Genomic DNA, 72,089 nt, shown 5'->3' with positions numbered 1-72,089 from the left:
TACAGTGCCTCCAGCTAAGGATGCCAAAGTGCTTTTACAAACAATTCTTCTTCATAAACCCCATGTGGGCTTATTGGCTAAGGTAGCTTTGTCCAACCACACTGAAGGGACACCTTTCATGAATGTACCATTCAAATAGGTGAAATTATACTATAAAAACAAACTTATGTCAGACCTTAAAAATAATGTTGGCTAACACAGCTAAGGTTCCCACTAATGTGAATATTTCTGACAGAACAAGTTCATGTCTCTCAGAGTCACAAAGATGTTATGTGGAAACATTGCATCAACAGGTTACACTGAAATGTCAGTATACAGCATCAAAGTAGAAGCATATTGTTATATACCAGTCGTTTCTGACTCTCACTCTTGACTTTCATAGGTGAAATGTACTAATTTCTACACTCTGTGGTACATGGGGCTTTCCAGGGCTTTAAAATGTGCAGCTCAACTTTCTGAAGTGATTCTTGGCAGATACCTGCAGGGGAAGCTGAAGCAAGAAGTGTGGCAGGTGGTCTGTGTGGTCCCTGCCCTATTATGTTTCTTTAGTCCCCACATTAAAGTGATGCAATGATGTCCTGTTGGAGATAGTTTTCTGTACTGTGATGTCATCCCCAAACTTCTGTACACATAAATAAAGACAACTGTGTGTATTTACAGCACAGTATCCATTACAATAGCAGTCACTCAGCCACAATCGCAATAGACATGGCTGCTTCGCTAACAAACTCATTTTCAGTTTTTTCATTCCAAGGCCCTGACCCTGCAAACACTTATTGCACATGCACAGCTATTCACCTGAATAGTCACATTGACTTCACTAGGGACTACTCACATGCATAAAGTTAAGCATGTGAACAAAGTGTTTACATGACTGCAGCCTAAAATTGTACATCTGTAATGGGAAAATGAGCAGTAACACTGTAAGCTACACATTCAAATACAAAAACATGAATGCGAAATACAATATTCATTACTACAGGTGCTTCAACTTTGGCAGTTCCTGACTCTTCCATTTTCACGCTGCAACCTCATTATTGTATGAAGGGCCTGATCCTGCTTCATTGATATCTATAGAAACAGTCCCATTGACTGCAACGAGACTTCAGTTCCTAACTGAGTTACCTTGTATATAAATTATATTTACAACTGCACATATATAGTTTTGCAAGCAGATTTCACTGTACAGTGATTAGATGAGTTTGAAGGAGATCCTGAGGAGAAAACCCAGTAGTCAAGAAGTAATATGTATAAACCAAACCAGCAAACTGAACTGAACTGTGTAGCTCACCTGAGTATCAGCTCACCCTGACTTTCCTAGAAGGCTCTGCTCCATTGCTGTCTCCCCCAGGTTCTCCCCTATCAACTGGTAATGAAGGCAGGCACAGCCTGGAAAGACTGCTTTTTCCACAGCAGAACGAATCTTTAAAGGGTAGTTTGACCTCTCTTTTTAAAGACTTTCTACCTCAAAGATTCTAACTTTTTCATACTAAGGATGTACCATTGATTTTTCTATTCCTTTGAAACTCAACAGGGGTATTGTTCTGATAACAAGTAGACAGGAGATAGCCTGTCACACCAATCTCCCACTCTTTCTGCGTATTGCATGGAGGTAGAGCAAGAACCTCTGAAAGCACCAAAGTTATATGATGTTGTAGTTGACATAGTTGCTGGAACACATACATTCTCTCTCAGATCCATTGCTATAAGGAATAAATGTCACAAGCAAACAGACAGACATCACACATTTTCTCCGCAGACATCTGTAAAATACTATGATCTTTGCAGAATGAGATGTACCATTTGGCTTCTACTGGAGCGGGAAAGTCAAGCTATAACAAGTAGTGGTTCAATTGTTTGATAATTGATTATATTTTTCATTGAATGAATTCTGAGGATTCACAAAAACTGTCCATCTTTCATGATCAGATCAGACCAGATCAGACTGCCCCCCCACCCATTGCCATGTGCCAAAGTACAGTTTTGCTTACTCAGGCTAAAACTATTGCTGTAACATATATAATTCCCTTTCTACTGGTTACATTACTAAAAAACAAAAACCCCTGAGACTTGAAAAGATGAGGAATAGAGAATCTAAATTATCTAACATGAAGGAAATATCTCCAATTGCCATATAAAATGTGATGCTCCTCCCTAGTGCATAATTTCTCCTTAAAGACACAAATGTATTTCAAAGAGGCTCTGTAATAATGATCAGGATAAAGCTCAACTGGAAAAGAGGTGTAAGAAGATACATACATACATACATAGAATAGAATAGCAGGGTTGGAAGGGACCTCAGGAGGTCATCTAGTCCAACCCCCTGCTCAAAGCAGGACCTAATCCCAACTAAATCATCCCAGCCAGGGCTTTGTCAAACCGGGCCTTAAAAACCTCTAAGGAAGGAGACTCCACCACCTCCCTAGGTAACCCATTCCAGTGCTTCACCACCCTCCTAGTGAAAAAGTTTTTCCTAATATCCAACCTAAAACTCCCCCACTGCAACTTGAGACCATTACTCCTTGTTCTGTCTTCAGGTACCACTGAGAACAGTCTAGATCCATCCTCTTTGGATCCCCTTTCAGGTAGTTGAAAGCAGCTATCAAATCCCCCCTCATTCTTCTCTTCTATAGACTAAACAATCCCAGTTCCCTCAGCCTCTCCTCATAAGTCATGTGCTGCAGCCCCCTAATCATTTTTGTTGCTCTCTGCTACATACATACATACAAGAAGTGTAAGAAGATATAGAGGGATGGATGCCTACTTTAATGGCACTACAATGATCTACACCAGGTGAGGATTTGGTCCAACGTCTTTTCAGTCTGAGTAATTCCCAAGTACGGATGATTATGCTACACACTTTTATGAGGCTTTTAATGATAAATTATTGGGCTGCTGAGTAATCTTTCAGAATAGTTTGTTTGTTTGTTTGAAAGCACTTGCAACTCCCTCAAGCTACTTCCCGTATTAGTGAATAAAGAACTTACTGAATTCATATAGGGATGGTAAGTAGCAAATAAAGTAAGGAGACCATTATACCTCACCTACTTGGTACACGTAAGAATCTGACTTCATAACATTAAATGCCCATTTGATTTGAAGTTTTAAGTAATAGATTTGGGGATACATATTGTATTGCAAAAACTGCATGGTTGTCCAATGCCTTCCATAATAAATTACCATCATAAACAACACTCCCAGAATTTATGTAGCACTTGCGCCCATACATCTTAAAGCACTTCACAAAAGTGAAAGAGAATCATTATTCCCATTTACAGGTGGGTTTAAGTGACCTGTCCCGGGTCACACAGTGAGTCAGTCATAAAAGCTGGAACAGAATTAAGGGCATGAGATCAGACTAGTTTAATTTATTTCTAGGAGGAGATAGAGCCCTTTCTCTCTGGCTGGAGTCGTCTGGACTATTAGAGCATCCTGCAGCCCCTCTGCTGAGCCATACTTTTGCTCTTAAAATCTTCTGTTGCTCTGCCCGCATAGAAGCCACAGCAAGCCGGAGATCTGAATGAACCTGGAGCTTCTGAGGTGCATGACATGGGCTGTCGCTAAAGGGGAGTCAAAACAAGTATGTTAATACGCAACAATGGGACCCTGCAGAGAGGTTGTTAGGCCTAATTGGAGGCTGGGTGTTTAATTGTTGTGTAGACGTTCGGGCTTGGGCGGCAGCCTGAGTTCTGGGACTCTCCCACCTTTCAGAGTTCTAGATCTGGGCTCCAGCCCAAGCCCAGACATCTACGCTGCAATTAAACAGCTCCTTAGCCACATAAGCCTGAGTCAGCTGGCATGGGCCAGCCGTGGGTTTTTCATTGGAGTGCACCCCTCAGGTGTTAGGCCTCTGTCTAGAGTGGAATTTCACAATTCTCCCACTGGGATCTGGGTACAACCCACGGGCTAGGTACTGTTTTGTTACCAACAGGACACCTGTGTCTCTTCCTTTCGGGAGTTTGTGACCAGTGCAGTGCCATGACAGACAGCACTCTTCAAACAAGTAGGTTCATTCAATAAATAGACCACAGCTTTAGAGAAAATGATTTCAGAAGAACAGCGTACACACATATCTAGACTAATCTAATCTTACACTTAGTACAAGCTAAGATGGGCCATGTCTGCACGTACAGTGGTGCAGCTGTACTGATACAGCTGCACTGCTGCAGCGTGTCTGGTGAAGTTGCTCTATGCTGACAGGAGAGAGTTCTCCTGTTGGCATAAAAAAACCCACTTCCGCAAGTGGCATTAGCTACGTAGGCGGGAGAAGCTCTCCCGCCGACACAGTGCTGTGTGTACGAGCGCTTATGTTGGTGTAACTTATGTCACTCAGGGGAGTGGAATATTCACACCCCTGAGCAACATATGTTTTGCTGCCACAGGCTGTAGTGTAGTCGTAGCTTGAGATGGGCTTCCCTCTTGAATTACAGGGCTAGAACAGACCCAATCTACATTCTTCCACCAAGCACTGAGCTGTGTAGAGTCAGTTTTCCTTCCAGAGAATGTATCCCCTGTCTCCTTCCCCTCCCTTCAGGGAAACTCCTTTTACTCAAAGCCCACCTCCCTGTGTAAGCCTGAGTCCAGTTGCCATATATCTCAATGGCTTTTGTTACAGAGCCTAGATTTGAAGTCTGCCTTCTGCCTCACACTGTTTTTTCCCCCAGTTGATCTGGGGGCATAATGTAGTAAAAATCTCATCGCATGGGCAAGTGTGCTTACATAAAACAAAAAAGACATTGATCTTTGGTAATCCCTGGTAAATTAGCCTTGACATATAGGATTGAAAACATTTATTCATCAAAGTCATCATAAGCATCATCTCTGTCTAGGGCACCACTGCTACACACGTTATCACACTGATCCTTGTCTGTAACCCACTTGCACATCGCTGTATAAGGCAGGTTGTTGGCCAAACATTTTCAGGGTGGTGAGCAACTGGTCTTTGCACACGAACATTTGATTATCTGAAGGATTGATTCAGGAGCACATGGTATTTCACACATAACTGGGTGTGATCAATCCATCCTCCAAGACCCATTCATGCCCAATAGGGGAGGGCAGTTTTGGATACACTCGATCATCCTGGAGTCATTCTATTGTTTGATAATTTGCTCTATTGATACTTTAAAATACTCTTCTGTAAAAATTTATCAGCTGAAGAGTGTTCATCTTACTGTTGATATCAGTGCTTTCTTCCACTTCTGATAGCGCCACATCTTTTGTAGCTTTTAAGGATATGGGCCGTGATTCATTTCTGCAGATAGAATGACTAAAAATGACTAAAAACTACACCCAATCCGACAGTTCATCTTCAATAAATACTTTAAGAGCCTTTCTGCTAAGCATTTGTTTCTCTTCAATCCTATTCAAAGCATTTATTTCTCTGTATTTAGCCTCTGTATTGGCCATTGCCACCACCTTCCCAATCATTAGAGCGTCTTCGAGGCAATTTACAAATTCCAGCTGAGTCGCAGAGTTTGCAGTAGTAAAATCAGCATTGTTTCTGTTGCTTTTACCTTTTGACACAACACATTACATTCTTGGTCTAGCACCCAATGTGATATACAATGTTGTACACAGTCTTTTGGGTCAATGCACCCCCTTTACTTTACTTTCCATGCACAAATCTCACTAAGAGTGACTGCTTCATACAGTTTCTCACCTGTCTCACATGTTGAAACTGTGCTTAATGGATGCCTTTGGGGTTTCAGCTTATGGCAGAAGAAGCAGGTGATTTTCTCAAAAAGCATGCCATGAAACCTAGTATAAGGATAGTCTTGCCCATAGCTGTCACTTGTTCCAGCATCTTCAAATTTGTCCTGGTGCTCAATGTACTTCCTCTCCAACCTTGCAAAATGCAGATTATGAGTGCACTTCCTACAGCACGTAAGATGCCACCAACCATTGTGTTTAACCAAGTCCTCCGCAGTGGTGTTCTCCAAAGATTCAGCTACTAGTCAGTACTCTTCATCTCCCATGGTGCCTAACTATGATCAAGACCAAACTAAAAACAAGGATTGTGTGATAAATTATTTTGGGATTGTAATTAATTATGTTATGCAACTATGTGCATACTGTTTGCAGATGGATGCCAGTAATTTCTGATTGCATGCTGATGTCTTAACATGTGCCTCATTACAACTGTTTGGGATAAAAAGCAAAGCTGATAATCAATACCTCAGAATGTTTTTTTTCCCCAGTGATGACAAATCAACCTGAAGCACTCCTTCCATTTATAGTAATCTGTAACATTAAAAACATTAATCAGGTATCCTGCTCTGAGCATTAAATGATAACACAGTACTGGCAGTTGAGGGCACATGTATATGTTAAAATATCATTTAAAAATGCTGATTTTTAAAAATTCTCAAATACGTAGCTACATAATTGTTCAAGGTTTCTCATGTTTGATGATATTGTGTTTGTTGGCAAAAGGGTTCAAACCATTTCCAACAACACTGCATTATCAAAATTTCCACCAACTAGAGGGAGGGCCTGGAGTTGGGATAGGGGTGGGAGAGGCAGCGAGTCACCCCTGCCAGTCCACAGAGGATGACACTATTATAATCAGAACAGGAGTACGTGTGGCACCTTAGAGACTAACAAATTTATTTGAGCATAAGCTTTCGTGGGCCACAACCCACTTCTTCAGATGCATAGAATGGAACATATAGTAAGAAGATATATATACATACAGAGAACATGAAAAGGTAGAAGTAGCCATACCAACTGTAAGAGGCTAATTAATTAAGATGAGCTATTATCAGAAGGAGAAAAAAAACTTTTGTAGTTATAATCAAGATGGCCCATTTTAGACAATTGACAAGAAGGTGTGAGGATAATTAACATGGGGAAATAGATTCAATATGTGTAATGACCCAGCCACTCCCAGTCTCTATTCAAACCCAAGTTAATGGTATCTAGTTTGCACATTAATTCAAGCTCAGCAGTTTCTCATTGGAGTCTGTTTTTGAAGCTTTTCTGTTGCAAAATTGCCACCTTTAAGTCTGTTACTGAGTGACCAGAGAGGTTGAAGTGTTCTCCTACTGATTTTTGAATGTTATGATTCCTGATGTCAGATTTGTGTCCATTTATTCTTTTGCGTTGAGACTGTCCGGTTTGGCCAATGTACATGGCAGAGGGGTATTGTTGGCACATATCACATTGGTAGATGTGCAGGTGAATGAGCCCCTGATGGTGTGGCTAATGTGATTAGGTCCTATGATGGTGTCATTTGAATAAATATGTGGACAGAGTTGGCATCGGGCTTTGTTGCAAGGATAGGTTCCTGGGTTAGTGTTTTTGTTGTGTGGTGTGTGGTTGCTGGTGAGTATTTGCTTCAGGTTGGGAGGCTGTCTGTAAGCGAGGACTGGTCTGTCTCCCAAGATCTGTGAGAGTGAGGGATCATCTTTCAGGATAGGTTGTAGATCTTTGATGATGCGCTGGAGAAGTTTTAGTTGGGGGCTGAAGGTGACGGCTAGTGGCGTTCTGTTATTTTGTTTGTTGGGCCTGTCCTGTAGTAGGTGACTTCTGGGTACTCTTCTGGCTCTGTCAATCTGTTTTTTCATGTCAGCAGGTGGGTATTGTAGTTTTAAGAATGCTTGATAGAGATCTTATAGGTGTTTGTCTCTGTCTGAGGGATTGGAGCAAATGCGGTTGTATCTTAGAGCTTGGCTGTAGACAATGGATTGTGTAGTGTGTCCTGGATGGAAGCTGGAGGCATGTAGGTAAGTATAGCGGTCAGTAGGTTTCCGGTATAGGGTGGTGTTTATGTGACCATCGCTTATTAGCATAGTAGTGTCCAGAAAATGGACCGTTTGTGTGGATTAGTCTAGGCTGAGGTTGATGGTGGGATGGAAATTGTTGAAATCATGGTGGAATTCCTCAAGGGCTTCTTTTCCATGGGTCCAGATGATGAAGATGTCATCAGTGTAGCGCAAGTAGAGTAGGGGCGTTAGGGGACGAGAGCTGGGGAAGCGTTGTTCTAAGTCAGCCATAAAAATGTTGCCATACTGTGGGTCCATGCGGGTACCCATAGCAGTGCCGCTGACTTGAAGGTATATAATGTCCCCAAATGTGAAATAGTTGTGGGTGAGGACAAAGTCACAAAGTTCATCATCTGGAAAGCCCATGAAAGCTTATGCTCAAAATAAATTTGTTAGTCTCTAAGGTGCCACAAGTACTCCTGTTCCTTTTGCGGATACAGACTAACATGGCTGCTACTCTGAAACCTGTCACTATTGTAATCATGATTCTGTAGATTTTTATGAATCAAATGACACCTCCCTTACCTTTCTATCATTAACTTGCCCACAGAATTACACATGTTCCCAGACTAAGCTGACCAGACAGGCCATTTCATGATAATGCTCTTGTAATGACTGTTCAGTTGTTTGGCAGTTAGACCCATTCAGCCTTAATGTCTTGCAATCAGAGGTCTCAGGGGAGAGTGAGTTGATGTGATCTTCTCCCTCTGACATTCCAACACACCACATGAGGAATTCTATGCATAACACATTCTGGGGTTCTGATCACTGTTCATTACCAAGCACCCCACATCCATCACAAACCCAAATCAAGAAAGTACATAAGCACATGCCTAACTTTAAATATATGAGTAGCCTCACTGAAGTCCTCAGGGCCAGTGGGTAGGTCTTCACTAAAGCTGGGTGAAGAACGGAGTTTTAGCTTCATTGGCAGTATAAAAAAGGAATAAGAAAAGAAAGAAAAAAAATAAGTTAGTGCTGAACTGAATCCAAAAATTCAAAAAAAATGTCAGTGACTTCAAAAAATCTGTTTCAGGTTGAATAGAACATGTCCTTCAACCCAAATGTTTTGTTTTCTATGTATTTTTAAAGGGCTAGATTCACAAAATGGCCAGAGGATGAGATGTCTGGTGGTCGATCTCCTTTTAACTTTTAGCCCAATGGCTAGAGAGTACTAACCTGCGATGCTGGAAATTCAGGATCAAACCCCCCACTCTGAAGGAGAGATTTTAACTAGGGTCTTCCCCATAGGTGAATACCCAAACCAACTCTGGGGCTATTAACTGTGTGGTGAGGGGGCGGGCTCTCTCAATCTCTCCTGTTGAAGCTGTTCTACTTTTTATAATTAAGGCCCTGTGAAAAATTGCCAAAATCATTCAATTAGCCCAGTACTGCAATTTCCCCAATATTCTTTAAAAATTAAAATGAAATGAAGAGGAGACCAGGTCACATGACCTTGTCGCCTTCCTTCCATCTGCAATTTTAGGCTGGGTCTGCATTTGCACCATTTAAGTGGGAGAAAGAGGTACAGTAGCCAGCGCCACCCTCACTTGGAACACAAGCAGCCTCAGTGGGGAGGCGGAAGCAGGCAACTGCATGCACCAGTCTCGTGCTTGGTGTGGATCATAGTGGGCAGCAGCGCCCTGTTACAGCAGGAGTTTGGGGCAGGACGAGGGACTTGGCGACTGGTTTGCTATGAAGGAATGCAGCACTGACCGTGTAGTGACAGCATTCCAGGCATATTCTGAGAAATTCAATACTTAACCCATGACAATGTTTGAATTTTTCTAAAAAAAAGAAAAACAGTCTGAATTTCACAAGGTCTTATTTATAACCATTTAAACATTTGTGGGAGCTGTGACGTGAATGTGGGTCTTTCATATCCCCAGTGGGTGCCCTAACCACAGGGCTATAGAGACATTCTCAGTGTCTCTCTGGAAAAATTACTATTCAAGTATTTTACACACAATAGAATAGCTTTAATAGGAGAGATGGAGAGAGACCTGGCCCAGAATAGCCTATAATGTAGGAGAACTAGGTTCAAACCCCAGTTGTGGAGCAAGGATTTGAACTCAGGTTTTCCTTGCCTCTTAACAGAGTGCCCTAACCACCAGGCTGAAATGGAGCACCATCACTGCCTCTTCCTCTAGTTAGTCTGTTAAAAAAAAAAAATTTCTGGGCAAAACTATTTGGCAAATTTGCGTCAGATTTGCAAATAGTTTTGGCTCAACCAAAACTGAATTCTTTGGCGAATAAACTGTTCACCTGAAAAATCTCTCCCAGCTCTAGTATTCACAGCAGAGTAAACTCGGGCTCTTGGGTGTAGCCCCTAAATTTCTTCCCGTCCTTACATAAAGCCCTCTGACCCAAGTTTAGTGATGCTTTCGACCCAGGCTTGGGCTGTTTTGTAGTTAAGATGTAGGCTAAAAAAATCACACAAATCCTGATAATCCTCCAGTGCCTTCCCATAATTCCCCTGTGGGCACAGAAGGACGGACAAGTTCTCCCACAATTCACTGGGGAAGAAGAACAGCTCAGCTTACTGCATAAAGAATCATGGAATATGCTCACAGAAATCTGATCCACACCTGGGTGAATGCAGCACCAGTGAGGACACAATAATTTGGGGGGAGGGATAGCTCAGTGGTTTGAGCATTGGCCTGCTAAACCCAGGGTTGTGAGTTCAATCCTTGAGGGGGCCACTTGGGGATCTGGGGCAAAATCAGTACTTGGTCCTGCTAGTGAAGGCAGGGGGCTGGACTTGATGACCTTTCAAGGTCCCTTCCAGTTCTAGGAGATGGGATATCTCCTTTATTTATTTATAATTTGGGTAGGGCTTTTGTCACGTGGCTGCCCACACCTGGGCTAGTCTAACCCAGGTGCTGATCACTTTCAAGTTAACTCTGCAGTGAAGTCATACCCTGTAAGTGACATGACTCTAAGTAAAGCCTGAGACTGATGCTCATTGATATGGAAGATGAGAGATGAATATGGCCAATCCCTCCTTTACTGAGTTCCGTTTCTTCAAAAAACAAGATTTGTGATCACCATTTATATACTTCCTATTACATAAACAGGGCCAGCTCCAAGTTTTTTGCCTCCCCAAGCAAAAAAATTTTCCCGTGCCCCCCCTGCCCTGCCCCAACTCCTCCCCTTCCCTTCCCCAAATCTCCGGCCCCGCCCCCTCCCCCATGCATGCCGCATTTCCCTTCCTATCTCTACCTCCCAGGCTTGCCTGGGAGGGAGCGGGGAGAAGTGGAACGGCGGCGCGCTCGGGAGAGGAGGCGGAAGTGAGCTGGGGGGAAAGTGGTTCCTCTGCCCCCTCCGGGTTACTTCCTGTGGCTCTCCCCGTGCCCCCCACCGCCGCAGCTCACCTCTGCTCCGCCTGCTCCCCTGAGCGTGCCGCCGCCGCTCCGCTTCTCCCACCTCCCTCCAGGCTTGCCGCAAAACAGCTGATTCACGCGGCAAGCCTGGGAAGGAGGGAGGGGGGAGAAGTGGAGCGGAGGCGGCGTGCTTAGGGGAGCAGGCGGAGCGGAGGTGAGCTGCAGCGGTGGGGGGCGGTTCCTCTGCCCCCCCCCCGGTTACTTCCTGCGGCCCTCCCCCCCCCCCCCCCCCCTCCCCCCCCCCTCGCTCAGGGCCGGCTCCCGGCTTTTTGCGCCCCAAGCAAAAAAAAAAGGAGCCGGAATGCCGCCCCTTGGAAAGTGCCGCTCCAAGCACATGCTTGGAGCGCTGGTGCCTAGAGCCAGCCCTGTACATAAAGGTCTAATAAAATGCTCTGAACATGAAGTTATGTTTGCTAGTTAAACTGCATTCACCAGCTCTAGTTGGTAGGGTGCGGGAAGTGGGATGTAATCAGTTTAGATGTTAAAAATAAATAAATAGCACTACGAATAGATGGTTTTGTTAAGAATATTCCTGGCACTTATGGTGTCTTTCTTGAGCATTGGGTAGAGAAGAGGGGAGGAGAGGGAGAGTGTGACTAAGAAACCTACATTTTTCACAGTCATTGGTAAATCTAAGATACAGACACTTTAATGGTGATTTGCCTGTTTAATCAACTACACTGTTAATTAGGGCTCAGCAGTGAAAGTTGTAAGGGAATACCAATTAATAAGACAAGACAAGACAGAATCAGAGTCAATGACAAGGCACAACAATGAAATGATGATTGTTTTCATGCCTGAAGCTTGCCCATATAGCCTTCCAGTTTTTTTTCTTGCCTGAAATATAGACTCCAATCCCAAAGCCTGCACACTATGTTCTGTTTCATAGAGCATCTCTCTGTCTGCAGCTTCTTTTTGGTAAATCTTTCAAAAGTGGAGGGGAGGGAGCATATTTTATTTTATAATGCTCTGGGAAGGTTTTCAATCAGTTTCTTTTTTTCCCCTCCTGATGAGTCACTTATGCAGTGTGGCTGTTTAAGACACAACTATAATAAATAGTACAGAGCTAAGATACACTAGAACGGTGTGGAAATACAGTGGTATTTACCCTGTGCATCAGTTGTTACTGTTTTTAAATGCAAGACCCTCAGGGACCTTTGTTCGGCAGTTGATTATATCATCACAAAATCTAGTGCAAAGAAAGGAGTTGTGTTTTTTATACCACTGTAGTTGCTAGTGATTGCAAGTGACATCAGCTATACCAGAGGAGACAAAATGTTGATGGGCCAACTGAACTGGAACTGCAGTCTTGGCAGCTAAATAAGGAGGAAATGATTATCAACAGTATGTTTTCAACTATGTAACCTAAATGGAGACAAGGTGTCAAAAGTCAAGGAGTTTTTACTACTTTCTGAAAAAAGCTAGGTGTGCAAATTGCTGGTAGACCAAAACCACCACCAAGAAACTCATATTCTGAGCATATGTCTACACTACAAGCACTACAGTAGCATGGCTGCAGCTACGCTGCTGTAGTGTAGACACTTACTACAGTGATGGAAGAGGTTTTTCCATCATTGTAGTAACCCACCACCTCGAGAGGGGTAGCTAAGTCAAGGGAAGAATTCTTCTGTCACCCTAGCTGCACCTAATGTGGGGGTTAAGTCAACCTAACTACATTGCACAGGATGTGAAATTTTTCACAGCTCTGAGCGATGTAGATAGGGCAACCTGAGCTTTAATTGTAGACCAGGGCCCAGTGTCCAAGTTCAAACAAATTGAGATGGATTTGCTGAAGTCACCAAGTGGTGTTAGTTCTGAAGCAAATGTTATACGACTTTTAGAAATGGAAAGGAGGACTGCAAAGGTATAACACAACAGCATTTGTGTGTGTATTAGCCAGTGGACTGAGAAACCAGAAGCAGCCAGAGCCTTAGCATTGCTACACACAGCAGGAGTGGAAGCACTAAACGTTATAGTTCTATCCAGTGGGATCAGAAAGGTGAAGAATTAAAAAGTGACAAAAAATTGAAACGCAGCAATTTCAGTTCCATGAAATATCAGACGTGGGAAAGGCAGAAGTTCTCTAGCAGAAATTGTAAGGGTGAAACAACTGATCAACATGCAGCTGTGCTAAAAAGCAAATCAGCCTCCTGAGAGTTTGAGCAACTCAGACAGTTTAATTAGAGGCAGAATTGTTGGAGGCACAACCAATAAAAAAGTAAGAGAAAGACTATTTGGAGGACCTAATTTAACTTTAGCACAAGCAAATGACAACAGTAAAGCTGAAGTAGTAAAGCATGTGTTCAGGCTCCCAGCAATAGTCAGTGCGCTGCATTGTAAAAAAGCATTCACCAAGTTGTACAAAGCAGAAAAGTCTGCACCTAATGCAGTAATCTGTGGTGGATGTGGCAACAGCCTATTGGAAAAAACCACGTGTTGTTTGCATGTAGTTAGATGAAGAACATGCAGCAAACCTAATTATTTTTTTAAGTGTGCCATTCTAAGGGTATGTCTACACTGCATGCTTCTTTCAGTGGTGTGTAGATTACACACCTGCATAGCCCCCTCAGCAGTGTAGCTGGCTTAGGCAAGTAGAGGAGAGAGACGCCAGCAGGGTTGGGTACGTATGCATACTACACATCCCTGGCGCTGACTTTCTTCTTTCTGGGTGGGTGCTCCACCCCTGCTCTGCCCTGAGCCCCACCACCACTCTGCCCCTTCCCCCAAAGCCCCACCCTTGCTCCACCTCTTCCTGCCCCCTCTCCACCCCCTCCCCTGAGGCCCTGCCCCCCTCCCCCCCAGCACATACCTCCTTTGCTCCATCTCTTCCCACCTCCACTTCCTGCCCCCTCCCTCCAGGGCCTGCTGCCAAACAGCTGATCAGCAGGTGGCTGGTTTGTGCCGAGCACCCAGTATTTTTTTTTCTGTGGGTGCTCCAGGTCTGGAGCACCTACGGAGTCGGCACCCTTGCTGCACATGCTTTCTACTCACCCAAGCCGTACCTCCCCGTCTATACTGCTATTTTGAGTGTCCCGATGCTTCCCACTGCTGGACCCTTTCTCCTCCCCAGTAAAAGACTCTCCCAGTGGGAAAGGTTTGGTGCAGAGCCCTTTCCCACCACAGGGAAAGACCCTGCTCTTCCCCCGCCACAGGGAAAGGCTCTGGCAGTGGGAGTGTGGAAGGGGGAATGGGAAATGGCCCCATCATCTCCACACTGGAGCCTTTCTGTGGGGAAAGGCTCTGGAAGGGGGGGAGGCGAAAGGCTCTTTCAGCTCCCCATTGCTGGACTCCAGCGTTGGGAAAGGCTCCAGCAGGGGGTAGCCAGTGGGGAAAGGCTCAGCCTTTGCTCCCCTGCCCTCCTTCTGCCAGAGCCTTTTCACTGACGTGCAGCTACACACCACAGTGTAGACATGGAATGCTTTTCACTGCAGGGTGTAGCTGTATGTACAACTACACGCTGTCACCAGTGGTGTGCAGTGTAGACATAGTGTAAGGATAAAAAGGGCTATATCATGCTTAGTACAATGGTGCCCAATCTTTTGGCACTACCACCCTATAATAATGTAATAATAATAATTTGGTGTCACTGGTAAGAGAAGAATGACTGTAAAGGCTGCTAGACTCCCAATAAACCAGACACCTGAGATTCTTTCCGTCTCAGCCAGGAAGGAATGCAGCTATATTTAAATTTGGGCTTCATGAGCATAGCCAAATAAAATGCTGTTCCTTGTGCAAAAGGGTAGAGAAAAAAATTTAAAATGTGATCCTAAAATTCCCTGCATCTGCCCTCTCGTTGACATGACACATTCAAAGATTATTATAAATTTAGTTTGTTCAGTTGGGAAATGGAAACAATACCACATAAATTACATCACCAATTACATATAACAAATAAGGATAATCAATAAAGAATCAGTAATAAATCATTAGTAAAGCAGACAGATAATCATAGCACTCAATTCACAGACTATCTAGTTGCTGCAATTTGTTCACACAAATGATTCAATGAACAGTAATGAATAAAGAACAGGTTTTTAAAGCTACCACTGTTTGTGGGCTATTCATGAACAGCAAAAAATGGCTACATTTGTCATTAATAATTCAACCAGATTCAGTTGGAAGGGTCTCCTATAAAGGCATGTCAATTACAGTTTCTGGAAATCAGAAGTTACAACTGTAGCTTAGGGTGCCATAAACACAATGATTTGGGAAAGCAACACTGACTTGGCAACAGAAAGGGCAGTATTGGTTTGTAGAGTCTGAGATCAAAATAATCACTCACTGCCAGGATTCAATAGGTTGAGAATTTATTATACTTAAGAGGTTGAAGGCACACGGTGAAAGTTGAAGATAATTCACATGAACATTCCTCTCAAGGGACAGTAACATTATTTTTGCCCCAACGCCTAGATTGCATTAAAAGAGTAATCAGTCATATCTACATGGATCCTAAAAACTCCACCATATAAAACAACAAGAAAACTTCTAATAGCTTTAAGGCAAATTATTAAGAAACAACTTGACTGCATCTAATGAGAGTACAGTTGAATTTAACAGACCTTACTGATTAGGTTGTTAGTATGGTGACAGTGAAGAATCCTAATAAAATATCACTCTATGCGAATCTGAAGGGCCAAATTCTACTCTCAGTTATGCTCGTGCATAATCATTGAATTCAATGGGTTTGCATCGATGTAACAGAGAGGAGAATTTGGCTTTAAGGATGTAACAGTAATTTGAAGCAAAGAGTATCCCATGTGCACTACTGAGATGTTGCTTCCATATTTCCCAAATCAATACAGTTCTTGGGTATAGATTCCAGTCATGGTTCTTAGCAAGTGCCACTGAACTGTGAAAGTGCTGTTTTGTATACGTTTACCACCTTATATGGAAGTTATATGCTTAAAAACTGGCATTTGGCATTGCATCATCACCAGAAATAGATCAGATTATGTCAGAATTGCTGGGTGTCTGGATGAGGCAGGAGCAGATGCAGGCTGGAGCAGGGGCTGGCTAGCATGGAAGGGAGCATAAGCAATCTGTCAGAACTACTAGGTAACAGACGTGTTCCCAGCCACGTAGTGACATTGAGCAGACTGGAGAGACTGTTTCCCTTAGGTGCTTATATATCTGTTTTGGGATCACCTGTGGATTGGCTGAACCCTGGTTGCATGGTGTGGGGCCTATCACAAGTCCTGCAGGTAATTGCCTCTGATGATGCATCACACTCTTTGGCTCATGGATGACTCTTCAGGCTTAAGTAGGCTCAGGTTCAGAGATAACTCAGGAATGACTCATTACAGATTATGACTCAGATTACTTCTGATGATTTAGAGGGAGTAGAAATCATTACGGAATACCTGCAAATATGGATAGCAAGTGACGATGCACAGAATAAAGGGCTATGCAAAAATTTACAGGGAACACAAGAAATAAAACTGAATAAATCATAGCGAAAAGCTGACCTAAAGGAAGACTCCTTTGTCAGCTATAAGGAAGGGGTGAGATTTTGTGCTCTGTCTCTAAGACGTGCAGCACAGAATTCACAGCCCAGATAGGAGAAGGGCTATGTTAGTTTTAAGGCACAGTTATGCCCTCCCAATCCGGTGCTGCTCTTGGGTCTGGAGAGACCCTGGCATAATTTAGACAGTCCTGGGAACTGCCTAAGTTACAGCAGCCACCCTGGGCTGCCTTATAGGCCACAGAACTGCCCTGAATCTGCACATTGCTGTATACTATGGCTCCACCCAATATGGCTCCCTTCCCCATTCCAGGGCTTGTGAAGGGGAGTCAGACTTGAATGTTTCTTCTTTTTTCTCTGCATTCCGTCAACATACTCAGCTGCCTCTTTTTTCTGCTTTTTGTGTTTTTTCTTATATCGTTTCTTTTGCTTTGCCTCGGAGTCTTCTTCACCAAGCCCGATAATAAATCCAGAGTGGTGTAAAGAAGCCATAAAGGCCCCAGTTCCCACTAGGGGAAGATTTTCTTGGCACAGACTCTGTGGAGACCGCCATAAAGCTACCCGCCAAAGGCCCTTCCCATGTGAATTTTTGAGTTGGGAACGTTACAAGAGAATAGAGAACTTCAAATTTTCACGATCACATATCTTCATATGTTTATTCTAACTCTGTCACGGACAAGAATACTATTAAAAATGCTTCTTGATATTGGGGTAAACTGGAAAAACAAGTTTCCAGGAATTTGTAAACAGCCGTGAGTACAAGTACAAATGGTCTAGAAGCAGGCTGAAAGTCACTGATTTCTGCGCTAACAAGTTCTGTTCTATGCTGTGTTCCTGTCGACTAATAAACCTTCTGTTTTACCAGCAAAAAAAAAAAAAAAAAAGTTACAGTAGCACACCAACCCACTAACATGTGCTTCAAAAAGTATTAACAAGGTCATGATGGAACCACGGCAAGAGTGAAAAAGAATTATTTGTGATTGTCTGGTTGATAGATTCTGCTAATATATTTATGGCCAAGAAAGAACTGAAATGGAAACAGATCATAGGCTACCATAGAGGGTTTCACTAGGGTCACAGAGGTTATAAAGAATGCTACAGAGACTGCAGTAATAAGCCCTGAATTGTTGGCTTGGAGAGGAACTAATGTTTATAGCAATTATATTATCAAGACCTGTTTTGCCTAACACCACTTCTGTACAGGATGACACTGATACAGACTGTGAGGTTAATGTGACGAAGATTCTATCCCTGCCTATCAAAACACATAACAAACTTAAGCATGAAACTCTTTCCCACATGGTCTTGCAATAGCTGAAAGAAACTGTTGTACATGTTTGGTTGAAATCAGATTTTCTGACTAGTGCAACTTCCTTTTGGATTTGCCATGATGAAATAATTATGTACATCAGTGCAGTCATGAAACTAGAAACGAAGACTTCCAGTTGTATAGATATTCCTGGGGGGAAATTAATAGGGAGTTACGTGAAGATGAAATAAAATGAGGGGTCCAATTCACCTGAAATGCTTTTAGTTAATGTTGGCTGGAAAATAGAAATCCCTCCCTGATTTTATTTTTTGGTGTGTGCATTTTTCACTGGAAGGAATTTCCAGAAAAATTCCATATGGGGAAAACCAAAATGGAATGTTGCAGCTTTCTGGCTGCCTACCTGGGTGACTTGTCAATTTTGCTTTCTCAGCCTCCCTGCCTTGCCTTGGGCCCCTGCATCTCTGGCAGCCAGGCTGTGGAGGGAGGTGGGGAGGCTGAACACTCTAGCTCTCTTCCTCTCCAGCAGCCAGAACTGGTAAGAAGACAGAGCTGGAGAGGCAAAGATCTGGAGTAATCAGCTGTGGCCTGTGGGGGTGGCAGGGAGGCTGAGCTGGGAGAAAGTGAAATTGACAAGAGTCTTCCAGGTGGGCAGCCATCATTTTGATTCCCCCAATGGAAAATATACATTTTTCTTTTTTTGGCAAAAGAGCAATTTTTCTGTGGAAAATTTCATTTTTGCCAAAAGGGCATTTTCTAGTGAAAATCGTTTGAGTTCCTCACTAGCTCTACATTTGGTATCCTTTTCCCTTGACAGTGCACCTGGCAGCTGTGCCACTTGGACACACACTCGGTTTGTTTTCATAATCTGAAATAAAGTTTTGCTGGCATTGTGGGGAGGGAGAAGCACTGGCAAAAGCTTGGAAAACCAAACAGGTGAATAGTGTTCTTTTAAAAAAAATGAAATAAAATAAGTGGAAATATTAGTCTGCGTTACAGGTTCATCTTTTTGAACAGCCCAACTGGGCACAGGTTGATGGCAGAAGTGAATACCTGGAATGTGAGCCTGAATATTCTTAGACCATTCTGGAATCGGATATAATGCCATTGTAAATGAATAGGGGAGTTGGAAAGGAAACTCTCCAGGGAATAATACAAGTTATATTACGACTTTGGCATTGTAGAGTAGCCTTTTACATAAAGCGCTCAAAACACTTTGAGAACACAAATTAATTCTCAACAAACCACTATAATATAAGTTCTATTAACTCTATTTTACAGATGTGGAAACAGTTAAAGAGGGCTAAGGGCTCAGTTTTTCCTGTCTGTCTCCATAAATATGCTAGCCTGAGGAGAAGGGAAAAGAAGTCCTTTACCTCTAGCACACCTATGCAGGACTGCAGGCATAATCCTCGCCTTAGCCCAGGGAGTGTAAGAGAGCTGGACCAGCTAGCACAGCCTGCATCACTGACCAGCTCCAGGGCTGAGAGTGGCATGGGAAGTTATATCAGGATCTGCTGTGCCTGTGTTGCCTTGCTCTGTGTTCAGGAGACGTTATACTGTTGACATTGCTTCTCAAATTGTGCAGCTCTTCCTCCCCCCAACTCTCTAACATGGCTCAGACTCACAGGAACCCTAATTGAGCTGCCCAAGGTCCCTCAGTGGGTCAGTGGCAAAGCTGGAAAAAGAACAATACATTTTGACTCCCAAATCCTCCATGCTAACTACTAAACCAACATCAAAATAGAGTACATTTTACTTCATTTGCAGTGGAAAGGGAGCATGACAGGTTCCTTTGCAGATTATAGAAACACTTTTAAAGACTGGTTTCTCTAGCAACAAGAATGAAGAGAAGCCTCATGAGTTTCTTCCACCTACTCATTTTTTATGCAGTGAAGCAGATGGTTTGGATAATGCAGGTATTACAGATCCTAATTTACTCAGTGTGGAAAGAAATATAAATACTGGAGTGTATGTGCTTTGCAGCATTCAATATCACAGTATAACAATAACTTTAGCATTCATGCTTCTCCAAAATTCTGGAAGTCTGTATTGATACTCATAATATTTATACAATGGCGAAAAAAACCCCTATGTTAATGCAGAGTTAAGATTGCTTGGCAGTATGTCATCCCCTTACAGAACAGTGAATTGAGAAAAAACCCCAAACTTCTGAAAACCAAGAAATGCACTGATAAGGATGCCCATGCAACCTTCAAATCTACCTTCTTTCAGCAACGCCCCAATAACTCTCTCTCTCTCTCTGTCTCTGTCTCTGTCTCTGTCTCTCTCTCTCTCTCTCTCTCTCACACACACACACACACACACACACATTCTGAGATCCAGCAGGAAGTGAGGGGCAGACCAGTTGAAAGTATCTGGGTAAAGCTAAGAGGGCTAAAAAATAGGGGTGACATCACAGTGGGAGTCTACTATAGGCCACCACATCAGTAAGAGGAGGTGGATAAGGCATTTCTAGAACAGGCAACAGAAATATCCAAACCACAAGACCTAGTAGTAATCAGTACACATCTGTTGGAAAAGTAATATTGGACATTTTGTGTTTTGCCTTAAGTTCTTGGAATGTATTGGGAACAACTTTTTATTTCAGAAAGTGGAGGAAGTAACCAGGGAGACAGCCATTTAAACTTGATTCTCACCAACAGAGAGGAACTGGTGAGTGAATCTGAAGGTGGAAAGCAATTTGGGTGAAAATGATCATGAAATAATAGATTTCATGATTCTACAGAAAGGAATCTATAGAGAAGCAGAATAATGACAGTAGACTTCAAAAAGCAGACTTTAACAAATTTACAGAACTACATAAGAACATAAGAATGGCCGTATTGGGTCAGACCAAAGGTCCATCTAGCCCAGTATCCTGTCTACCAACAGTGGCCAATGCCAGGTGCCCCAGAGGGAGTGAACCTAACAGGTAATGATCAAGTGATCTCTCTCCTGCCATCCATCTCCACCCTCTGACAAACAGAGGCTAGGGACACCATTCCTTACCCATCCTGGCTAATAGCCATTAATGGACTTAACCTCCATGAATTTATCCAGTTCTCTTTTAAACACTGTTATAGTCCTAGCCTTCACAACCACCTCAGGCAAGGAGTTCCACAAGCTGACTGTGCACTGTGTGAAGAAGAACTTCCTTTTATTTGTTTTAAACCTGCTGCCCAATAATTTCATTTGGTGGCCCCTAGTTCTTGTACTATGGGAACAAGTAAATAACTTTTCCTTATTCACTTTCTCCACATCACTCATGATTTTATATACCTCTATCATATTCCCCCTTAGTCTCCTCTTTTCCAAGCTGAAAAGTCCTAGCCTCTTTAATCTCTCCTTATATGGGACCCGTTCCAAACCCCTAATCATTTTAGTTGCCCTTCTCTGAACTTTTTCTAATGCCAGTATATCTTTTTTGAGATGAGGAGACCACATCTGTACGCAGTATTCAAGATGTGAGCGTACCATCGATTTATATAAGGGCAATAAGATACTCTCCGGCTTCTTCTCTATCCCCTTTTTAATGATTTCTAACATCCTGTTTGCTTTTTTGACCGCCGCTGCACACTGCGTGGACGTCTTCAGAGAACTATCCACGATGACTCCAAGATCTTTTTCCTGATTCGTTGTAGCTAAAGTAGCCCCCATCATATTGTATGTATAGTTGGGGGGTTATTTTTCCCAATGTGCATTACTTTACATTTATCCACATTAAATTTCATTTGCCATTTTGTTGCCCAATCACTTAGTTTTGTGAGATCTTTCTGAAGTTTTTCACAGTCTGCTTTGGTCTTAACTATCTTGAGCAGTTTAGTATCATCTGCAAACTTTGCACCTCACTTTTTACCCCTTTCTCCAGATCATTTATGAATAAGTTGAATAGGATTGGTCCTAGGACTGACCCTTGGAGAACACCACTAGTTACTCCTCTCCATTCTGATAATTTACCATTTATTCCTACCCTTTGTTCCCTGTCTTTTAACCAGTTTTCAATCCATGAAAGGACCTTCCCTTTTATCCCTTGACAACTTAATTTATGTAAGAGCCTTTGGTGAGGGACCTTGTCAAAGGCTTTCTGGAAATCTAAGTACACTATGTCCACTGGATCCCCCTTGTCCACATGTTTGTTGACCCCTTCAATGAACTCTAATAGATTAGTAAGACACGATTTCCCTTTACAGAAACCATGTTGACTTTTGCCCAACAATTTATGTTCTTCTATGTGTCTGACAATTTTATTCTTTACTATTGTTTCAACTAATTTGCCCAGTACTGACGTTAGACTTACCGGTCTGTAATTACCGGGATCACCTCTAGAGCCTTTTTTAAATATTGGCGTTACATTAGCTATCTTCCAGTCCTTAGGTACAGAAGCCGATTTAAAGGACAGGTTACAAACCATAGTTAATAGTTCCGCAACTTCACATTTGAGTTCTTTCAGAACTCTTGGGTGAATGCCATCTGGTGCTGGTGACTTGTTACTGTTAAATTTATCAATTAATTCCAAAATCTCCTCTAGTGACACTTCAATCTGTGACAGTTCCTCAGATTTGTCACCTACAAAAGCCGGCTCAGGTTTGGGAATCTCCCTAACATCCTCAGCTGTGAAGACTGAAGCAAAGAATCCATTTAGTTTCTCCGCAATGACTTTATCGTCTTTAAGCGCTCCTTTTGTATCTTGATCATCCAGGGGCCCCACTGGTTGTTTAGCAGGCTTCCTGCTTCTGATGTACTTAAAAAACATTTTGTTATTACCTTTTGAGTTTTTGGCTAGCCGTTATTCAAACTTCTCTTTGGCTTTTCTTATTACATTTTTACACTTAATTTGGCAGTGTTTATGCTCCTTTCTATTTACCTCACTAGGATTTGACTTCCACTTTTTAAAAGATGCCTTTTTATGTCTCACTGCTTCTTTTACATGGTTGTTAAGCTACAGTGGCTCTTTTTTAGTTCTTTTACTGTGTTTTTTAATTTGGGGTATACATTTAAGTTGGGCCTCTATTACGGTGTCTTTGAAAAGCATCCATGTCCAGGAGTTCAGGACAGATGGCAGTTTCTTTAATATTGTCTGAAGGAGACATATTAAAGGCACAACTACAAACTATTCTGATGCAAAGGAAAGATAGTGTTATGGAAGATTTTAAGACAACTCCACTCTATCCTTTCAGCACAGCATTAAAAGCATCATTTTACCACCATTAGCTGAAAATAGGGGAAAAAATAAATTAAACTGGCAGGAAAAAGGGTGGCAACAGCAGACCATAACATTAAGATAAAAGAACTAACAATTGAAATGTAGATAAGTGCACAGAAGGGATGAGGTAATTGTTTACCGTTTGGTATATGTGGAACGTTGGTATGCATCCAAGTAAAAGTGGAGCATGCTCAGTACCGAAATAGGCTAAAGGTCACTCAGATAAGTGGTCAGTCAAGCATGCTCAGTGTAAATATAGGATAAAGGTCACAGACCATAATACTAAACAGACCATAATATTCAAAAATGGTAAACAGTAACTCCACAGTTATGTTCCAACAGTTGTGATTGGAGAATAAGAGAAGGATTAAGAAGTAGCCAATAGAATAATTAGAATGATCAGAATGTGAGCATGCTCAGAATGGGTGTGATGGCTGGCAAAACTGTATAAAAGGGAGTGCACCAGAAGGGAATTTTAGATCTTTAGAGAAAGAGAAGTCAAGGGCAGGAGGAGGAGAAGGAGGCGGATTTAGAAGAAGGAGAAATCAGAAGCAACAGCAGAAGAAGAAGCCTCAGGGTGTGAGCAGCAGGAGTGCGAGCTGCTGGGACAGAGCAGAAAGGACCCTGACAGAGCAGAGGGAAAGAAGCCACCAGAGAGAGTAAGCTTGTGATAGATTGTTATAGGTTGGTGTGTACACATGTGTATGTCTGAGTTAATAAAGATGTCTGTGTATGTATGTGTTATATTAATTGACATGTAGAGTTTAAATTATTATAAACTCTTATAATATATATAATCTTATTTATGATAATATATATATAATATATATAAAATATATAATCTTATAAACCTGGATTGCTTTCAGTGAACTGCAAGTGACTGATCAACGCATGCAGAACACAGTCATTTAGTATTGCTTTAACTGTATGTCATTGTGGTTTGGGTGCTTTTAGCTTGTACCCAAAGATTGTGTTAATAAAAGGGATTTATGTTTAGATTATTACATCAAAAATTACTATTTACACCAAAATAAAGAGGTGCCTTGTTTTGGAAAAATATTGGCTGGGTGTCAATCATTTCTATTGGAGGGCTGTATCCATGACCTCTCAGATTCTGTTTAACCCAAGATTCCTTACCAACCCTGGGAACCCATACCTGACAGAAACAGATTAGCAGACAGGTGGGCTGTCTTAGAGAAGACCCTGAGCAAACCTGGGAGGGGGGCAACAGGTGAGCTATTCTGGGGGTACCGTAAATCTGTTTTTGGGGTAACAATAGGAAGATTAGTAAGAGGTCAATATGGCTGCAATGACCTGAAAAAAATCAAAAAGAAATCCTACACAAAGTGGAAAAATGGACGAATTGCTAAGATGGAGTACAAAAGAATAGCACAAGCATGGAGGGACAAAATCAGAAAGGCTAAGGCACAAAACGTAAAGCAAGGAACATAAAAGGCAATAAGAAGAGAGTCTATAAATACATTAGGAGTAAGAGAAAGAGGAAGGAAAGTGTAGGTCCTCTACTTAGTGGGGAAGGAGAGCTAATAACTGACTACATCAAGAAGGCTGAGGTTTTTAAGGCCTATTTTACTTCAGTTTTCACTAAAAAGGTTAATAGTGACCACATACTCAACACAGTTAATATTAACAAGAGGAAAGAAATGCAAGCCAAAATAGGGAAATAACAGGTTAAGGAATATTTAGATAAATTAGATTCATTCAAGTCAGCAGGATTTGATTAAATTCATCCAAGAGTACTTAAGGAATTAGCTAAACCAATCTTGGAACTGTTAGCAGTTATCGTTGAGAACACATGGAGGATGGGTGATGTCCCAAAGGACTGGAGAAAGGCAAACATAGTACCTATCTTTAAAAAGGGGAACAAAGAGGATCCAGAGAATTATAGACCAATCACCTTAGCTTTGATACCTGGAAAGATACTGCAACAAATTATGAAACAATCAATTGTAAGCACCTAGAGGATAATAGGGTTATAAGGAATAGCCAATGTGGATTTGTCAAGATCAAATTATGTCAAACCAATCTAATTTCCTTCTTTGACAGGGTTACTGGTGAGGTGGATCGGGGTGGGGAAAGGAGTAGACCTGATCTATCTTGATTTTCATAAGGTTTTTGACATAGTCTCACACCACATTCTCATAAGCAAACTATGGAAATGTGGTCCAGATTAAATTACTATAGGGTGGGTGCACAACTGGTTGAAAGACCATACTCAAGAAATAGTTATCAATGGCTTACTGTACAACTGGGAGGGTGTATCTAGTGGGGTCTTGCAGGGGTCAGTCCTGGGTCTGGTACTATTCAATATTTTAATTAATGACTTGGATAATGGAATGGACAGTATGCTTATAATTTGTGGATGACACCAAGCTAGGAGAGGGGTTGTAAGCACTTTGGAGGACAGGATTAGAATTCAAAATGACCTAGACAAATTGGAGAATGGGTCTGAAATCAACAAGATGAAATTCAATGGAGACAAGTGCAAAGTACTTCACTTAGGAAAGAAAAATCAAATTCAGAACTACAAAATGGGGAATAGGTGGCAAGGTGGTAGTACTGCTGAAAAGAATCTGAGAGTTATAGTAGATTACAAATTGAATATGTGTCAACAATGTGATGCAGTTGTGAGAAAAGCTAGCATCATTCTGGGTTGTATTAAGAGAAGTGTTGTATATAAGACAGGAAGTAATTTTCCTGCTCTGCTCAGCACTTGTGAGACCTCCGCTGGAGTGCTGTGTCCAATTTTGGGTGCCACACTTTATGAAGATGTGGACAAATTAAAGGCTGCTATAAGAAGGATGGTGATCAATTGTTCTCCTTGCCCACTGAAGGTATGACAAAAGTAATAGGCTTAATCTACCGAAAGGGAGATTTAGGTTAAGTATTAGGAAAAGATACCTAACAATAAGGCTAGTTAAGCTCTGGAGTAGGCTTCCAAAGGAGGTTGTGAAAATCCCCATCATTAGAGGTTTTTAAGAACAGGTTGGACAAACACCTGTAAGGGATGCTCTAGGTTTACCTAATCCTGGCTCAGTGCAGGGGTCTGGACTCAATGACCTCTTTAGGTCCCTTCCAGCAATACATTTCTATGATTCTATACGTTTACTTTGTCAATCCCATAGTTACTGAAATGTAAAGCTCTTCACCTCCTTTTACAACCCATTCACTTCATGTCACCCTCCCTCTACCCTCTTCAAGCAATGCACCCACTCACACTGGCTCTTGGCACTGTAAAATTCAAGAGGTTCCAGATCCTGGCATACACTAATACAAACACAACTAATTAACTATACAGGGGAAGCAGCAAAACTCACTATGCACACAGTATTGTAAAATGCACAAGGTAACCAGATTAGGAATAAATGGGAACATTTTCATTTCAGTTACATTAATCTTAAGGTATATCTATACCTATGGCAGCATGTAGACTTACAGACACGGTATGCCCAGCTAGCATGGGTATAAATAGCAGTGTAGACAGTGAGGCACAGCTTAGGTGAATAGAGTTGAGTGTCCTACAGACCTGAATCCTAGTGTATATATACCTAAGCAGTGCCTCCCACATCTACACTGCTATTTTTTAGCAGTGTAGTGTCCCACTGTTTCCCTGCTGCCAGAGCCTTTCCCCACCTCATTGAAAGGCTCCGACAACAAGGAAAGGCTCTGGCAAGGTGGAGGAAGTGAAGAAAGGCTCCAGCAGCAGGGAAAGGCTCTATCATGTCCCTGCTGCTGGACCCTTTCACCACTGCTGATATCTTTTGCTGACCTGTGTAGCTACATAGCACAGTGACAAGTGTGGACCCAGACTGCTTTCACTGCTGTAGGTAGCTACACTTGTAGTGCCTGTACTATACTCTGGTGTAGACAAGTCATTAGGTATTAAAATTTGCTGTACTAAGTACAACATGTTCAGACAGAATGTGATTTTTAAATGGACAATAGTCCTTTAATCACTGCCTTCATCAGTAAAAATTAAGATCAGACCTGACCCTGTTCTTTAGATCAGTGGTTTATTACATGTAGTGTCTACATTCCTGAAAAGCTATCCCCCAAAGAAGGACAGATAGGAAAAGGATGGGAAGAGAGAACTCAACAGGAAAAGTCAGTGATTTGGTTTGTTGTTTGGCACACATTCTGTTAAACTGAGTTATGTTAGACGGTCATGAGGCTACTTCTCAGACAGTGCCTCTTTTGCCACAGCACTTACGTGTCTGATTCTGCACATTGCTGAGCATGCTCAACTCCCATCAACTGAAATGGGAGACAGAGGTGCTCACATTTGGCAGAAGGTAATCAGAATCTCACAGGATCCTGACCTTACGCGATCTTCCCTTGGAGAAGCAAAAAGACTCGCATTGCTCCAATAATAAGTGGTCATAAAAAAACATCTGATAGCATAAATATGGAAAATGCCCAGTTCAGAGACATCACATTGCCTCGTGTAATTGATGCCTTCACATTCTAAGCTGTCCCTATGCATCTAACCAGAAACGTGTTATTACACCTCACCAGTTATATTTATAACCTGAGCCACATTTTCAAATGCGAACACACAAGTTATTGAAGGTGCTCGCATCCTTCATGAAAAAAAAGAACCAACAGATCATTTGAAAATCAGCAAAATAAATAGATTCAGGGATATTTCAGCTTTTACCTCTGCCAGCCAGGAAAATAATTTTCATAATTTATAACAAACTGCAAAACAGGGTGAGGGTACACTTACACCGATGTTGCAGGAATCTCTGCAAATAGGAATGTTTTCATGCAAATGCTAAGTGACAAATAATATAAACATCTACTGCCTTTAAAATTTCCAACAACTTTATAAATAGTTATTTTCATCTCTTTTTGTTAGGAACTGAATTGTTCAATTCACTTTCCAGTACCAAAGAAAAATAACAAAAAACCTCAGGATCAATAAAATATTGCCTAATTTGTGGAAATATTCTGATGCAGTTAGGTGTCACAGCATGTTCCCATTAATCATAGTTGTCTCTCAAGGTTTCTAAGCAAGGCACAGTCTGTAATTTCCTTCTGATTTTACATATTATTTATTACAGGTAGGATGTTGAAACTGTATGAAGGAGATGGGAGGATCAAGCCCATAAATTAGGTTAGATTGCACACTGTACAGATTATACCTGTGTGAGCTTTTCTGAAGTCGAGTTCCTTCTAAGTGATCAATTCATTTTCTTCTAGTTACAGTAGTGAGACCCAAGATTGAAGACAAACTAATTTTAAGCTGCTCTTAACAGCAACTTCTGTAGAAAAAATGTTGCTGGAATAATATGGATGAGGATTCTCGGATTGCTTTCTGGAGACTCTTAACAAGCGATGGATGGCTATTTTTTTCCCCATTAATAAAAAATAATGCATAAGAGAATGTGATTTCTTTGCTTAGCAGGTGTTCTCTAGATTCCTGTACAACTTGCCTAAAGGGTCTTTCTACAAATGGGAATCACATCAGCCTGATTCATATACTTCTACAAGTTCTTTACATCCTCCTAATAGAGTATTTTTTAGATATATTAAACTGCAAGAGGGAGGATATAAATACAACTCTATTCATGTTATATATGTCTAAAATGGAAAGAAGATGATGTACACATATAGAATGGCTGCAAAAAACCCAATATCAGTTCTAATAATATTTCTGCACATAGTAATGAGAAGATCTAATAATAGGATACAGTTTCCCACCTTATTTTCAGCAGAATGATATACAGCTAGTAAAGTCTTGGAAAGATATTTTTGGTCGATTGTCCAAGTGGCAGTGTATCTGCTCTGTATAGCCACTATGTAAAATATTTATTCAGAGAACTGATTATTAATTTTGTGTCTAAGATTACTATGGAAACATTCACAAATGTTAGATAAGGGATTGTTCAGCTTGATGTTTCTTAAATATACAAGTATCAGAGAGACTATAACCTCACCCAGACCTACAAATTGGTTTCCAAATTTAAAACAGTCTCCTTACACTATAACTCTTACTGTCGGGATACCATCCTGTTAAGTGAAGGTTGTGAATGCCTTAACAAAATGTGTATGCAGTGTAGTTGTAGCTGGGTCAGTCCTAGGACATTAGAGAGGCAAGGTGGGTGAGGTAATATCTTTTATTGGACCAACTTCTGTTCATGAAAAGACGAGCTTTTGAGATCTGCAGAAGAGCTGTGTGTGGCTCAAAAGCTTTCCTCTCTCACCGACAGAAGGTGGTACAATAAAAGCTATTACTTCACCCACCTTGTTCCTCAACAAAAGTTGACAGTTTTAGTGCTTAAAGCAAAATGACTTTTGTTTATTGACATGTCAACATTTTCTAAGGTGGCCTCTGATTTTCAGTTCCTCTGGTTTTTATACCCAAATTGAGCATATTAGACTAGGTTTTCCAGATGTGCTGAGCAACCTCGGCTGTGATTATCTTTAAGTGGAATTATAAGCACAACACGTCCGAAAAACAACATTCTATTTGGACACTCAAAAATTGAGACACCCAAAATGTGATGTCACACTGCAAAATTTTGACCTATGTGACCTTATGGGAGTGGGAGTCTGGAGACCTCATTTCTATTTCTGGTTCTGCCTACTGTGTGACCTTGAAAAAGTCACTTTCTCCTCCCACCCATTGTCTGTTTTGTCTACTTACTTAGGCCTTGTCTTTTATTCTTAACTTGAGTTAACCAACTTGAGACAAAGTCCTAATGAAGACAAGGCAGTTTGTAGTTTTCATATGAATTAGTGGGTCAAGATAAGCCCCAGGCATGCCCATGGTTTTTAAAGTCGATTTACAAACTTGTGTGAAAATTGCAAATAGCCTTGTCTTCACTAGGGTTTTATCATGAGTTAGTTAACTTAAGTTATCAAACTCATGTTAAGAACACATGTTCTTTTCTCTAGAGAAGACACAGCCTTAAACTATCAGTTTTCCAGGACAGCAACTGTCTCCTATTATGTGTTCTATCATCCCTAATACAAAGAGGGTTTATCTCAGCTGGGACCTCTTGGTGCTACTGCAATACAAGCAGTATGTCCAAAGTTACAGAGGACTTCTGAGGCAGAGCTGGAGTAAAACCCAAATCTCTTCACTCCAGTCCATTAACCACAAGACGATACTCTCACATGTAGTAATGAGATCAAAGGACAACATTTTCAAATCTGGTTGCCTAAAACTTTGCCTCCTTAATCCATTCTTAGATATTTAAGATGGAATTATGCACCTAAGTCACTTAGATCATTTTGAAAGTTCTACTGTGGATCCATGGATTTAGGAGGCTAATTTTTAGGTACCCACGTCTAAAGATTCTGGCCAAAAGATCCATGACAGTGTATTATGCAATGAGCTGTAACCTGAGAGGATATCTCATAAAAGATATTTAGTACCTATTCTTTTATACAAACAGGCTAATGATACAAACAAACTCCAATGCCTCCCTTCTTGATTTTAAATTCCTGTGATTTATTTTTAAATTTTAAAAATTTCTTATAAAAGCCATTAGTAAAAATGGTCCCTTGAAGCACAGAAAAGAATTGGAGCTTCAGAATTCAACCTGCTGCAATTTGTATAATTAGTCATTATGAAATGTATCTGAGTAACAGTGCAAAGTGCGTTTCTCAGCATCAGATATCTGAGTGTGTGATTGGATTCACAAAAGAGGGGATGGGAATGGAGAGATAGTACAACTGACATAATGAAATTACTGCTAAGAGCTACGCTGATACAAGTATCCTTTTTGCTCATCCAGTCCTGTGAAGGGAATGAATTTAGAATCTTGCATTGTTAGGTTGTGCAACTCTACAGCTAGAATGTGTCAGTTTTGACCTGGAAACATTAAACAATAAAATTATGCCGGTTGAACAAAATGTATGTTTCTGCAGACCAAAAATAGCACTCTGATTAGGCTGGTTTTAAAATGTTTCATTTAGCCTTGGGATGTGTATTGCATTCTAATATAATACCATTAGGCCTTTTAAAATGCCTCAGCCTTGAAATTTGCTACAGATCAATAAACACAAAATTGGGGGAGAGGAGTGTCAGCCTTAACCTTTTTATCAAAGATAACATGGGTGAAATCCTGGCCTTATTGAAGTCAGTGGGAGTTTTGCCACTGACTTCTTTGGAGACAGGATTTCATCCCTAGTCTTTTCACTTATTTGTTAGTTGCAAAACAGGATACTTGTCAACTCTCCAGGGATTTTCTCAGAACCTCCCTTTTGGTATACTTCCACATGAATTCCAGGAACACTGGTCTCTGCACTAAAACCCCAAATAAAATCTCTTTAGATGCAGCAATTTAATTATATATATATTTATGTTTTTATAAAATGTTTAAACACTAATGTATCTTTATAGGGTGCAGGAGAAAATGCTCTCTTCAGAAAGTTTTTATGCAGATCCACAGCTTTTCAAACCAACTGACATCTATTGCTTTTATGTGTCATGTATTTTTGACAAAGTAATATCTACAGAACTGGATATTGGAATGATACACGATGGAACAATGTGTCAGCAGGGAACTATGAGGAAATGTCTGTAGAAACATAATATTGTTCCAAAACAAAACAAACAACAGCCTGTGTTTTGAATGTATGTTAAAATTTACTCAGAATAGTTTAGTCCCATGGCTTCTTCAGAATGTTACTATGTGAGTGAACTGAGTTTAGGTGCATGGTGTCTGTTACTCATGAGGTCAAAGAAGCTCACTAGGATGGATGCTTGAGCTTTAGGGTAGGACGGGTGTAGGCAAGAGGCTGACTCCTGTTGATCAGTAGAAGAGTCCTAATGGTTTGGGTGTAATGGGGAATGATACAGTCTTGCCCAGGGTAGCTATGTAACATTTTGTTCATGTTAAAAATCAATCATTTAAACTTGCTGCATATTTAGTTCTACTAAAAACAGATCAAGTTTGCATTTGAAATGTCATATCACCATAGTAGCTGCTTTACACGTTTAAATATAGAATCATAGAATCAAAGAAGATTAGGGTTGGAAGAGACCTCAGGAGGTCATCTTGTCCAAGCCCCTGCTCAAAGCAGGACCAACCCCAACAAAATCATCCCAGCCAAGGCTTTGTCAAGCCGGGCCTTAAAAACTTCTAAGGATGGAGATTCCCCACCTCCCTAAGTAACCCATTCCAACGCTTTACCACCCTCCTAGTGAAATAGTTTTTCCTAATATCCAACCTAGACCTCCCCCACTGCAACTTGAGACCATTGCTCCTTGTTCTCTCATCTGCCACCACTGAGAACAGCCTAGTTCCATCCTCTTTGGAAACCCCCTACAGGTAGTTGAAGACTGCTATCAAATCCCCCCTCACTCTTCTCTTCTGCAGACTAAATAACCCCAGTTCCCTCAGCCTATCTCATAAGTCATGTGCTCCAGCCCCCTAATAATTTTCATAGCCCTCCGCTGGACTTTCTCCAATTTGTCCATATCCTTTCTGTAGCGGGGGGCCCAAAAGTGGTCGCAGTACTCCAGATGTGGCCTCAGCAGTGCTGAATAGAGGGGAAAATCACTTCCCTCAATCTGCTGGAAATGCTCCTACTAATGCAGCCCAAAATGCCATTAGCCTTCTTGGCAACAGGGGCACACTGTTGACTCATATCCAGCTTCTCAACCACTGTAATCCCCAGGTCCTTTTCTGCAGAACTGCCACTTAACCCCCAGCCTGAAGAAGTGCTTGGGATTTTTCCATCCTAAGTGCAGGACTCTGCACTTATCCTTGTTGAATCTCATCAGATTTCTTTTGGCCCAATCCTCCAATATGTCTAGGTCATTCTGGACTCTATCCCTACCCTCCAGCATATCTACCTCTCCCCCCAGCTTAGTGTCATCCGTGAACTTGGTGAGGGTGCAATCCATCCCATCATCCAGATCATTAATGAGGATGTTGAACAAAACTGGCCCCAGGACTGACCCCGGGGCACTCCGCTTGATACCGGCTGCCAACTAGACATCAAGCGTTGATCACTACTCATTGAGCCCAACGATCTAGCCAGCTTTCTATCCACCTTATAGTCCAGAATGGATACGTCCCATTTTTTACTGACAAACCAAAAGTTACCCCCTTTCAATCAGCTGCATGCTGTCATTTTTATAATGTAAATGTACGTGCTGTAGTGTCTTCTCTGACTTCAAATCTGTGACACATAGAAATTTAAATAACCCCAAGAAAATGCTGATTTAACCAGATCTTACAGTTTAAAGGTACTTTTCATGTTAGCACTATTTTTTTTGGCACTCCGCTCAGACTGTTTTTCATGTCTCAGGGTCACCCTCTACTAAATAACAACGTGCTGCATATTACTAATTATGGCATCTTTTGTGGGAGCAGCAAATCCTTGTGACCCCAGCGGTATCCCATTGGTGCTCTGATTTAGTCTGATTTTTCCTTAGGCTTTTTCCAGGAAAAAAAGTTAGGGTGGAGTAATTCCCTTAACTCTGCATTTCTCACATTTTTAGCTTTTAACCACAGCCCTGAATGTATTTTGAACTTAGCCCTGTTTGTTTAGATTTATAACTCTATGGCAATATGTAATTTTGAAATCATGCATATTATGGCATTTATCCCAGAACACATATCCTCTGCCCACAAGAATCCATATACAGTAGTGGACTATCCTGCAGGGTCACTACTCCTCTTGAAGTTACAGGACAGGCCTAGATACTGAATATCAGTTCTCCCCCACGTTCTATTTTTTTGCTGGGGAGAGAGAGTGTGTGTAAGAGGGTAGTTAAAGAGCCAAATCCCCAGCTGCTGTAAATCAGCATAGTTCCATTGATTTCAAAGGAGCTACACTGATTTACACAAGCTTAGAATCTGGCTCAAAGAACTTTGTTTGTAACTAATGCAACTGATATATGGACATATTTTTGGAGGATTACTGGTAGAGTTACTGTGTTCTATAATGAATTTCTCTTTTTTTGCTTGGGGAAGGGAAGGGATTTTCTAAAATTGCCTCTCTGTTACTAAATTACTAGAAAGTAAGAAGATTAAGTGAATTGTTCAGATTGCACTTGATAGATGGTACAATTACAGTAACCCAAGAGCCATCTCTATACAAAATTGGCTATAAAACCAATATTTGATGAAATATTTTCAAGACTGCATTCACAAACTCCAGACTTCTTGCAGCCCTTGAAAAGTTTCTATCAGAAGTATTGGAATCTGGCTGAAAAAGATGGAAATAATAGAAAGCTCACCCTCCCCCCAAAAGGCATAGCAGACTGGAACTACTAAAGGGGCAGAATTAAGATTTTTAGGGAGTTAATAATAAGAACTTGCATAAAATTCCAGCAGATATAAAGTCTTGGAATTTTATGCACTAAGGCATATTTTTAAGTTACATAAATTAATCATGATGAGTTATGCTGCGTGACATCAAGACAGCATAAAATCTAATTCAGCAGTATACATTATGGCTCAACATCACAACATAGCTAAACATAACAACTGTCTACAAGTATCAAGGCCAAGTCATGGGCAGCTTGCCTAGTGGCTACACCCAAGGCCAGATGTCAGGAATCTGAGTCATTTGTCAATACATGATCAGAAACCAGAAGTGGAAACAAGGCCAAGTCAGAAACCAAGTATCAAAGCCAGGAGACAAATGCAGGGCTCAGGAATCAGAAGCAAAGCAAGAAAATAGGGCCCATAGCAGCAACTAGCTGAGGTTCTGCCCTGTTGCACAGACAAACTTCCTGCAGCTTCCAAAGATTTAAATAGGATGTACGGACCAATCAGGAATCCAGAATGTCCTGTCAATCAGGGCCTCCTCTGACTGGCACATCCTGTGCGGGGTGGTACCCTAGGGCTCATGACTCCCTGAATATAACTGCTACTAAAGCAATTAAGTGTGGTGTCATGGATGTGATTGATGCCCAGGGACTCTGCAAGTCCAGGTTCTAGGATACCCCTCCCCCCCCCCACCTCTATGCCTTCTAACAAGTGTCTGATGGGTGTATTACTGAGAAAGGAAAATAGTTGTTTTAGGTGGTAAAAGAGAGCATGACTAGGACTAACAGGTCTACAGCAGGGACTTTGGTAGAGTTTGCAATGTTAAGGCATTTAGTTCCTGAGAGCAAACTACTGGGGAGAAGGGGCTTTTCTTACATGGGTCTCTGCACCAAGCTGTGTTTGGGGTGAGAGCTGACTGGCAGCCCCACGGCAGCTGTGAAGATAAAAAGGGCTGTAAGGTAGGCAGGCGGAGTGGCTACTAGAGAGCCAGTAGGCTTCTGGAAAGTAGCTTCTGCCAACAAACTGATGAGAAGAAAGAAAACAGAGAGAGAAAACAGAATAGGAGGCTAGAAAGTCCACAGAGGTAAGAAGCAACTCAGAGAACAGCAAGGAACTTGAGATGGGTTAACTCTGGCTGCTTTGAACCAGGGCCCTGAGCTGGAACCCAGTGGCATAGGCGGGACCTGGTTTTCCTTACCTCTTTCCCAGACTAAGAAGGGAAAGGGAAAATGGTCAAAGACTATAAGTATTATACAGAGGCCAGAGGAGAGATTCTGAGACGCTTGGACATTGAGTTCCTTATTTTTGGACTCTTCTGTGCCTGTGAAATGGGATAGACTGAGCAGGGACTTAACCAATGACAGATTGTTTTGATGCCAGAAGGGCTGGAAAACGTGTTGGACTGAATGAACCATTATGGTACTATGCCCAGACACAGAAAGGTGCTTTAGAGGTGAGCGTATGTTCCTACACCATGTGAAAGTGACCTAAGCCCAGAGGTAAGTGGGGGAGTGGAATACTGGGAGGAAACACAAGGAGGAGGGTACAAGATGGGAAGCCTCCTGATTCATACTGAGAAAGTAGGGCAATCGGCTAGTTTCCTTAGGTTCATGTACATGAATGCAAGAAGCCTGGGAAAGAAGCAGGAAGAATTGGAAGTCCTGGCACAATCAAGGAACTACAACATGATTGGAATAACAGAAACTTGGTGGGGCAGTTCACATGACTGGAGCACTGTCATGGATGGGTATAAATGGTTCAGAAAGGACAGTTAGGGGAAGAAAGGAGTTTCATTGTATGTAAGAGCGGTATGATTGCGCAGAGCTCCAGTTTGAAACTGGAGAAAAGCCTGTTGAGAGTCTTTGGGTTAAGTTTAGAGGCGAGAGCAACAAGGGTGATGTCGTGGTGGGCGTGTGCTATAGCCCACCGGATCAGAAGGATGAGGTAGATGAGGCTTTCTTCGGACAACTAACTGAAGTTTCCAGATCACAGGCCCTGGTTCTAAAGGGGGACTTCAATCACCTTGACCTCTGCTGGGAGAGCAATACAGCAATGCACAGACAATCCAGGAAGTTTTTGGAGAGTGTTGGGGACAACTTCCTGGTACAAGTGCTGGAGGAACCGACTAGGGGCCGTGCTTCTCTTGACCTGCTGCTTACAAACAGGGAAGAATTGGTAGGGGAAGTAGAAGTGGGTGGCAACTTAGGCAGCAGTGACCATGAGATGGTTGAGTTCAGGATCCTGACAAAGGGAAGAAAGAAGAGTAGCAAAATACGAACCCTGGACTTCAGAAAAGCAGACTATGACTCCCTTAGGGAAATGATGGGCAGGATACCCTGGGAAGCTAATATGAGGGGGCAAGGAGTCCAGGAGAGCTGGCTGTATTTTAAAGAAGCCTTATTGAGGGCGCAGGAACAAACCATCCCGAAGTGCAGAAAAATAGCAAATATGGCAGGCAACCAGCTTGACTTAACAGTGAAATCTTTGGTGAGCTTAAATTCAAAAAGAAAGCCTACAAGAAGTGGAAATTTGGACAGATGACTAGGGAGGAGTATAAAAATATTGCTAGAGCATGCAGGGGTGTAAGCAGGAAGGCCAAGGAACAATTGGAGTTGCAGCTAGCAGGGGATGTCAAGGGTAACAAGAAGGGTTTCTACAGGTAAATTAGCAACAAAAAGAACGTCAGGGAAAGTGTGGGACCCTTACTGAATGAGGGAGGCAACATAGTGACAGATGATGTGGAAAAAGCTGAAGTACTCAATACATTTTTTGCCTCAGTCTTCACAGACAAAGGCAGTTCCCAGACTGCTGCACTGGGCAACACAGCATGGGGAGTAGGTGAGCAGCCTTCAGTGGTGAAAGAACAGGCTAAGGACTATTTAGAAAAGCTGGACATGCACAAGTCCATGGGTCCAGATCTAATCATCCAAGGGTGCTGAGGGAATTGGCTGATGTGATTTCAGAGACATTGGCCATTATCTCTGAAAACTCATGGCGATCCGGGGAGGTCCCGGATGGCTGGAAAAAGGCAAATATAGATAGTGCCCATATTTTAAAAAGGGAAGAGAGAGAACCCAGGGAACTACAGACCAATCAGCCTCACTTCAGTCCCCAGAAAAGTCATGGAGCAGGTACTCAAGGAATCCATTTTGAAGCACTTGGAGGAGAGGAAGGTGATCAGGAACAGTCAACATAGATTCACCAAGGGCAAGTCATGCCTGATCAACCTGATTGCCTTCTATGAGGAGATAACTGGCTCTGTGGATATGGAGAAAGTGGTGGACTTTAGCAAAGCTTTTGATATTGTCTCCCACAGTATTCTTGCCAGCAAGTTAAAAAAGTATGGATTGGATGAATGGACTATAAGTGGATAGAAAGCTGGCTAGATTGTTGGGCACAATGGGTAGTGATCAACATCTCGATGTCTAGTTGGCAGCTGGTATCAAGCGGAGTGCCCCAGGGATTGGTCTTGGGGCCGGTTTTGTTCAGCATCTTTATTAATGATCTAGATGATGGGATTAATTGCACCTCAGCAAGTTCGCAGATGATACTAAGCTGGGGGGAGAGGTAGATACACTGGAGAGTAGGGATAGGGTCCAGGGTGATTTAGACAAATTGGAAGATTGGGCCAAAAAAAATCTGAGATTCAACAAGGATAAGTGCAGAGTCCTACACTTAGGAAGGAAGAATCCCACACACCACTACAGACTGGGGACCGACTGGCTAAGCTGTAGTTCTGCGGAAAAAGACCTGGGGATTACAGTGGACGAGAAGCTGGATATGAGTCAGCAGTGTGCCCTCTTTGCCAAGAAGGCCAATGGCATATTGGGCTGTATTATTAGGAGCATTGCCAGCAGATTGAGGGAAGTGATTATTCCCCTCTATTCGACACTGGTGAGGCCACACCTGGAGTATTGCATCCAGTTTTGGTCCCCCCACAACAGAAGGGATGTGGACAAATTGGAGAGAGTCCAGCAGAGGGCAATGAAAATGATTAGGGGGCTGGGGCACATGACTTACGAGAAGAGGCTGAGGGAACTGGGGTTATTTAGTCTGCAGAAGAAAAGAGTGAGGGTGGATTTGATACCAGCTTTCAACTACCTGAAGGGGGGGGGTTCCTTAGAGCAGTGTTTCCCAAACTTGGGACGCCACTTGTGTAGGGAAAGCCCTTGGCGGCCCGGGCTGGTTTGTTTACCTGCCCCGTCCACAGGTCCAGCCGATCGCGGCTCCCACTGGCTGCGGTTCGCTGCTCCAGGCCACTGGGGGCTGCTGGAAGCGGCGGCCAGTACGTCCCTCAGCCCGCGTCGCTTCCAGCAGTCCCCATTGGCCTGGATGGCAAAACAGTGGGAGTCGCGATTGGCTGGACCTGCGGACGGGGCAGGTAAACAAACTGGCCCGGCCCGCCAGGGGCTTTCCCTACACAAGTGACATCCCAAGTTTGGGAAACACTGCCTTAGAGGATGGAGCTAGGCTGTTCTCAGTGGTGGCAGATGACAGAACAAGAAGCAATGGTCTCAAGTTGCAGTGGGGGAGGTCTAGGTTGGATATTAGGAAACACTATTTCACTAGGAGGGTGGTGGGGGAAAAAAAGGGGTGGTTACCTAGGGAGGTGGTGGAATCTCCTTTCTTAGAGGTTTTTAAGGCCCGGTTTGACAAAGCCCTGGCTGGGATGATTTAGTTGATGTTGGTCCTGCTTTGAGCAGGGGCGTGGACTAGATGACCTCCTGAGGTCTCTTCCAACCCTAATATTCTATGAATCTATGATTCTATGAACTCCTTGAGAGGACTCCTACCACATAATCTGTAACTATCTCTTGCCAGACCCACCTGGACAACTCACCCCAGCTAGATTGCTCAGACTGCCCATAAAGACAGCTCAACCATATTTCTACTCTCCCAACAGAGAAGCTCAGCTTACAAACTCATCTGTTCCTGCACTTCAGGGCAATGCATACTTAGGCCTGGTCTACACTAGGACTTTAATTCGGATTTAGCAGCGTTAATCCGAATTAACCCTTCACCCGTCCACACTACAGAGCCAGTTAATTCGAATTAAAGGGCCCTTTAAATCGATTTCTGTACTCCACCTCGACGAACGGAGTAGAGCCTAAATCGATTTTGTTAATTCGAATTAGGGTTAGTGTGGACGCACACCACCGAATTAATGTGGTTAAAAACCGAATTAAGGTGCTTAGTGTGGCCGCGCACAATCGAATTTATACAACCTGTTTCCCAAATTCGAATTATCTAAATTCGGATTAATCCTGTAGTGTAGACATACCCTTAGTAAGTATGAGTGTACTTCCTAATACACTAGGAGTGAAATCCTGGCTCCATTAAAGTCAATGGAAGCTGTCTCAACAACAGCACACGCCTCCCTCAGTTCTCATTGTGGCATTCGGAATGGCCAGTTTACCAGCAAAACCTCTGCGGCATCAAGTGCGATTGACAAGATCAGCAACATTTAGGAGGTTTTAAATGGTGTGTAGCGAGGTTCTTCTAGGGATCTGCAAATCTGGCATCTCTGTCCAGTACAAACAAACATTGTTATTAATTTTACTTTCCCTGTTTTTCCTGGCATTTCCCTGAAGCCCTGATTTAGCATCCCTGATTCAGACTGCTGAACTCAACTGACCTTGGAAGGGTCAGGTTATTGTTTACACAAGGCAGGGTGGAATTGTATATACAAGCCAAGATGATTTACAGAAAACAAAGTCTTCTTTCAGCATAGAACAAGATGTATGTTTTGGTGATTTGAGTCATTTGTTGACTAAACTGGCCCAGTCACAAATTAGGCAGTCTTAGCTTCATTCTCAAAAATGTTTTGAGACTTCTTCGTTTATCATGACTTGGTATGCAAACCATTCAGTCCGCACAGAACCCAGAGAACTCAGTAGCACATCAGCATTGCCCCTGTTCCGTTACTAATCGATTAAAGTATGCCTTGCCCCATTTGGTGTTGTAAACCTCTTCCCCCTCCCAAACCCTAAAGAAGATGAAACCTGCAGGTGGCTATTTTACCTTTGTAAACCAGCCTTAGGCAGTAAATATTCAGCATGGTGCAGAGTGATTTAGAAATTGGACTCCTTTTAATGGAGTTATTTAATTAAATCCCTAGGCAGTAAATTGAAAATGCCTCCCTAGGTTTTTTGATGCAACATGTAACTCTCAGACACTAGGGGACACCTTTTCAGGGGTTTGCAAGTTAGCTCATGTGGGTACCCAATTTGCCATAAATGACTATAAGCTTTGGTTACCCTTCCCTTTTTTGGGTCATATTTAGGGCTGTCAATTAATCGCAGTTAATTCACGTGATTAACTCAAAAAATTAATCACGATTAAAAAATTTATCGTGATTAATCACAGTTTTAATCGCCCTGTTAAACAATAGAATACTAATTGAAATTTATTAAATATTTTGGATGTTTTTCTACATTTTCATATATATTGTATTCTGTGTTGTAACTCAAATCAAAGTGTATATTAGTTTTTATTATAAATATTTGCACTGTAAAAATGATAAACAAAAGAAATAATGTTTTCAATTCACTTCATACAAGTACTATAATACAATCTCTTTGTTGTGAAGGTGCAACTTTTTTTTGTTACATAACTGCACTCATAAACAAAACAATGTAAAACTTCAGAACCTACAAATCCACTGAGTCCTATTTCTTGTTCAGCCAACCGCTAAGACAAACAAGTTTGTTTACATTTACAGGAGATAATGCTGCCCTCTTCTTATTTACAATGTCACCAGAAAGTGAGAACGGGCATTTGCATGGCACTTTTGTAGCCGGCATTGCAAGGTATTTACATGCCAGATATGCTAAACATTCGTATGCCCCTTCATGCTTTGGCCACCATTCCAGAGGACATGCTTCCATGCTGTTAAAAAAATAATGTGTTAATTAATTTTGTGACTGAACTCCTTGGGGGATAATTGTATGTCTCCAGCTCTATTTTACCTGGATTCTGCCATATATTTCATGTTTTAGCAGTCTCAGCTGATGACCCAGCACATGTTGTTCATTTTAAGAACATTTTTGCTGCAGATTTGCCAAAACGCAAAGAAAGTACCGGTGTGAGATTTCTAAAGATAGCTACAGCACTCAACCCAAGGTTTAAGAATCTGAAGTTGCTTTCAAAATCTGAGAGGGATGAGGTGTGGAGCATGCTTTCAGGTCTGAAAAGAGCCACTCTCCAATGCAGAAACTACAGAAAATCAACCTTCTGCTGGTGGCATCTGACTCAGATAATGAAAATGAACATGCGTTGGTCTGCACTGCTTTGGATTATTATCAAGCAGAACCTGTTATCTGCATGGACACATGTCCCCTGGAATGGTGGTTGAAGCATGAAGGGACATATGAATCTTTAGCACATCTGGTACGTAAATATCTTGCGATGCCAGCTACAACAGTGCCATGAGAACGCCTGTTCTCACTTTCAAGTGACATTCTAAACAAGAAGCAGGCAGCAAATTATCTTCTGCAAATGTACACAAACTTGTATGTCTGAGTGATTTGCTGAACAAGGAGTAGGACTGAGTGGACTTGCAGGCTCTAAAATTTTACATTGTTTTATTTTTGAATGCGGTTTTTTTGTACATAATTCTACATTTGTAAGTTCAACTTTCATGATAAAGAGATTGCACTACAGTACTTGTATTAGGTGAATTGAAAAATACTATTTATTTTGTTTTTTTACAGTGCAAATACTTGTAATAAAAAATAAATATAAAGTGAGCACTGTACACTTTGTATTCTGTGTTGTAATTTAAATATATTTGAAAATCTAGAAAACATCCAAAAATATTAAAATAAATGGTATTCTATTATTTTTAACAGTGCGATTAATAGCACGATTAATCACGATTAATTTTTTTAATTGCATGATTAATTTTTTTAATTGCTTGATAGCCCTAGTCATAATGATATCAGACAGAGAAGGAAAGACTGATGTAGAGATGGACTTGAACAGATATAGCTGATACATATGGTTTCCTTCAAACAATTTGTATACATGTGCCTAATTACTGGGTTCTGTCTTGTTTTCTGTTGCAAAAAAGAAAAGAACTGCTGCCAGTCTATAATATTAGCCAACTTTTGTGGGTAAGACTGTAGTATTTTAGAACACCTAATGCTTAGATGCACTCTATTTTCTGTCTCTTATAGGAAAAAACCTCTAGATGAGATAGGTGCAATAAATAGTGTTCAGAGAGATTTTTATTTGAAATGGTTTTAGAGAAGCTAACAAGAGAAGTATTCTACGCAGAAGTATGCAAGGCAGAACTAATCACAATAGATGGTTGTGCAATTTGCATACCCAACATTCTGTTTATCCCAGTGGGCACCCATCATATTTCAAGACTGATGTGCTAGAAAATTTGGATTAGCTAATATCTAGGAGTTTATTCCCTGATTAAGAAATTTCCCTCCCTCACACTTAAATAGCACTTTCTCTCAGTCATATTGTAATAGCACAACAGACTAAATTAAGTGACAATAAATCTTTTCAAAATAAACAGTGTTAAGAAAAGTAGCAATTAATTTAGTTAGTAGCTTTCAAGCAAATTACCTTCTGAATTTCTTAGAACAGTTTGTGAAAAGAACATAGAGTGCAATGTTATTAATTATACATAAAGTAATTGTATAATAATCCCTTACATTTATGTTGCACATGATCCTAAAGTGCTTTACCAACTTACACTGAAATACAAACTATACACAAGGATCCTCTCATTAGCCATTTCTGGAGTGGAAAAGAGTAACATTTTGCACACAAGGTGAGAGAGGTAATATCTTTTATTGGACCCACTTTTGTTGGTGAAATACAAGCTTTCGAGCTACAGAGTGCTCTTCTTCAGGTCTGGGAAAGGTACTCAGTATCACAACTAAATAGAAGCTGGAACAGATTGTTTAGAATGTTTAAAGAAGCTGGTCTAATAAAAGATATTACCTTGTCCGCCTTGTCCTCTAATATCCTGGGACCAACATGGCTACAACACTGCAAACAATTTCCAAGCAGAACATCTGCCAGTTCTAAGGGGACTTTGATCAGTCCCCTAGGACAGAAAGAATAGTATCCAGTTGTAAGGGTGTGGAGAGTTTATATAGGCAGAATGTATTTACTTGACTTGACTAGGGAAGAATCCTGGTTCACTGAAGTGAATAGGAACTTTGCCATTGACTGCCATGGGGCCAGGATTTCATGCATAATTTGCCTAGGAATCCAGGGTTGATATTTTTATTTATTTTAAAAGTGCCATTGGATTTTTAATGACAGCAAGTGGAAAGGGCTTCAGTTTTATAATACAAAAAATGAATACAACCATCTTGGGGGTCTCTATTAAGGCTACAGCAATGTTTGCATTCTGCACTTGGCCAATAGGTAGGTCCAGAAATGATGGGAGTTGTTATAGTCTAGGGAATGTTGTTTTATGCAGTAAGTGTAGAATATTGCAGCACTTTTCAGAGACGGGCAATATTAGGGTTGTCACCTGGAGGAAGACCTCTCTCTATTGCTTCTGGGTACAGAAACCTCTGGCCAAGATTTTTTTTTAAATGGGTGTGTAAAGTCTCCTAAATCCATATTTAGGCCCTGATTCAACAAAGTACTTAAACATGTGTCTAACATTCAGCATGTGAGCATTCCTATTGACGTCAGTGGAACTACTCCTGTGCTTAAATATAAGCATGTGCTTAAATGTCTTGCTTCATTGGAGACTTAGCCTCTAAAAATATGTTGTTATCTTCAGAAGTAGGGAGCACCCAGCAGCTCTCAGTGAAGTCAAAGAAAAAAGAAATAGAATGAGAGTAGGAAGGAGAACCTTGGAGGATGCCTGCTCCCATTGTGGAAATGTAATTGAAACACGCACTGGCTAAAGTATAAAATAAAAGGTTAACCATAAAAACTAAACCCAGACTTTTATCCTCTATAAATATTTGTATGTATTTTAGCATTTAGAATTGTGGGAGAGAATAAATTCAGCACAAGATGGACCATCAGGAGAAGCAAATTAAGCCATATCTTTCACTTCAGTTCATTTTCCTGCCTTATTCCCTCCCACATAGAGTCTTAATAATCTTCTTCAGAGCCTCAAATCCTCCTCCTTTCACCTCCCCATTTAAGGCTGTATGCCACCTTCTTATGATAAAGAAATGGAGGGCCGGAGGAGACTCACTCCAGAGTCTGACAATGCCACTCCTTCTTGAATCTTAGCAGTCATTGTTAAATGCTGTTGGGAATCTCCTCTTTAGGGCATAGCATGCTGACTGTAATATTTCTTGCCAGCTCTGGGAGCAAGCTACAAGGATAAGGTATTAAAACTCAGTTTCCAAATTTGTCTCTTTCTCCTTCCTTCTTTTAAAAGAGAACATGCATTTGATATTATCTATTGTCCATCATAATTAGGCATGGCATAGAAAAGAATACACTCAGTGGAGAGGTTCAGCAGCAGACGGCAGGAAGTCCTGTACAAAGCCTTTGGGTCTCTTTGCAGCTAGTGCTGTGGAAAAGGCACAATATACATTTTTCTGTAGAAATGTTTAAATGTCATTATTAGCTATCACCTTTTTGAACCTCACTTATTCCTAGGCATCAAAGTATTCTTTCTGACAGCATGTTTAGCTCTAAGAAGCTGTGCATGAAATCTCTTTATGTTGCATTGAAAGTAATTACCAGGCATATAATGAATTCTCCTTTATGTCTCCAAGCAGATGGGTTCCTATTATCAGGATCTCGGAACAAACTGATTGTGTTAAGGTGTTGTGTCATATCTAATTCCAGGAGCCACAGGGGAAAATAACCTCATTTATTAATGAATTTCTCATACTTTTGCAAATCATTATCTCACACTTATTTCCTGTATTGGAACTTTCCTCCCACCCCCACTTTCGCTAGTATGAAGGGGGAGCTCACACAGTACAGAAAGGTGGTTTGAAATCACATTAACTTAAAATGAATTTGTGTTTGCTTTGTGATCTGCTCTGGAATTCATGTCGAGTGTGGTCTAGGGAAACGAAGGATTTCAAACATTTGAATGACGACAAAGATTTATTTATAGGTCTACACCTATAACATAAAAAGCGTACATTTACATAGGATCTGTGAACAACATGGTCCAAATTTATCCCTGGTGTAAGTCAACTGAATCCAATGGAATTACACTACTGAGTTTAGCCCAGTGGGTTTCCCCTGAGGAAGATTCAGGTAATTTTATATCAATCAGCTTAGCACCGACTGATTTGAGGGCAGATTGATACCCATATTATTGAATATTGACAAGAAGGAGTGTCTGCTAAATTTACTGTGCTTCCCATCCCTGTCAGCTTTTCAGAACGGTATCCCAAACAGCATTTCTAAGACTTTGCCTGTACTAGAAAATAGCACCACTTTAGACTAAATAATTTAAACATTAATCTAGTTAAACTGGTGCAAACCCCTAATGCAGATATACTTAAATTAGCTAAATTGACTTAAGCAAGGTTTAACCTCATTTAAGCGCATCTCTATCAGAGTTTGCACCAGTCTGAGTGATAGATTTTATATGCATTTAATTAAATGTTGCACCCTTCTTGTGTGGACAAGGCCTGTTTTTTCCCCTCCCCCTAAAGTTGACACAGATCTTAACAAACCTGAGGCAGCTTAAAAAATAAAGAGCTTGCTCACAATAAATCCCTTTGAATTTATCTAGCTCTAATTTTAAAGGTCATTTGTGTGATTGACTTGCTGGGGGCCTGATTTTTCAAAAATAGGAACCTAAAGGTAGGTTTTTAGATCTGTACTTAGGAAACTAAATAAGCGGTCAGTTTTTCAAATCAACTGAGCACCCACTGAGTAAATCTACACTGCAAAAAACAAAACAAACAAACAAAAAAACCACACACAGCAGTAAGTCTTAGAGCCTGGATCAACTGACTCAGGCTTGTGCCATGGGGTTAAAAATAGCAGGATAGACATTCAGGCTCAGGCTGGAACCTGGGCTCTGAAACCTGGCAGAAGTGAGTGGGAGGGGATTAATACAAAAGCCTGGGTTCCAGCCCATTATACAACATCTACACTGCTGTAGCTGCCACAGGTCTCTTTTTGCAGCACAGACATACCCAGTAACTCCCCATTGACCTCAGTAGAAGCAGCTGATGCTCAGCACTTTTGAAAACTGACCACTTCTTTAGATGCCTTAATATGGAGCCTATCTTATGATTATTTTTGAAAATCTTGAACTCAAGGATCATTCTTTGTATAGTGTCCGCATTATAATGCCGTTAGAAACCTATGATCACCTCTTCATTGTGAACAGTAATCTACTAAAAAAATACAAGTTCTAAAATATTTTTCTTCCAAGCTTCATTTTATACACAGAAGCTAAACAATACACAGTTCAGAAAGCTGTATATTTTTGTAAACCTATTCTCAGCTGCAGTCATCACTTCGCTGACAACCATCTGTGTCAACCTGTTTCTTCCTTCCCATTCTCCTCAGATGAAATGAAAATAAATTGACAGAAATAACTTCTTCAAGGAAAGTGAAAAAAGAAAGTTAATAGAGCAGTGGAACTTGCCCTGGAAGCTTGTGTGTATTTTGAATGTTAAATCTTACTTGTATTCACAATAAAAAAACCCTATTTATTTAAAATCAAAGCAGTAATGCAACCACAACATTTTTACTTACAAAAGGGTAAAAGCTATAGAAATCCTAACAGGCCCAGCATCATGTGGCCACTTCATTATGAAATGGCATTTCTTGTTGGGAACACATGACACCAGTGTTCTATGATCTTAATTGCCTAACTGATGGCTTGCAGGTGGACTTTTGATTTTGCCATGTAAAATCTTAATTTGGTTTCGGACTTGCCTACATGAAAGACTGTCTCAAGTCCAAAGTCCAGGAACATTCAGACATGGATCCAAACTTCTTTGTGGTCTTTATCTATATAAACAAATTAGCCCACCACATCTGAACATACTGGAACTCATGGATGATAGGAATCATTAAGGCATTTGCTGGTACCTTGTGGGAAATGGTCATGAAATACCTCAAACTTTTTGACCTCTGAGATTTCAGTGTCCATCTCAACAAGGCCACAGATGGAAAAGCCCAAAAGCTTATCTCCTCACTTGCCTCCCTAGGATTTTCACAGGTCACCTCTGGTCCAATCCACGCAGCCAGTCCCATCCTCGTCCTGATCTTTGGCCTACGTATCAAGATTGAGGACCTTCACTTCACTAGGCAGTGATCAGAAACCTTCCAGCTCCCAGACAAAAAGACCTCTGCCCCTAATTCACCCATGAAACTCAGATGCCAACAAATTCCAAAATCTGCTCACGCACACCGCACCCACAGGACGAGGCATCAAGGACCTGGTGAATCATTTCCATTCTATACTGGTGCTGAGATGGCCTCTTTCTCCCCATTGGCCACACATAACACCTTGGTTTGCTAGCTTCCTGCTGCACCAGATGAGGCGCAGAAACTCAAGCACTCATTGCAGAGAATAAAGACCGATACAGACTGAGGAAACACAATAAATTCCTCAAAGTCTATGCTAAGGCTGTTTTACAGTTCAAGAGACCCTTCTTATCAGCCTCTATTGAGGCTTCAAAATTCCATCCCAAAGAGATATCCAGAAATCCTGAGTGCCTTTATCCTGCACCAGAACCCATCATGAAGAACTGTGAAGACCTATCATCCTACTTCACATTTGGGAAGGCTTCCCAAATAACTGATCCACCCCGCCTGCCTTCACCAACCAACAACCCTCCTGCATTCCCAAAGTTCAACACATCCACTCACCAGGAAGTTTGACATCCTAAAGGAATCTCAACCCAAGATTTACAAATCCAACCTGGGCCCTTCCTGGCTTATGAAAGAGAAACATGAGCAACTGGTGCCACTCCTGACCAAAATAGCAAATGCCTCATTAACAACTTAAATAGAGATAAACTTAGTATTATACACCATTATGCACCACTAAGTAAACTAGTCAGATGACATGGACTCAAGTGCCAGCACTATGCAGATGACACACAGTTCTACCTATCCTTCACCACATATGACCACACCACTACACTAAGATGGTCTAGGGCTTGGACAAGATCGCCCATGGATGATGCTGAACCTGAGCAAAACAGAGGTGATGCTGGTAGACAGAGGAAAAGCTTGGAGCCATGGTGCAACTTCCATTGCTGAAGTGATATACCCACAATTTGTCAATTCTACCTGTCTAGGAGTACTCCTGGATTCCTTGTTGATGCTGACATCAGTGCTTTCTATAATCAGTAGTTGGCTAGGATACTCCCTCCCATCCTAATGAATAATGACTTGGCCTCATTATTCACACCTTTCTCATCTGTCATCTGGACTACCACAATGATGTGTGTACGAAATCTTCAGTGTTTAGGAAACTTCAACTAGAATAGAACACTGCATTGTTTCTCCTCAGGAACACAGACAATGGCGAGCACATTAAACCTGTTCTTCGCTCCCTACACTGACTTCCTATAGAATTTCAAATAAAGTTCAATGTGTTGGTCCTTATCTTCAAGATGCTCCATGTCCTGGGTCCAGGATATCTAAAAGACCATCTAAAACTCCAGGACAAAAACTGTGGTCAACGTCACTTGTCTGGCACAATGGAACTTTCAATACTAAGAATAAAGCTCTTCTGTTTGGGAGACAGAACTTTCTTGGAGGAATTAAGGACCATCACAAACCTCACTGCCTTGTGCTCCAAGTGCACTGTCATCTCCATGTCTTTTCTACCTTGAAAACATAGCCATGTGTGTATGTATATAAATAAAATAAAAGCCAAACAAAAAATCCTACCAAAATACTGCACGTTTCCCCCCTCTGGGAGGAGATGAGAACAAATAACATGTGACAGATGTTAATCACGTCACTTAATGTACTACTGGAAGGTGCTTAGATTCTACAGTGATAGGCATGGTATAAGACACAGACACACACACTCCTATTGTATGTAGGCAGTGTATGTGTTTGTTCACAGATGGATTTATGGGTTGGACCCCATGTCTCCCAGAACTAAAGCATTATTCTAGCTTCAGAACTAGTTTATGAATACATGCAGTGATTCCTAAATGAAAATATAATTTAGGAAACATTTTTAAAGGGAAGCTGTGAGAAAGCTACACTGATGGCACTAGCCAGTATTCAAAGCTTCTTCTCTCACGGTTACTATGATGATGACAAAAGCTTTCATGTGTGTTGTAATTCCTTCGCTATGATGTGAGAAAGAAGTTATAGGGGGAATGGTAGCAACCCTTATATTAAAATTGCCTAACAATTCTCATTACAAACATTTTCAAACCACTTTTGAGGAACTCTAATGCCTCCATGACTTGCACCAGGAATTTGAAATTTTAACCGGCGATATTCCTAGAGTCAGAGAAGTGGTTTTTTTTTCCCCTCAAGAAAGTCTGCTCAGGTTTTGCTTAGTTATAAACCATTATAAGTCACCATTTCTAGTCTTCTTGCAGACGTTGATACAGGTCTACTGATAAATTCTCTGAATATTTTGGCTGCATTGAGCAGGCTTTAGATCCGCTGAGCACCCTTCACAGTTCCTATCAGAAAGAAGTCATCAGCACAGCATCTCCAATCTGAAGCAGCCACACAGAAGTGTACTGAGTGGTAGGGGGCTCTAGAAAAAGTGGAATGTGATTGTGTAATTAAAGATGGTATCAAAATGCATATCCACAAAGGGACAGAATTAAAATTGCACAGAGTTACCTTCATTCTGGAGTTTCCTGACTTGTGAGTGCTTGACTTTGCAACCTTAATAACATTTCTTTTAACATAGGTTGTGTGTGCATGGTGAAATTCTGGCCCCACTGAAGTCAATGGGGGTTTTGCCATTGATTTCAGTGAAGCCAGGATTACACACACAGATAATAAAATGTAGAAGACTGCTAACTTGCGTTTATCATATACCTTTAACTTTCCTATCTGCAATCCTCCCTCCAATTGATCTTGGCCAAGGTCTTACATGCCAACTTCTTACATGTCTCAATTTAAAATATATATAGTTTTTCTTTCTCCCCTATCCCTTCCAAGTATGGAATTTCCCACCAAAACTGCACTGGCCCAGGGCAGGCAACTGACAATATATTTAAGGTCCAGTATCTTGTTGCCCATCAGAGCATGAAGGCAGATTTATATCATCAGAAGTCCAGCTCATTTTAGAGAGTCCCCAAACTTACTAGTTATACTTTCTCCCCCAAAAGGTCTATTCATTTCAAAATATGGCATTAATGAAGCGGTGATCTGAACTTATGGAGAAGGGCACGTTTCATTCTCACTTTTCCATCTCAAAAGCATGTTAACCAATTTTGCTCAAACTTTAACCTTTAGGTTGAGACCAACTGTGGAAAATTTCAGTATAAACAAAATCTGAGAAAGTCAGGAGCGCCTGAAAAATGATTGTTACAATGCAAACTGTGCTTAACTCAGCCACCGTTAACCTAAGAAGGCATGGCTTAATTCAGGCCAGCTTTACCATCCATAATTCAGATCATGTCAAATGCTGAACAACCTGCAGTTTGGGGCTATCATATTTTACTGGTCTATTTATACTTTAGAGGTAGCTATTGAAATCTATGGGAGTCTTTCTAAAGTCTTCACTGGACATTGTCTTAGCCCCTATATGTTCAGAATTTGTTAAAAAATCAAAGAATTATAAAACTTTGCTTATGTTTTAGATCTAGATGAGTTCAACAGAGCAAGCCACTTTTGAACTTTCTATAGTCTGGTATGCACAAAATTTCATACCAGAGGACATTTTCTTTTCTTTACTTGCACAAGTAACACAATGTTGCTCAAAACTTAAAAAAAAAAAAAAATCTCTGGGTTGAAAAAATCATGAGAAATCCCTGCACAAAAGAAATTTTGTTTGAGAAAGGCATAAGCAATTTTAAATGTGAAGATTAGAATGAAAATTTAATGACTACTGTGTCACGCTGTCTGGGTGGCTTATGAGCAAGAGTGCCAACCTCAGGGCAGACTGTCAAAAGCAGGGCCGACACCCCAGACTGGTGGTATGTTCTATAATTAGATTTCACCAACCCAGGAACAAATGTGACCTCTTGGGTCACTGTAACAGTTTTACCATGGAGTCACACACAGTCCCCTTGGGCACTCCAGTCTATCTTGCCACCCAGGCAAGCTGGACTTAGTGATCAATGGTTACTTATACCAAAAATCACAAGATTGGTCTCTTCAGATTGGGAGCAACCTGTCACTTACCCCAGATCATTTTGTACCTTTAGATCTCACAACAAAGACAATCCTGGTCACCAATTATATAGTAAACTAATTAAGGATTTATTAACTAGGAAAATAAATGAGAAAGGTATTTATAGGTTAAAGCCCACAACATATATACACAAATGAGTTCAGTCTATGGTTTCAAAAGGTGACAGAGATGTAATAATCTGTCAGTAGTGAATGTCTTTTTAGGGCGGACCCAGGTTGACCCTGGGGAATCTCTGCTTTTTGTTTCTTAGCTTCAGCCCTTGTAAGCATTCGAACAGCAAAGAGATGAAAAATCTTCATGGCAGCTATCTTTATTTTCCTCTTCCAGGACTCAAGATGATGGAATGAGCTTCCTTGCACATAGCATGTGAGAGGGCCATTAACCCAGCCATTGTATTGTGATATTCTACAATGGCCCATTTAGTCTTGATAGTTCTTCTGGATGGGTGGGAGAACCACTTTTCCTGCCTGGGTTCACAAGTTCAGAGCAGGCATTTTTTATAGTTATAAAGCAAAACTTACATATTACCTTATAGCATGGGATACAGACATTACAAGTAAGATAAATACATGCAGCAACTGCCAAGCATTTTATAGAATCTAAACACTAAACACATTCTTACAAGTTCAACACCTATCTTGAACAATATTAACATATATGTGAGCTGGTCTGGTTTCCGGCTATGAATTTGTCAGTGCTCAGCTGATGCCTACAGACTTGGCACCTGGTTTGCCAGTGTCACACACTGTATCACCCATTAGAATACACAATAGATCAAAACAAGAGAGATTTTGAGAATCTGCAGCTCCCCTTGATTTTGGTGGAAGCTACAGTTGCTCAGCAGCTCTCATCATTATTATTATTTATTAGTCTTACAGTTGGGGCTAGCGGCCCTGATTCCAGATGGATTCCTTATGCTGGGTACTGTACAAGCACATGACATAATAAGAGACAGTCCTTGCTCTAAAGAGTGTAAGAAAGGAAACAACATTATCCCCATTTGACAGACAGGGAATTGAAGCACCCAGAGATCACATGACTCAGTGTTTGGCCCAATATTTATATTCAGAACACCATGAACGATGAGAAGTTATATTGACTAAACTGCGTGCATTGGTTGTGGCAAGAAAATGGCAGTCAGCCACCCAAATAGAACAGATTTTTAGCCATTTGGCATGTTATTTCAAAATAAGACAATAGACTCGTGTATTGCAACACGTGATTATACTGCATACACACAGCACACAGCTGGATTTGTGATCCAGATTCACCCTTTCATCCTGCTCGCTTTGTACAAATACATGCACACCACAACCAACTCCCTCTGAATATTACACACAAGTGCTAAAAAAAAATGAAGCAATTTTGTTTTTGTTTCCATTCATTGTAGATGTTTTTGCCTTCAGTTCAATTTTATTCACTGTGATCGGTTTGGATCAAATATTTAACATAAACAAAATCTACCACCTGTGCTCTATTGTCTGGGCTAAAAATAACCCCATTACTGGGGGAAGAAGTTCTGAGAGTTTCCGCATGGCTATTGCTGCAAGGGAAATCCCTTCTGTGGAATCTTGTTCCACTTTTCTCTGGCATTCAGAGACGATAACATCATAAGATGGCAGGAAGGCTGAAAAGTATGTGCAGCAGTGAAAATGCCAAGCGATGACACTTGCATAATTATTTCAAGATCATTCAGGAAGTAAAATTGTAGGAAGAGGGGACAGGTCAAACAGGAATTAATTCAGGGAAGTTATATCATCTGTATTATGCAGAAGGTTAGATTAGATGATTACAGTGCCCGCTGTTCAGGTGATCACTAAACCTCCCACTGAGAGTAGTTGAAATATATTTTTGCTTTCTCTGTGTCTACAGCCTTCCATTAAAGTATTTAGTTTCCTTGTGATTAGGGAAATAAAAGTATATGAACTTTTAACTGTTATGGAACAATTACTTTTTTAGTTGCTTATTTAGTGTTCTCTAATGACAGCCATTTCTTCAGCGCATCAGATTAGATGATGTGGGTAAAGCTTATTGATTTCTCCATTTTTCTCCTCTGAGGCTCTTCTTACTTACAGTGGTGACTCATCAAATGAGCATAGTTGAGCCATTTGCTAGTGTAGGATTACAGGGTATTCTTTTCCCTTTCCTTTGGAGAATTGTTATTTAGGTAATGTTATCAATGGTTTTAAATGGCCTTTAAATCATACTTGATACACCATATGGCTCCAAATATATTTCACACACTTTGTTCCATTGACCGGTATTCTATAATATAAGTAGTTTTGCTATGGAATGCTGAGCTTACAGCTGAAGGTTAAAAATTAAAACACCTTTGCATTCTAATTATTTTTAATAAGCCTATTTTAAAAGGCATTGCCAGTTCCATAATTTCCCCCTGAGTGCACCAGCAGTTACCTTGTTAAATCTTATTGCCACTCGAGTGTTTCTTTGTATCTGATTTGGTTGTGCCCCTTAACCTTCAAAGCAGCCAATGTGTGACAAAAGTAGGTAAAATATGACAAATAACCAAAGTATAGAATATTTTGTTTCTGTGATGTTTTCTCATTGTGTAAATTAAATCAGATTTTTAATAAAAGAAAACTAGAAAAATACAGATTCCATAATGTGCAACATTGGGACCTCTATTTGGGTCATCAGGAGAACTGGACAGGGAAAGGTTTTCTTGTCCCATGAAACTTTTCAAGATTAAATTTTTTCCCCCATTCTGCATTGGGATGAATGCAAGACCTGAAGTTTTTCATGAAAAATGAGAGAGAGCAGCCTTCCACCAGGAGGAGCCTATACACCCTTCTACATCTGTCCTCCCTGTCTCTCATCAGAAGAGGTCTTTTTTGGAAGGTCACAGGCAGCCCTTAATTGGACTGAGGTGTCCCTACTTGGCCTGAGGTAACCGCTTTTCAGCTCCTGGAGAAAAGGACCTTTACCATTCTAGGGCTAATCTCCCTGCCTTCCATTGCTCTCTGGTAGCTGTCTGGTCTGACTTTGTCATAGAAGTATATAAACAACTGAAAACAGGAATGGTAAGTGCTAGGCAATGTTAATATGAGGTCATCAACAACATCCAAATATTATCATGGGGCCCTCTTTCTCATATTGATTTGAGTTGCCAACACTCCGGATTTGCTAGGAGTCTCCTGGAATCAGGCCCTGTTTCCTGGAAGCTACTGATGCCAAACTGGAAGATTTTAGGTGCTAAAAGTCTGGCAGTGCAGCGGGGCTAAGGCAGGCTCCCTGCCTGCCCTGGCCCCGCGCCACTCCCAGAAGCAGCCAGCACGTACCTGCAGCCCCTGGGGTTGGGGCGAGGGGGTCTCTGCGTGTTGCCCCCACCTCGAGCGCTGACTCCGCCGCTACCTTTGCTGGGAGACCCCTGGGGCTCTGCCTAGGAGCTGCTGCTAGAGGGATGTGCTGGTCACTTTCGGGAGCCGCCTGAGGTAAACGCTGCCCCCCTCACGCCCTACCGCACCCCAACCCCCAGAACCAGCACCCCCCACCCAAACTCCCTTCCAGAGCCTGTGCCCCGCACACCCTCCCACACCAAAACGCCCTCCCAGAGCCCACCCCCCTGCACCCAACCTCCTACCCCAGCCCTGAGCCCCCTCTTGCACCCCAACCCTCTGCCCCAGGCTCAGCCCAGAGCCTCCTCCCACACTGCGAACCCCTCATCCCAGAGCCTGCACCCCTTCCTGCACCCCTACCCCAGCCCTGAGCCCCCTCCCTCACCCAAACTCCCTCCCAGAGCCTGCACCCCCTCCTACACCCAACCCCCTGTCCAAGGCTCAGGACAGAGACCCTTCCACACTCCAAACCCCTCAGCCCCACCCCCCCCAAGACCAGAGCCTGCACCCCAACCCACTGCCCCAGCCCGGTGAAAGTGAGTGAGGATGGGAGAGAGCAAGTGAGGGGGGCTGGAGTGAGCAGGGGGTGGGGCCTCAGAGAAGGGGCGGGGTAGGGGCAGGCCTTGGGGAAGGGGAGGGGCAGGGAGTGGGGCAATGGTGTTTGGGTTTGTGTGATTATACAGTTGGCAACCCTAATATTGATTAGTACCTTATTCTGAAAGTAGCTCCATTGAAATCACTGAGACGACTTGTGCGGTAAGGTAGTACACACAGGAAGGGTGGCAGTATTGAGCCAAGGAATGGTTTCATTTCTATGCATTGTATAGTACTAAGCATGTTGTCAGCAATAACTCAATAACGTAACAAGATCCAGGTGATGCTTTCACTGCTAAGTTATATGAAAATACAATACTTCACGTAGAAAAATGAATCACGTTACAAGTGGAATGTCTTTGCATGGGGGAACAAAGAGCAAAATTCAGACATCAACAAAATATGCCACTGCAAAAGGTTGTTGGTAGTAGTTCCTGTAGTCTGATCACTTTTCCAACAGAAATGTCCATCTGAAAATAATTCTAATATGACCTTGGACAATATTCATATAGGTTATATGATGTGAAGGTAACTCCTTGCTTTTTCATTAGCCAAGTGTTCTCCCTAGTCTCCCTTCAGCATACAATCACACCAACATTTGTGTGTTCATAACCATAATCTTTTTACACATTTGCTCAGTAAGGCGTAACATTAAGTAAATTTGAACAAAGAATGAATCATAGAATCATAGAATATCAGGGTTGGAAGGGACCTCAGGAGGTCATCTAGTCCAACCCCCTGCTCAAAGCAGGACCAATCTCCAACTAAATCAACTACATCCAAAAGGCAATTAAACAAGGTCCCAGTGAAATGAAATGGATTCAGTATTTGAAGATTGGGATGAGATGAAATAATGAAGCTAGAAAAAAAGTCTCTTTTTTAAAAAATTGGCAACAATTATTTAGTTTGTCATGTCGGTGGAATATTTCAAATTGAATTGAAAAATGTATGTGTGAGTGTCGCTCATGTCGAAATGAAGGTGAAATTCACACTCCTTGGTGATGTCCTGTATCAACATTGCTGCCATTGTTATACTTCTGCATTCACTGGGAGTAAACTGTCCTTGATACTACATGATTATTTGTTGCAATTTAGCAGAGGAAGCTATAGAATGAAGTAAAAAGATGTCCATTTGTATTTTGTCTAACCATGTTTCAGAATAATGCACAATGCAAATTCTAAAGGTGGATCTTTTCACTCATCAGAAAGGTCTAAAATGTATACATAAAAGAAAACGAAGTCCCTATGGCCATATTGAATTCTGAATTCTTCCATAATCCTTGCCACATACCAGTAAGTACCCTTATATTTTCAGCATCCTAAGAAGGCAACTGCTGTGCATGGCATGAACTCCTTGAGCTGTGTAGAAGATCTTCAGGACATGTGAAGGTAGATGCTCAGAAGTCAAAAAGATCTGATTAAAACCAGTCCCTATGAGAGAGACTTTATGAGAGAGAGACTGCAGTTTTCTTCTTCTCAAAAACATCAAAATTGTAATTAGTTTCATTTCCACGCTCAGCAGCTAGTGTTTGATCTCTGATGAAACCTCTGGTTATTATTTATCATGCTGGGTTAAAGCAAATTGCTTGGATTTTATTCTAAATTTACATATACTTTGGGGTAACATATAATTGAGTGAAAAGTCTGTAAGGGAATATTTATTATCTTTAAGCAGAACCTAATTAAGGACAAAAGTTCTTGTCAAGATAGTCACCAGGGGGCTATCAAAACTATTCATGATCCTCTTTAGAAATACAAATAAGTTAGAGATGGCGGCAACAAAACAAAAACAAATGTATTACATTTTGACACATTATCTGAGCCCCTTTGTCTGCTTTAAGACAAAAACTGATAAGAAAAAAAGGAAACAGAGCCATGATAATGGGTACATTGGACCTGTCTTGTCAGACCACTGATCCAGCTAATCTAGCATTCTGCTTCTCTAGCAATGACCAGTTATATGGAAGGTTATTCCTCCTGCCTGTATTAGTACATCTAGCTCATTGTGAAATGCATTACAGAGATAAAAGTAATTCCTGAATACCTACCTCTGCAAGCAGTTTACACCCTGAAACAAGAGATTTCATTATCCTTACCTTAACTTTCATAATGCAGACAATCTTCAGGTCCAGCCAAACTCTGAACAGTGCAGCACCCAAAGCAGCAGAAAGAGCATTAGTGACTTGATGCCGTTTTTGTGTTTCCCTGAACCTGGGAGCTGGGAGCTGGTTTGGCCCACAGCCTAAGTTAATCTGCCCTGGGGCAGCTGTATAGGACTTCTGCCTACAATAGTCCCAAGGGGCCATTTACACTGGCTATATGCCTCTTAGATTAGGGAAGTAGTGCAAACAGACTCAAGGAGGGTAAATGTAATGCCGGTCATTGTTGGCCAGAATCAACCCTAAGAACTCCAGAGCTTAATGCATGAGCCTCTACAGCATGAGCTAAAAGACACATCTCACTTAGCTAAGGCTGTAGCAGATTCAACAATCTCTAGTTATCACTAGAGGGGGACAGAGTGCACAGGTTATACAAGGATCTGGGCCAATGTTCTGGACAGGGCTAGGGAAATTCATTTTGCCTGACTCTGAACCCATTTGAACACTGCAAGTTTAAAAAGTTTGACCCAACTCAGGGACTCCAATCCAGTAAACATACACATGAATAGCTTTAGGGGCAGTCTCATTGGCCTGTTCTAAACTTGGGGGGGGGGGGTGTTGATGTAAGATATGCAACATCAGCTACGGGAATACCGTAGCTGAAGTCGACATATCTTATTCCGACTTACCTCCCGTCCTCACGGTGCGGGATCGACGGCCGCGGCTCCCCCGTCGACTCTGCTACCGCCGCTCGCTCCGGTGGAGTTCCGGAGTCGACGGGGAGCGCGTTCGGGGATCGATATATCACGTCTTAATGAGACGTGATATATTGATCCCTGATAAATCGATCGCTACCCGCTGATACGGCGGGTAGTCTGGACGTACCCATTGAGTTCAAAGGGACCAGATAAATAATGTTTGCTGAATCCTTGTATGTCAACAATTGACCTGAGGCTCTATGGGATGACTCACATGAATAAAGTAACTTACATTTGAAAGTGTTTTCAGGAAAGGGGCCTTAGTAGGTTAAAGGTGTGCTAAGGAGAAATAGTGAAAAAGTAGCTGAGAGATGTTGGTTGGCCTTTAATGTTGTGTATAATTAGTAAACACTTGTTATTTAGACCCCACTGTGCCCATGTGGTTCTTTCACATTACATTTGTTGTGTTAAGAGCAAAAGACACAATGGGAACAGAAACAGGCACAATGAGAAGAAAAAATAATACAAACAGTGAAAAGAAAGAGCACAAAAGGGGACAGGAAATTCTACTATAAAAAAGACATTCGGCCCATAGATCATGTACAGTACTCCCCAGTTTTTATGAGTTGGTATTCTATTCATTTATAGCATATGCTTCCCATTGACTCAAGAAAGCATTTTTTAAAAAAGTTGAATCACGCTGGAAAAAAACAAATAATTTACTGGCAATGAGGTGTCAACTTAAGGTAGCTTTTGGAGTTTGCAGGGTTCACAAAAACTTCATGAAGATCTCAAACCCACAAACTCTATGAGGTTCACCAACCCCTAGGTTCTGAATTCTTATAGTTTACTTTAAGATTGTTTAAATTAATCCATACGGATATCCAACAAATGAGAATACAGATTCCTCCTTTCAATCTGTGAATAAAAAGCAAATTAATGACACATTCTAGCCAATAAGAACTCAGACTGTGATTACACAAAGTCAATATTTGTCAGCTAATTTCTCCCAGTTACTACAATTATTTCCTAGTACAGCTAAACTGGTCCACACTTTACTTAACCGCATACATTATAATCCACACAAGAAGTTGGTGGCTTCTTCCCATAATTCAGGAAAGCTAAGGTCTATGCCCACTTTGCCCCATGGGTGGAATCATAGCCCTGAGAGCATAAGAGATGTTTGTACCAACACCCTGTTTTATAGAAGTGCAGATGTAAGTAGTGCTTAAGTAGGAATCTTTCCTGTGGAGGATACCAGGATATGTGCTGAATCAATGCATTTCCTAGATGCTTTGGTCATGCCTTTTCTCTGGCCAGTACTGTCCACTTTTGGGGGCCATATTAGCTGGCTGCAGGCTGCTTAGAAAAGGGAGAGATTATTTTTCACTGCTATTATATTCTGTACATGTTCATATTCTGCCCTTCTCACTGTAGTATCTGAGGGCCAACACGATTAACATCACTCACATGTGGTTCATCCTTTCCGCAGTGGTGGAATTGTGCGTACTGTGGAGTGTTTTGTTTCGGTAGGGTTTTTATTTTGTTTTTGTATACACACTGCTATATGTTTGTGTTAGAGAAGGCAAGGTAGAAAAAGTGCACACTGTATTTGTAGCAGAAGGTGAAGTTGGTGATGATCCCCATTTCCTCTGGGAGTTCATTCCAGTGTCTTGGACCAACCCCAAGAAAGCTCTGTCTCTGCACATAGCCTTATGATAGAAAGTTCCATTGTGCCTTTGGAATGGAGTTTTCAGCCATGGTCTTCTCCACCAGAGATTAGATTTTTTTTAGATATGCTGAGCCCAGATCATTGAGCACCTTAAAGATAAGAACTGAGACCTTGAACTTAATACCAACCAAATTTCCTTCTGGGCAGGCTTTCTGCTATTAGGGGTGCTCTAATCTGGTTTACACTGAGGGCTTGTCTTCATTACCGGGGAGATCGACGCTGATGCAATCAATGCAGCGGGTGTCGATTTAGTGGGTCTAGTGAAGACACGCTAAAAAGACGGCAGAGCGCTCTCCAGTCGACTCTGGTACTTCAGCTCCCTGAGAAGAGTAAGGTAAGTTGACTGGAGAGTGTCTCCAGTCAATGCAGCGCAGTGAAGACACTGGGGAAAGTTGACCTAAGCTACGTCAACTCCAGTTACATTATTCACATAGCCGGAATAGAATAACTTATGTTGACTTACCCTGGTAGTGAAGACAAGCTCTGAGACACTGAAAAAAACATAATCTCTTAGGGCTGAATCTACACTCTGAAGTTTTACTCCTCATATAAGACAAAAAGTACACTATTGGTTAGCAAAAAACAAACAAACCAAGAAACAAACAACAAAAAATCTATTGCATTGTTTATCATAGATGGTGGTATTTTATGACTATGATGCCACCATGATGATATGTACAGAAGAGAACATATTGTAAAGTACACACATAGTATCATTGTTTTAACCAATAATGATGCAATGAAAGATTTATAAGGAAAAAATAGCTGTTAATGATAAATATTTTATATGTGCTGCAATACAATAAGCTTAAGGCCATGGACAAACTTGGAGTTTTAGCTTTACATTAAAATTTCCTAGCTATTATCACATGAAGTCTTAATTTTTTTACATCACTTGAATTAATTTTTCTGAGATGTAATTTAGAACTGTCTCTTCTCTCTTCTTCTCCAGCCTTTCAGAGCAAATGAAGATGTTTGTACCATCAGCACTGGTTTCATTCAAAATGAAGTGCTAAAGCTTGCATTTGTGCAGATGAGCATGCAAGACTGTTTGCTGTAAACAATCCCCTGACAGCCTTAATATTTCTCTTTATACTTTATTTCCTTTTCAACCTGACAAGTGGAATCTGCACCAAATGATTAGCTATGAGAGTGCAGGATTTGTGAGCTAATCAAAAGAGTTCTTGTCTTTACCTCTGCTGCTAATTTTTCTGTTCTCTCCTAAACTAAGTTTTCCCCTCCTTTTTGAGCCTTTAAGGATACTCTTATTGTTGCGTTATTTAGAATAAATTGAATCTCTACATTCAATTATACACTTGTAAGAAAGAATCCTCTGATGTGCCTTAATTTCTTGGATGCCACAAGTGTGAATTTAAGGGACTTTAGATTGTAAGACACCCCCAAAGGCCCTGTACTTATTTAAAATTTTGCTCATTAACATAATCTCAGGAGATGTAACATGCAGTTTCCTAAGGGAATGCTGATACATTTATATAGGACCTGATTCTCCGGATTATGTTGCATCTTGTACAGTAACTCCTCACTTACTGTCCTCCCGCTTAACATTGTTTCAAAGTTATGTTGCTGCTCCATTAGGGCACATACTCGTTTAAAGTTGTGCAATGTTCTCTTATAACGTCGTTTGGCTGACTTTACAAGGGAGCACTGCACAAGTTCCTCTTCTCCACCTCCTCCCCCTCCCTTCCTCCTAGGGTTACCAGACAGCAAATGTGAAAAATCTGGACGGGGGTGGGGGGTAATAGGAGCCTATGTAAGAAAAAGACCCAAAAATCGGGACTGTCCCTATAAAATCGGGACATCTGGTCACCCTACTTCCTCCCTCCCTCCCGGCGCTTAGGACTTTCTGGAAGGGAGCGAGCAAGCGGGGAAGCTGCCCCTCCCCCCGGCAGGCAGGGCCACCTGGAACGCAGGGGCTTTAGGGGCTGCAGGACCCTGGGCTAAGGGGACCCCGGGGCCCTGCAGCTCTAAAGCCCCTTTCGGAATGCGGCCCTGCGAGCATGGGGCGGAGGACTCAGGAGGAGCTGGGGCAGCCGCGCAGCCAGTGGCCGGAGAGAAACGGCCGCTTTCCCCTTCAGGAGGAGGAGGGGCAGCCGCTTGTCTCCAGCTGGCTTTGAAGGGGAAAGTGCCACTTCTCTCCGGCCACTGGCTGCGCGGCTGCCCCTGCTCCTCCTGAGTCCTCCAGCCCGTGCTCACAGGGCTGCATTCCGAAAGGGGCTTTAGAGCTGCAGGCCAGGGCCCTGGGGCCCCCTTAGCCCAGGGCCCTGCAGCCCCTAAAGCACCTGTGTTCCAGGTGGCCATGCCTCCGGGGGTGGCTCCCAGAATCGCAGCTCCCAGAATTGCGGCCATGGGGGCAGTGCCGCGCTGCACAGCGCCACCTGCACACCCCCTGCACCAAACAGGAGCTGCCCCAGGTAAGTGCTCTGCACCTCCTGCCTGCCCCAGCCCTGAGCCTCCTCCCGCACCCCCACCCTGAGCGCCCTCCCGCACCTTAACTCCCTCCCAGACCCTGCACCCCACCCTGAGCGCCCTCCCACACCTTAACTCCCTCCCAGACCCTGCACCCCACCCTGAGCCCCAGGGGTAAGCCAGGGGCACCTTCCCACCACAGTACAGTACAGTACTGTACAGTATATAATGCCTTTTGTCTGCCCCATAAAAATTTCCTTGGAACCTAACCCCCCACATTTACATTAAATCTTATGGGAAAATTGGATTCATTTAACATTGTTTCACTTAAAGTTGCATTTTTCAGGAACATAACTACAACGTTAAGTGAGGAGTTACTGTATTGTCATTTGCATCCATCCAAAATGTTTGTGAATGGCTTCCAAATCAGCCTGGTGCTATTTTACATTAACTTTGCACTCTTATAAATGCAAAGCAGTGGGAGGAAAAATAGGCAAGAATTGGTGGCAAAAGGTATACACTGATGTTGCTAGTTTTCTACTAACAGCATACTAGCAATACGAAGGGAAGAAATCATTGCTCAGAACTCACAGGTTTGTATTGTAGGTGCTAAAGGAGTAGGTCTCACTAGCTCAGCTAGTTAGGGGAATAGATAACTTCAGGGAAGTGCATACACATAATTACAACACCTTCTAAACATTAATTCTCACAACACTCTTGTGATATCTCCCTAATTTGGAAATGGGAAAACAAGGTAGAGAGGTTACACAACTTGCTCAAGGCAACACAGTGAGTCATTGGGAGAACTGGATTTGAACACACAACTCCCACATGTGTTATTTTTGACCACACAGACTCTCTAGTCAAATCACTATGTTACACACAGTTCAGGTTACACACACACAAAGACAGAACATCCCTGGACCTAATGTGAAGGTAGTGGGGTGAGTTGGGGAACAGACACAGTGGAATGAGGAGATGGTGCAAGGGGCTTTTAGCCCCTTGTGAGTCCTGTTCAAAGGAAAGGAATGAAGGTCATGAATGATTTCATGGTCAGAAAGGACCATTTTGATAATCTAGTCTGACCTCCATATAATACAGTTCATAGCACTTCCCCAAAATAATTCCTAGAGTATATCTTTTAGAAAAACATCCAATCTTGATTTAAAAATTGTCAGTGATGGAGAATACACAACAACAGTTGGTAAATTGTTCCAAAGATTAATTCCTCTCATTGTTAAAAATGTATACCTTATTTCCAGTCTGAATTTGTCTAGCTTCAACTTCCAGGCATTGGATTATGTTATAACTTTCTCTGATATATTGAAGAGCCCATTATTAAATATTTGTTCCTCATGGAGATACTTATAGACTGTAATCAAGTCACCCCTTAACCTTCTCTTTTGTTAAGATAAATAGATTGAGCTCCCTGAATCTATTACTATAGGGCATGTTGTCTAATCCTTTAATCATTCTCATGGCTCTCTGAATCATCTCCAACTTATCAACATCCTTCTTGAATTGTGGACATTAGAACTGGACACGGTATTCCAGTACGGGTCACACCAGTGCCAAATTCAAGATAAAATAACCTCTCTACTCTTACTGGAGATTTCCCTGTTTATGCATCCCAGGATTACATTAGCCTTTTTAGCCACAATTTTGCACTGGGATCTCATGTTCAGCTGATTATCCACCTTTTCCAGAGTCACTGCTTCCTAGAATAGAGTCCCCCTTCCTGTAATTATGGCTACATTGTTTGTTCCTAGATGCATACATTTACATTTAGCTGCATTAAAACTCATCCAGTGTGATCCACTCTGTATCAATGACCTGTCCTCTTCATTATTTCCCACTTCCCCAATTTTTGTGTCATTTTCAAACTTTATCAGTTGATTTTATGTTTTCATCCAGGTCATTGATAAAAAGGTTAAATAGCGTAGGGCCAAAAACAATGCTTGTTCGACTCCACTAGAAACACAACTGCTCGATGATGATTCCCCATTTACAATTACATTTTGAAATGTTTCAGTTACCAGCTTTTAATCCATTGAATATGTGTCATGTTGAAGTTATAGTTTTGTAATCAAAATGTTGATCTACAGAAGTGTAAGTATATTACTTCAGTACCATTATCCTTATCATCGAAACTTTTTCCCAGTCTTCTGGATCTCCCCCATGTTCCAATATGTATTAAAAATCAACATTAATAGTTGCAGGAGCCAGATTTTGGTTAATCCTGGAGCAAAACAGTGGATTTAATAAAAGGATTGGAATGACCATGCCTACCAGCAAACAGCAAAGAAGCAGGCAGCATTGGAAATTTAGCTGACCAATGACCAGTGCAGGGAGCAGATTACATAGCTCAGGACTGAATACCAAAATACCAGGGGACCAGCACCGTACATCGGGCAATTTATCAACATCATGCCCATTTTATGATGAGTTTGACTAGTGGCTGGGTACTGCGCCCACATGGAGCCAATGATGGTGCACAGTGACTGATCAGCTGGGATGGTGTCCTTCTGGCCCCAGAATCCACCATGAGAACTGATGGGAGTCAGCAGTAGGCACTGAATGAGGCCAGGGAAGTGACTCTGCTGCTGACACTGGCCCAGAGGAGGAATGGCCAGCTGTGGAACTGGCAGCAGAAACAGAAGAGGCAGATGCTGCCCTGGAGCCTGGTAAGTTTCTGGCTCCATTTTTATGTTTATTAATATAGGAATGGAGGGATTTTCTTTCTATGAACCAATGCAAAAGTTATTACAAGCTCCAGGTACCAATGTAGCATATTGTATGCTAGTCCCTTGGAAACCGCCCCCCTTCCCCCCAGTGTGGAATTCAGAATAGTGACCAGGAAATGCAAACAGTAAAAAATGCCTTGAAAAGCGAGTGTTTACAGGAAAGGGGCACATTTTTGCTAGGGCCATTCCTATTTGTTAAGAAATAATAACCTTACCTTGCTTCCCGTGTAAGTGCACTGCTATGTGACTACTCAATGGTGTAATCAGTTGCCTGCAAACGGTGAACTGGGATGCGGGATTTGTGTTCCATTTACAAATCTAGTCCATTTCAGTTACTAGGGGTATTAAATTTTGTCCAGAAATGTTCCGGGGGGGGGGGGGGGGAGGCATAAGGGGGATGGCTGTGGAGTTCTGCGTGTTAGCATGATCATCCTGTTGATTCCCTCATGAATTCTCACCCAGTCTGGGGTGCTGATAGCTGCAAATTTGTCCTGTAGCATGGAACTCCAGACAGATAGTCACATTTTGGGGAAAGGCATATTTTCCAGGGCCACCTTGGTAGCTGACCCAGCCCACTCCACTCACAGATGTGCAGTTCAGTCACTATATGTTTGAATACTATGGAGGCATACACTGATGGTTTCCCACTGGCAGCTTGAAATAACATCTCTTGGATGACATAAGAATTGTTATGTCCTTCAAAATGTGGAATGCCTGAAATGACAGCGAATTTTTTTGTAGCACAGCCACCGACCTCCTCCTCAAAGCCCAAGTTGTTCAGCAGTTTTTAGAAAAATGAGCGGCTTTGATTTTTAACTTACCATTATCTCGGCACTTCTTTCACTGTGATTAACCCAGTTGTGCCCAGGGAGCTTCGGTGGTCTGAAGCATCCCTCTCATATTGTACTGAAGTTCATTTTGGAAAAGTAGTGTTTTATATTCTTTACATTCTACAAGGATTTATTCTGTACTCCTGCACTGAGCTATTTGAGAAAATAACCTTCTGTGTCTTGTCTTATTCCAGGCCCCTGGATCTCTACAGGCTGCTGTACCTCCACAGCTCACGCACACTGCAGCAGAAGCCTGGGCCAACATACCTTCATGGACTGTTCCAAGAGGGAATATTTTCCTGATGAACTTATGGTTGAGGTGCTGGACTGGGCCAACAAGCTGGCCCAGTACCAAATACAGAGGGACTTACAGCCAGAGGAAAGGCATGGCAAGAGGCAAGCAGAGAGACTGAGGCTGGCTGCACAGCTTGAGGACAGGGTTGCAGTGTTCCTGCTTTGTAGTTCCTGGAACAGGAACAGCGGCTAAAGGGCTGATGATTGAGACTACCAGAAAGAGCTATTTGAGAGGCTGCTATCACTAATGGCCTCAACACTGCAGGCTCCTGCTGCACTCGCACATGACCCAGGTCGCCTCTGCTTTACCCGATGCTGCAGTCCAGGAACAGCTTGGACAACTCCATGGCTGTGTGGCCTATACTATCAGGCCTTATAAATGGCTGGGCAGAGCAACTGTGCCCCATGCAGTCGTCCAGGCTGAATCCCTCCCCTGAGGATGTCTCCACCTCATTCCCTGGTGCCAAGTGCATGGCAAAAGGGGAAGGAAAGGAAAGGAGAATGAGATCCAGGGGACATGCAACAAGAAATGTTTCTGTCTTGTACATGGTTTCACTGTTTGCACTTGTTCATACACTTTGTTCTGTTTTTTTAAAAAAAATTGTTGTTACTGGTGTGTTGGTGAGGTGATAGCAGTTGGCCTATTCAGCAATGGGTTAAATTTTGCATTTTTCTAATAAATGTTTATAAATAGACCTTTTATTAAGAAATGTTATTGCTATCATTGCATCATGTCATATAATGTATAGTTCACATAATAAGGTAAACATGATTAAGGGCAATTGGGAATTTGTATGCAAACACTGTGTCTCAATACAGTTATCTACATCAGTGCATACATCAATCACTTCCTCACTTAAACCCACACTGTGAATGAATCCCCCCTTCTGTCCCATTTGATGTGTGGTCAGGTCATTTGTTGCATGCCAATCAGCCCCCAGCCCACACAAGCGATGAATCCCCTTCCCCCAACACATTCATAAAAGTACTGTTCTCCCTCTTCCATTGGCCCATGCAATTCCATAATGTGGGAGCGCAAACTATCTCTGACTTCTGTTGCCTGGGTTGCTGGAGCTGCTGCACTTCCTGGCTGAGTGTACCTGTTCAGCAGCCCCTCTCTGTCTTAGGTCCATTCAGAGGGAAATGGCTCACCTTTGGCTTCACAAGGATTGTGAAGAACACAGCAAGCCACAGTAATACAGACAGCATAGATGACACTGGAATCCAAACTGGTCTTTAGACATCTCCAACGGGATTTGGATCTGCGAAAAGTATATTCAAGAACCATTCTACACCTGCTGAGAGTGTAATTAAAGCTTCTTTAGCCAGGGCCTCTGATATTAGAATATGGTTTCATAAGCCAAAGCAAAAGGCAGGACTCCCCCCAGAATAATGGTTGGGACAGTAACTCCAATTATGACAATGTAATTTGATGAGAATAATGTCCCAAACTGTCCATGAATGTAGGCTCCTGATCAGCGGAAAACCCTGGTATCATGAACTTGTCCAATACAGACCACACTGACATTCATAAATCAGCCTCTGTGGTCCACAAGGGCCAGCATAACAATGGCCTTTTTGCAGTTTATGTACTCATGTGTTGCTGGAGGAGAGCAAACTATGGGCACATGAATCCCACCAGTGGCCCCAGAGCAGTTTGGAAACTTTATTCTCTCAAAGCCAGCAATTATGTCAGGAATATCTTTTATGTCCACCATTTTGGGATAAACCACATGCCTGATTTCATCAGAAACCTCCACCACCACTTTACCTACAGTTGACTTTCCAACACCAAACTGGTTGGCAACAGGTCTATGGCAGTCTGGGGTAGCCAGCTTCCAGATGGTGACAGCAACCTGCTTCTGAACTGGTATGGCTACCCTCATGTGTGTTTTTATGATGAATGGCCAGGACAAGCTGCTTACAAAGATCCAGAAATGTAGCTTTTTTCACGCAAAAGTTATGGCCCCACTGCTTGTCATCCCAGGTCCTCAAGTGATGTGGTACCACCAGGCTGTGCTTATGGCCCTGCTTCTGAGGCACTCGTATATGTAGGGGCCATCATCAGCTATACTGAGTGTCAGGAGCAGCATCAGCCAGCTTGTGTCTGCCATGTTTGTGTCCTCCTTCTCCTCCTCCTGCTCCATCATTAGCTCCATCATAGCCTTTGGTGGATCAGACAACACTGCTGAAATGTCCACCAGCACCTCACAGGAGCTCTGCCTGTTTCCTGAAACAGGAGTGAAAGCGCAAGTGAGAGAAAATCTTCAAATGGTGTCTCTTTCATGTTGCTGTCTCCGATAGCTGGGAGCACACAGACCAAAATGATGGGTCTGCAGAATGTGTTGGTGGGCTGGTCAAATCTCCTGTAACTTGCGGGGTGGACAGTCAAGTTTCCCACTTCACCACCAACAAAGGGCTAGAGAGGCCACATTTTGAGAGGGTGCGAGAAATTCTGGGATATAGTTGGTTGGACTCAGGTCTGCCTGCCGCAGTGTGGATGCCAGAGACCTGGATTCGGGTCCAGGTTAGAAAATTCTTAACCTAGGGTTGACAATTAGTGTAGATGCTCATGCTCTAGGTTCTCAAACCTAGGGTCTGCTGACTTCAGTTCCACTAATCTGCTTACATTGCAGAGTAGACATACCCACTGTGAACACAGCAGAATAGTCAACAGTTTTGGTCTAGCCATATTTTTTGTTACATCAGGTGGGGAGGAGCCAGAAACAGAGGACACTGTGTGTGTGTGGGGGAGGTGGGGGGGCAGAACTGTCCCTAGGGCATGGCAAATCAGGGTGACTGCCATAGGCCCCGTGCTTCGTGAGGAGGCAGGTGAGGAGGTGAAAGGGGGGCGGCAGGAGGAGCCCCCCTACCAACCTCCAACTCCCTGCAGCTCCTACTGCCCACCTCCCCCTCAGTGTCTCCCCCTCCCTCCCTGCTCTTACTGCGGATCAGCTGTTTTATGGCGTCAGGAGGCACTGGGGGGGAAGGGAGAGGAGCAAAGGCGCAGCACGCTCGGGGGAGGGGGCAGAACTGGGCGGGGAATAGGAGGGGTCGGGGTGGGGCTTTGGGGGAAGGGGTGGAGTGGGGGTGGGGCCTGGGTGGAACCGTGGGGGAGATAGAAACTCGGTGCCTATGTCCTGGGCCCCGCACCCCACTAGGGATGGCCCTGCGTGGTGGGATGGGGGGAGAGGAGTTGCAGCTGTGGAAAGGATGGGAAATGAGTATAGGTGGTAGTCAAGCCTGGGATTGGTTGTTTGACAAAATGTCACTAACCCTTGTGGGAAGGGCAAGTGGCTACTTCCTGAACTCGGGGCAGATTAATGTGGTGTTTTCCAAGACATGTAGCACAAAGGTTGGGAACTGAAAGTGCAGAAACTTTAACTGCTGAGGGAAATGAAACATGTGCACTGCCAGGGTTGCCAATGTATGGATTTTGGCTGATTCCTGGATGTCACGGTTGGAGAAATTTGCATGAGAAAAGGAGTACACTATGCCCTGGGGATTGCTGACTACTGGCTGATTTGGGTGGAGAGAGATGGTTTGCCACTCTGCAACATCTACCCAGTCACTTAAGAGGTTGTGATCTACTAGACATCGTGGTGATTTACTCAGGCAGAAGTGATCTGGCTCTTATTCCACTGCACACCTCCAATGCAATACAGCAGGTTTGGACCACATCAGAGATTTATGTCCAGGAGATGTGATAGTTTTCTCTGATTTGGCTGAGTCTGAATAATTGCTATGAAAGCTATTAATAATTATTGGAAATTAGGAAATTGGAGAGTTCTGGCTGACCAGAAAATGTGTACTGTATGGCATAGAAACATGACAAACTCTGACACCTCATTGTTTCTCAGAGATGGGGTAGGTCTATTGGACAGAGGTCAGAAGATCTTTCTCTCAAACATAAAACTGTTTTGGAACAGAAGGCCTGCCTGTGACTTCTTTCGCCAGCCCTGCCACAAACCTCTCCCTCCAATCACTCTGAAACATGACCAGGAACAACATTCCACTGTAACATAGTTGTTCTTTGCTCCAGGCACTGCTTGTGAGTCGGGATACAGGAGGGGAGGAAGTAATGGCAATAGAAATGTTTGCATACCAGGGAGTAATGACTTCAGGGAGATGCATTCCCTGCTCGTGATGGAGGAGCCTGGGTACAGTAGTGGGGAGGGGCCAGGTTGGAGGGGGAACACAGTGAATGGATAAGCGGCATGGCTGGGAAAGTGTGCCAAAGTAGAGTTGGTGGGGCCCAACTGATGTGTGGGGTGGGACGGAGGCGGGGTGGTTGGCTGCCTGGGTATGCAAATTGCAGGACTTGGTATATATAACTGCCTAAATGACTACTGACTCCTACCGACAACATATATTTTTCCTGTTAAAAAAACTAGTAAATTCAATGGCAAACAACTACATTGAGATTGCTTGGTGATATATCATCCCCTTGCAGAATGCTCAGATGAGCAAAATTCAAACTTCTGAAAACTGGAAAATTTACATTTTTGTGATGTGGGCAGTCTTGACTAGTGAGTAGGATCAGGAGTCATGCTTAGTGGTCAGAGCCTGAGCCAGGAGACAAGAGGCAAGCCAAGGGTCAGCACTGGAGCCAGGAATCAAGCCAAGTGTTGGAACCAGAGTTGGGAGTCAAGAGTCAAGCCAGGGATCAGAGATGGAGTCAAGAGTCCAAGAGTGCGCCAAGATGGTGGTCTGTCACTACAACTGACGGGGGGATCCACCTCATTGCACAGAACTTCCTGGCTGGAACACCTCCTGAGCTTAAATGCCTGGACCAACTAGAGGCTACGAGGGAAGCTGTCAGTCTGGACTTCCAAGGGGTACTTCCTGTGGTATTTATCTCCACAGGATCTATGTGGCAAGGCATGTGGCCCTACCATGGTTGTGGCGCAGAGGCATCAGCCAACTTGCACCCACCTATGTAACTGTAACTCTTCCAACAGTTCCCGAGTACATCCCATTGCCACACATACCTTTACTCTGCCAACCCCACAGCTGTTGAAATGTACAAGCGCTTCATGTCCTTTTACAACCCATTCACTCTCACCCACAGAATTCCATCTAAAGGATAAAAAGGAAAGGGGGGATGGGGAAAAGATTGCTCACACTATCTTCTCTCTACGCTCTTTCAGCAATGCCTCAGCATGCACATACTCACTCTGGCTCTTGGCATTATAAGATTCAGGAGGTTCCAGCTCCAAACACTTAGCTAACACCCTATAAAGAAGCAACATGGCTACAATTTAAGAATCACTTCATGGCCTTTTACAACTCCTTTATACTTACTCACAGATATAAAAGCCTTATGCTCTGCTACTGACATAATCTACACAATTCTGCACAGCAATAATGCATCCTGAAGATACAAATGCAGCTCTTCCCTTTCCTGACACACAAGAGGGTGGAAAACATAGATCTCCTCATATCACAATCACAGCTCTATCACACACCTCAAACTAAGCCACACATGTCCTCATGTCACAAAAACACACCTTTACCAAGCAGGCCCAACTACTGCCTCCACCATTTAGCATAGGTACAACTAACATACTTACTGCCCCTGGAGAGTATGCAAATAATTCCTATTGGATACTGCCAGCTCCAGGGGACCAGAGGGAAGGTGACGTGGGAACCTCTCCCCCCTTTTTTTTAATCCTTTTGTCCTGTGGGTATGAGTGAATGGG

The 72,089-nt window shown here is 42.2% G+C and overlaps 1 long non-coding RNA gene across 2 annotated transcripts; it reads left to right on the top strand.

The window, feature by feature from the left end:
- The first annotated feature begins 23,581 nt into the window (after positions 1-23,581).
- LOC112117171 lies at positions 23,582-61,155 on the top strand. Of its 2 annotated transcripts, none has more exons than XR_002908953.2 (3): positions 23,582-23,742; positions 56,879-56,952; positions 61,045-61,155. It is a non-coding gene; the product is annotated as an uncharacterized LOC112117171 (long non-coding RNA). The 2 variants fall into 2 exon arrangements; XR_002908951.3 differs by lacking the exon at positions 61,045-61,155 and adding an exon at positions 59,798-59,941.
- Positions 61,156-72,089: the final 10,934 nt, after the last annotated feature.

This window comes from Terrapene carolina, unplaced genomic scaffold (assembly GCF_002925995.2).
Source record: "Terrapene carolina triunguis isolate 2854851 unplaced genomic scaffold, T_m_triunguis-2.0 Scaffold23, whole genome shotgun sequence".
Lineage (NCBI taxonomy): Eukaryota > Metazoa > Chordata > Testudines > Emydidae > Terrapene > Terrapene triunguis.
The sequence above is the reverse complement of the archived record's forward strand: the minus strand, read 5'-3'. Positions and strand labels throughout refer to the sequence as shown.